Source organism: Protopterus annectens, chromosome 17.part0, assembly GCF_019279795.1.
Source record: "Protopterus annectens isolate FY-2018-M chromosome 17.part0, PAN1.0, whole genome shotgun sequence".
NCBI lineage: Eukaryota > Metazoa > Chordata > Ceratodontiformes > Protopteridae > Protopterus > Protopterus annectens.
Window position 1 is genome coordinate 111028628 of NC_056751.1, and position 72089 is coordinate 111100716.

Below are 72089 nucleotides of genomic sequence, written 5' to 3' on the forward strand. Positions count from 1 at the left end.
GCTGTGCTAGGTGGGTAGGTGGACACAGGAGTTAGCTGTTAGAAATCTACCCTTTTGCTGCTGTGTTATGGTTATTGCTGCTTAACAGCACTGCTGGATGTGCTAGGTGGGTAGGTGTACACAGGTGTTAACTGTTAGAAATCTGCCCATTTGTTGATGTGTTGCAGTTACTGCTGCTTAACAGCATGGCTGGATGTGTTAGGTGGGTAGGTGTACACAGGAGATAGCTGTTAGAAATCTAAAATTTTGTTGATGTGTTATGGTTACTGCTGCTTAACACCACTGCTGGCTGTGTGAGGTGGGTAGGTGTACACAGGAATTAGTTGTTAGAAATCTACCCTTTTGTTGCTTTGTTATCGGTACTGCTGTTTAACAGCCCTTCTGGCTGTGCTAGGTGGGTAGGTGTAAACAGGAGTTACCTGTTTGAAGTCTACCCTTTTGTTGTTGAGTTATGGTTACTGCTGCTTAACAGCACTGCTGGCTGTGCTAGGTGGGTAGGTGTACACAGGAGTTAGTTGTTAGAAATCTACCCTTTTGTTGATGTGTTATGGTTACTGCTGCTTAACAGCACTGCTGGCTGTGCTAGGTGGGTAGGTGTACACAGGAGTTAGTTGTTAGAAATCTACCATTTTGTTGATGTGTGATGGTTGTTGTTGCTTAACAGCACTGCTGGCTGTACTAGGTGGGTAGGTGTACACAGGAGTTAGTTGTTAGAAATCTACACTTTTGTTGTTTTGTTATGGTTACCTCTGCTTAGCAGCACTGCTGGTTGAACTAGGTGGGTAGGTGTGCACAGGAGTTAGGTATTAGAAATCTACCCTTTTGTTGTTGTGTTATGGTTAATGCTGCTTATGAGCACTGCTGGCTGTGCTAAGGATAGAGTTGTACACAGGAGTTAGCTGTTAGAAATCTACCCTTTTGTTGTTGTGTTATGGTTACTGCTTCTTAACAGTACTGCAGACTGTGCTAGGTGGGTAGATGTACACAGGAGTTAGCTGTTCGAAATCTATCCTTTTGTTCATGTGTTATGGTTACTGCTGCTTAACAGCACTACTGAATGTGCTAGGTGGGAAGATGTACACAGGAATTAGCTGCTTGAAATCGACCCTTTAGTTGTTGTGTTATGCTTACTGCTGCTTAACAACACTGCTGGCTCTGCTAGGAGGGTAGGTGTACACAGGAGTTAGCTGTTAGAAATCTACCCTTTTCTTGCTGTGTTATGGTTACTGCTACTTAACAACACGGATGGCTGTGCAATGTGGGTAGGTTTTCACATGAGTTAGCTTTAGTAATCTACCCTTTTGTTGCTGTGTTATGGTTACTGCTGCTTAACAGCAGTGCTGGATGTCCTAGCTTGGTAGGTGTACACAAGAGTTAGCTGTTAGAAATCTACCCTTTTGTTGTTATGTTATGGTTACTGCTGCTTAGCAGTACTGCAGACTGTGCTAGGTGGGTAGGTGTACACAGGAGTTAGCTGTTTGAAATCTATCATTTTATTGCTGTTTTATCGTTACTGCTGCTTAACACCACTGCTGGCTCTGCTAGGTGGATAGGTGTACACAGGAGTTAGCTGTTAAAAATCTACCCTTTTGTTGTGTTATGGTTACTGTTGCTTAACAGCACTGCTGGATGTGGTAGGTGTACACAGGAGTTAGCTGTTAATAAGCTACCCCTTTGTTGTTGTCTTATAGTTACTGCTGCTTAACAGCACTGCTGAATGTGCTAGGTGGGTAGGTGCACACAGGACTTAGCTGTTCAAAATCTACCCTTTTGTTGATGTGTTATGGTTACTGCTGCTTAACAGCACTGCTGGCTGTGCTAGGTGGGTAGGTGTACACAGGAGTTAGCTGTTAGAAATCTACCCTTTTGTTGCTGTGTTATGGTTACTGCTGCTTAACAGCACTGCTGGCTCTGCTAGGTGGATAGGTGTACACAGGCGTTAGCTGTTAGAAATCTACCCTTTTGTTGTTGTGTTATGGTTACTGCTGCTTAACAGCACTGCTGGGAGTGCTAGGTGGGTAGGTGTACACAGTAGTTAGCTGTTAGAAATCTACCCTTTTGTTGCTGTGTTATGGTTACTGCTGCTTAACAGCACTGCTGGCTGTGCTAGGTGGGTAGGTGTACACAGGAGTTAGCTGTTAGAAATCTACCCTTTTGTTGATGTGTTATGGTTACTGCTGCTTAACAGCACTACTGAATGTGCTAGGTGGGTAGATGTGCACAGGAGTTAGCTGTTCAAAATCGACCCTTTTGCTGATGTGTTATGGTTACTGCTGCTTAACAGCACTGCTGGCTGTGCTAGGTGGGTAGGTGTACACAGGAGTTAGCTGTTAGAAATCTACCCTTTTGTTGTTGTGTTATGGTTACTGCTGCTTAACAGCACTGCTGGCTGTGCTAGGTGGGTAGGTGTACACAGGAGTTAGCTGTTAGAAATCTACCCTTTTGTTGCTGTGTTATGGTTACTGCTGCTTAACAGCACTGCTGGATGTGCTAGGTGGGTAGGTGTACACAGGAGTTAGCTGTTAGAAATCTACCCTTTTGTTGCTGTGTTATGGTTACTGCTGCTTAACAGCACTGCTGGCTGTGCTAGGTGGGTAGGTGTACACAGGAGTTAGCTGTTTGAAATCTACCCTTTTTTCGTGTGTTATAGTTACTGCTGCTTAACACCACTGTTGGCTGTGCTAGGTGGGTAAGTTTACACAGGAGTTAGCTGTTAGAAATCTACACTTTTGTTGCTGTGTTATGGTTACTGCTGCTTAACAGCACTGCTGGATGTGCTAGGTGGGTAGGTGTACACAGGAGTTAGCTGTTAGAAATCTACCCTTTTGTTGATGTGTTATGGTTACTGCTGCTTAACAGCACTGCTGGATGTGCTAGGTGGGTAGGTGTACACAGGAGTTAGCTGTTAGAAATCTACCCTTTTGTTGATGTGTTATGGTTACTGCTGCTTAACAGCACTGCTGGCTGTGCTAGGTGGGTAGGTGTACACAGGAGTTAGCTGTTAGAAATCTACCCTTTTGTTGCTGTGTTATGGTTACTGCTGCTTAACAGCACTGCTGGCTGTGCTAGGTGGGTAGGTGTACACAGGAGTTAGCTGTTAGAAATCTACCCTTTTGTTGTTGTGTTATGGTTACTGCTGCTTAACAGCACTGCTGGCTGTGCTAGGTGGGTAGGTGTACACAGGAGTTAGCTGTTAGAAATCTACCCTTTTGTTGTTGTGTTATGGTTACTGCTGCTTAACAGCACTGCTGGCTGTGCTAGGTGGGTAGGTGTACACAGGAGTTAGCTGTTAGAAATCTACCCTTTTTTGCTGTGTTATGGTTACTGCTGCTTAACAGCACTGCTGGCTCTGCTAGGTGGATAGGTGTACACAGGAGTTAGCTGTTAGAAATCTACCCTTTTGTTGTTGTGTTATGGTTACTGCTGCTTAACAGCACTGCTGGGTGTGCTAGGTGGGTAAGTGTACACAGGAGTTAGCAGTTAGAAATCTACCCTTTTGTTGCTGTGTTATGGTTACTGCTGCTTAACAGCACTGCTGGATGTGCTAGGTGGGTAGGTGTACACAGGAGTTAGCTGTTAGAAATCTACCCTTTTGTTGATGTGTTATGGTTACTGCTGCGTAACATCACTGCTGGCTGTGCTAGGTGGGTAGATGTGCACAGGAGTTATTTGTTAGAAATCTTCCCTTTTGTTGCTGTGTTATTGTTACTGCTGCTTAACAGCACTGCTGGCTGTGCTAGGTGGGTAGGTGTACACAGGAGTTAGCTGTTAGAAATCTACCCTTTTGTTGTTGTGTTATGGTTACTGCTGCTTAACAGCACTGCTGGCTGTGCGATGTGGGTAGGTTTTTACATGAGTTAGCTGTTAGAAATCTACCCTTTTGTTGCTGTGTTATGGTTACTGCTGCTTAACAGCACTGCTGGATGTGCTAGGTGGGAAGGTGTACACTGTAGTTAGCTGTAAGAAATCTACCGTTTTGTTGCTGTGTTATGGTTACTGCTGCTTAACAGCACTGCTGGCTGTGCTAGGTGGGTAGGTGTACACAGGAGTTAGCTGTTAGAAATCTACCCTTTTGTTGATGTGTTATGGTTACTGCTGCTTAACAGCACTGCTGGCTGTGCTAGGTGGGTATGTGTACGCAGGAGATAGCAGTTAGAAATCTACTCTTTTTTGCTGTGCTATGGTTACTGCTGCTTAACAGCACTGCTGGATGCCTTAGTTGGGTAGGTGTACACAGGTGTTAGCTGTTAGAAATCCACCCTTTTTTGATGTGTTATGGTTACTGCTGCTTAACAGCATGGCTGGATGTGTTAGGTGGGTAGGTGTACACAGGAGTTAGCTGTTAGAAATCTACCCTTTTGTTGATGTGTTATGGTTACTGCTGCTTAACAGCACTGCTGGCTGTGCTAGGTGGGTAGGTGTACACAGGAGTTAGTTGTTAGAAATCTACCCTTTTGTTGCTGTGTTATGGTTACTGCTGTTTAACAGCACTGCTGGCTGTGCTAGGTGGGTAGGTGTACACAGGAGTTAGCTGTTAGAAATCTACCATTTTGTTGCTGTGTTATGGTTACTGCTGCTTAACAGCACTGCTGGCTGTGCTAGGTGGGTAGGTATACACAGGAGTTAGCTGTTAGAAATCTACCCTTTTGCTGTTGTGTTATGGTTACTGCTGCTTAACACCACTGCTGGCTGTGCTAGGTGGGTAGGTGTACACAGGAGTTAGTTGTTAGAAATCTACCCTTTTGTTGATGTGTTATGGTTACTGCTGCTTAACAGCACTGCTGGCTGTGCTAGGTGGGTAGGTGTACACAGGAGTTAGCTGTTAGAAATCTACTCTTTTTTGTTGTGTTATGGTTACTGCTGCTTAACAGCACTGCAGACTGTGCTAGGTGGGTAGGTGTACACAGGAGTTAGTTGTTAGAAATCTACCTTTTTGTTGTTGTGTTATGGTTACTGCTGCTTAACAGCACTGCTGGCTGTGCTAGGTGGGTAGGTGTACACAGGAGTTAGCTGTTAGAAATCTACCCTTTTGTTGTTGTGTTATGGTTACTGCTGCTTAACAGCACTGCTGGCTGTGCTAGGGAAATAGTTGTACACAGGAGTTAGCTGTTAGAAATCTACCATTTTGTTGTTGTGTTATGGTTACTGCTGCATAACAGCACTGCTGGATGTGCTAGGTGGGTAGGTGTACACAGGAGTTTGTTGTTAGAAATCTACACTTTTGTTGGTGTGTTATGATTACTGCTGCTTAACAGCACTGCTGGATGTGCTAGATGGGAAGGTGTACACTGGAGTTAGCTGTTAGAAATCTACCCTTTTTTGCTGTGTTATGGTTACTGCTGCTTAACAGCACTGCTGGCTGTGCTAGGTGGGTAGGTGTACACAGGAGTTAGCTGTTAGAAATCTACCCTTTTGTTGATGTGTTATGGTTACTGCTGCTTAACAGCACTGCTGGATGTGCTAGGTGGGTAGGTGTACACAGGAGTTAGCTGTTAGAAATCTACCATTTTGTTGTTGTGTTATGGTTACTGCTGCTTAACAGCACTGCTGGGTGTGCTAGGTGGGTAGGTGTACACAGGAGTTAGCTGTTAGAAATCTACCCTTTTGTTGTTGTGTTATGGTTACTGCTGCTTAACAGCACTGCAGACTGTGCTAGGTGGGTAGGTGTACACAGGAGTTAGCTGTTAGAAATCTATCCTTTTGTTGCTGTGTTATGGTTACTGCTGCTTTACACCTCTGCTGGATATGCTAGGCGGGTAGGTGTACACAGGAGTTAGTTATTAGAAAGCTACTCTTTTTTTGTGTTATGGTTACTGCTGCTTAGTAGCACTGCTGGCTGTGCTAGGTGGGTAGGTGTACACAGGAGTTAGCTGTTAGAAATCTACCCTTTTGTTGCTGTGTTATGGTTACTGCTGCTTAACAGCACTGCTGGCTGTGCTAGGTGGGTAGGTGTACACAGGAGTTAGCTGTTAGAAATCTACCCTTTTGTTGCTGTGTTATGGTTACTGCTGCTTAACAGCACTGCTGGATGTGCTAGGTGGGTAGGTGTACACAGGAGTTAGCTGTTAGAAATCTACCCTTTTGTTGTTGTGTTATGGTTACTGCTGCTTAACAGCACTGCTGGCTGTGCTAGGTGGGTAGGTGTACACAGGAGTTAGCTGTTAGAAATCTATCATTTTATTGCTGTTTTATCGTTACTGCTGCTTAACACCACTGCTGGCTCTGCTAGGTGGATAGGTGTACACAGGAGTTAGCTGTTAAAAATCTACCCTTTTGCTGTTGTGTTATGGTTACTGCTGCTTAACAGCACTGCTGGGAGTGCTAAGTGGGTAGGTGTACAGAGTAGATAGGTGTTAGAAATCTACCCTTTTGTGCTGTGTTATGGTTACTGCTGCTTAACAGCACTGCTGAATGTGCTAGGTGGGTAGGTGCACACAGGACTTAGCTGTTCAAAATCTACCCTTTTGTTGATGTGTTATGGTTACTGCTGCTTAACAGCACTACTGAATGTGCTAGGTGGGTAGATGTGCACAGGAGTTAGCTGTTAGAAATCTACCCTTTTGTTGCTGTGTTATGGTTACTGCTGCTTAACAGCACTGCTGGCTCTGCTAGGAGGGTAGGTGTACAGAGGAGTTAGCTGTTAGAAATCTACCCTTTTGTTGCTGTGTTATGGTTACTGCTGCTTAACAGCACTGCTGGCTGTGCTAGGTGGGTAGGTGTATACCGGAGTTAGTTGTTAGAAATCTACCATTTTGTTGCTGTGTTATGGTTACTGATGTTTAACTGCACTGCTGGCTGTGCTAGGTGGGTAGTTGTACGCAGGAGTTAGCTGTTAGAAATCTACCCTTTTGTTGCAGTGTTATGGTTACTGCTGCTTAACAGCACTGCTGGCTGTGCTAGGCTGGTAGGAGGACACAGGAGTTAGCTCTTAGAAATCTACACATTTGCTGCTGTGTTATGGTTACTGCTACTTAACAGCACTGCTGGATGTGCTAGATGGGTAGGTGTGCACAGGAGTTAGCTGTTAGAAATCTACCCTTTTGTTGATGTGTTACGGTTACTGCTGCTTAACAGCACGGCTGGATGTGTTAGGTGGGTAGGTGTACACAGGATTTAGCTGTTAGTAATCTTCCCTTTTGTTGATATATTATGGTTACTGCTGCTTAACACCACTGCTGGCTGTGCTAGGTGGGTATGTTTACACAGGAGTTAGCTGTTAGAAATTACCATTCGGTTGTTGTTATGGTTACTGCTGCTGAACAGCACTGCTGGGAGTGCTAGGTGGGTAGGTGTATACAGTGGTTAGGTGTAAGAAATCTACCCTTTTGTTGCTGTGTTATGGTTACTGCTGCTTAACAGCACTGCCAAATGTGCTAGGTGGTTAGGTGTACACTGGCATTAGCTGTTAGAAGTCTACGGTTTGTTGCTGTGTTATAGTTACTGCTGCTTAACAGCACTGCTGACTGTGAGAGGTGGGTAGGTATACACATGAGTTAGCTGTTAGAAATCTACCCTTTTGCTGCTGTGTTATGGTTACTGCTGCTTAACAGCAGTGCTGGATGTGCTAGGTGGGTAGGTGTACACAGGAGTTAGCTGTTATAAATCTGCACTTTTGTTGATGTGTTACGGTTACTGCTGCTTAACAGCACGGCTGGATGTGTTGGTGGGTAGGTGTACACAGGAGTTAGCTGTTAGAAATCTATCCTTTTGATGATGTGTTATAATTACTGCTGCTTAACACCACTGCTGGCTGTGGTAGGTGGGTAAGTTTACACAGGAGTTAGCTGTTAGAAATCTACCCTTTTGTTGTTGTTATGGTTACTGCTGCTTAACAGCACTGCTGGATGCGCTAGGTAGGTAGGTGTACACAGGATTAGCTGTTAGAAATCTACCCTTTTGTTGCTGTATTATGGTTACTCCTGCTAAACAGCACTACTGGCTATGCTAGGTGGGTAGGTGTACACAGGAGTTTGTTGTTAGAAATCTACACTTTTGTTGGTGTGTTATGATTACTGCTGCTTAACAGCATGGCTGGATGTGTTAGGTGGGTAGGTGTACACAGGAGTTAGCTGTTAGAAATCTACCCTTTTGTTGCTGTGTTATGGTTACTGCTGCTTAACAGCACTGCTGGCTCTGCTAGATGGGTAGGTGGACACAGGAGTTAGCTGTTAAAAATCTACCCTTTTGTTGTTGTGTAATGGTTACTGCTGCTTAACAGCTCTGCTGGGAGTGCTAGTTGGGTAGGTGTACACAGTAGTTAGGTTTTAGAAATCTACCCTTTTGTTGTTATGTTATGGTTACTGCTGCTTAACAGTACTGCAGACTGTGCTAGGTGGGTAGATGTACACAGGAGTGAGCTGTTCGAAATCTATCCTTTTGTTGCTGTATTATGGTTACTGCTGCTTAACACCACTGCTGGCTCGGCTAGGTGGATAGGTGTACACAGGAGTTAGCTGTTGGAAATCTTCCCTTTTGTTGTTGTGTTATGGTTACTGCTGCTTAAAAGCACTGCTGGCTGTGCGATGTGGGTAGGTTTTTACATGAGTTAGCTGTTAGAAATCTACCCTTTTGTTGATGTGTTATGGTTACTGCTGCTTAACACCACTACCCTCTGTGCGAGGTGGGTAGGTGTACACAGGAATTAGTTGTTAGAAATCTACTCTTTTGTTGTTGTGTTATAGTTACTGCTGTTTAATGGCACTGCTGGCTCTGCTAGGTGGGTAGGTGTAAACAGGAGTTACCTGTTTGAAGTCTAACCTTTTGTTGTTGAGTTATGGCTACTACTGCTTAACAGCACTGCTGGATATGCTAGGTGGGTTTATGAGCACAGCAGTTATTTAGAAATCTACCCTTTTTGTTGTTTTGTTATGGTTACCTCTGCTTAGCAGCACTGCTGGTTGAACTAGGTGGGTAGGTGTGCACAGGAGTTAGGTGTTAGAAATCTACCCTTTTGTTGTTGTGTTATGGTTAATTCTGCTTATAAGCACTGCTGACTGTGCTAGGTGGAGAGGTATACACAGGAGTTAGATGTTAGAAATCTACCCTTTTGTTGCTGTGTTATGGTTAATGCTGCTTAACAGCACTGCTGGCTTTGCTAGGAGGGTAGGGGTACACAGGCGTTAGCTGTTAGAAATCTGCCATTTGTTGCTGTGTTATAGTTACTGCTGCTTAACAGCACTGCTGACTGTGAGAGGTGGGTAGGTATACACATGAGTTAGCTGTTAGAAATCTACCCTTTTGCTGCTGTGTTATGGTTACTGCTGCTTAGCAGTGCTGGATGTGCTAGGTGGATAGGTGTACACAGGAGTTAGCTGTTATAAATCTGCACATTTGTTGATGTGTTACGGTTACTGCTTCTCAAAAGCAAGGCTGGATGTGTTGGTGGGTAGGTGTACACAGGAGTTAGCTGTTAGAAATCTACCGTTCGGTTGTTGTTATGGTTACTGCTGCTTAACAGCACTGCTGGATGTGCTAGGTGGGTAGGTGTTCACAGGATTAGCTGTTAGAAATCTACCGTTTTGTTGCTGTGTTATGGCTACTCCTGTTTAACAGCATTGCTGGCTATGCTAGGTGGGTAGGTGTACACAGGAGTTTGTTGTTAGAAATCTACACTTTTGTTGGTGTGTTATGATTACTGCTGCTTAACAGCACTGCTGGCTGTGCTAGGAGGGTAGGTGTACACAGGCGATTGCTTTTAGAAATCTACCCTTTTGTTGCTGTGTTATGGTTACTGCTGCTTAACAGCACTGCTGGCTCTGCTAGATGGGTAGGTGTACACAGGAGTTAGCTGTTAGAAATCTACCCTTTTGTTGTTGTGTAATGGTTACTGCTGCTTAACTGCACTGCTGGGAGTGCTAGTTGGGTAGGTGTACACAGTAGTTAGGTTTTTGAAATCTGCCCTTTTGTTGCTGTGTTATGTTAAGCACTGTTCATAGGTTCATAGGTTGGTACTAGGGTATCAGCCCTAGGGCCTATACAAGCCTAGCCATGACAATTCCCTGGCTATTTCTTCCCACATTATTTACTTTCTTGGACCCCTGTTTAGCAGGTCGACTGATGTGATCCCTGGGGTGAATTTCCTTTCTCCCATCCAATCGTCAAGGTTCCTCTTGAAGAGGTCCAAAGAGGCACTCTGCTTGACATGTATGGGCAATCTATTCCAGAGTCTGGGGAGTCTCTGGGTCAGGAACCTATCCCTCCAGCATGTTTTGTTTATTGTGATGACAAGGTTTAGATCCCTGGAGCGTGTAGCTCTGAGGGATTGGGATTTCTTTAAGTGTAGCATGTCCAACAGCTCTGGGTTTGACATGGCATTGTATGTTAAGCAGGGATCGCCTCTGAGTAGATGATATGCGACAGAGTATAGCTGGAGTTTTTTAAGGCGGTCAGCGTAGGGCATCTGCTTTAGGCCTGTGATTCTTTTAGTGAGGTATTTCTGAGGCCTTTCCAGTTGTTGCAGATGTCTTGAGAGGTACATACCAAATGGGGCGTTGTATTCTATAATGGGTCTAATGAGGGATGAGTACAGTGGGACAATGACCTCCTTTTTTCTGGATGAAAAGCCCTTCGTGATGAGGTGTGCCACATAGAAGGATTTCCTGACTGTTGTGGCGATGTGGTTATCGAAGGTGAGACCACTGTCCACCTGTGTCCCTAAGTCTCTTATCACACTTTCTGTGTTTAGTGTACTTCCACCTATATGGTAATTCATGGATACATGTTTTTTTCCCAAAGGGGATAACAATACATTTCTTGGCATTGAGCTTGAGCCCATGGCTCTGGCACCAAGCATCTGTTTCTGTAAGGCCCTTTTGTAGAGTATCCACATCATTTGGGGATTCAATAATGGCTCCCAGTTTGCAGTCATCTGCAAACTTTGTTAGCCAGAGTCCCTTAGTGTTGACCTGTACTTCAGAGAAGTAGATGCCAAACAAGAGCGGCCCCAGGACTGAACCCTGAGGTACTCCACTTGTCACTTGTCTGGAGCTGGATTTGGAGTTGGCTACTTTTACAGTGTGGGTTCTATCAGTAAGCCATTTAGCAATCCATTGGGTGACGTAGGGATTAATGCCCAACTTAGTAAGTTTATCTATGATTCCAGAGTGGGGGATGGTGTCAAAGGCCTTAGCAAGGTCTAGATAGGCTGTGTGGACCACCTTACCCTTGTCCATGGCTCTAGAGACTGATTCAAAGAAGTCAATCAGGTTCAGGAGACAAGATCGACCCTTCACAAACCCAAACTGGGTGGGGTCCAGTGTTTGAAGGTTGCCAATGTCTTGGCTGTGCTAGAAAGGTAGATGTACACAGGAGTTAGTTGTTAGAAATCTACCCTTTTGGTGATGTCTTATGGTTGCTGCTGCTTTACAGCAATGCTTGCTGTGCTAGGTGGGTAGGTGTACACAGGAGTTAGTTGGTAGAAATCTTCCTTTTTGTTGCTGTGTTATGGTTATTGCTGTTTAACAGCACTGCTAGCTGTACTACATGGGTAGGTGTACAAAGGAGTTAGCTTTTAGAAATCTACCCTTTTGTTGCTGTGTTATGGTTACTGCTGCTTAACAGCACTGATGGATACGCCAGGTGGGAAGGTGTACACAGGAAATACCTGTTAGAAATCTATCCTTTTGCTGTTGTGTTATGGTTACTGCTGCTTAACACCACTGCTTGATGTGCTAGGTGGGTAGGTGTACACACGAGTTAGCTGTTAGAAATCTACCCTTTTGTTGTTGTGTAATGGTTACTGCTGCTTAACAGCACTGCTGGGAGTGCTAAGTGGGTAGGTGTGCAAAGTTATTAGGTGTTAGAAATCTACCCTTTTGTACTGTGTTATGGTTACTGCTGCTTAACAGCACTGCTGAATGTGCTAGGTGGGTAGGTGCACACAGGACTTAGCTGTTTGAAATCGACCCTTTTGTTGATGTGTTATGTTTGCTGCTGCTTAACAGCACTACTGAATGTGCTAGGTGGGTAGATGTGCACAGGAGTTAGCTGTTCGAAATCGACCCTTTTGCTGATGTGTTATGGTTACTGCTGCTTAACAGGACTGCTGGCTCTGCTAGGAGGGTAGGTGTACACAGGAGTTAGCTGTTAGAAATCTACCCTTTTGTTGCTGTGTTATGGTTACTGCTGCTTAACAGCACTGCTGGATGTGCTAGATGGGAAGGTGTACACTGGAGTTAGCTGTAAGAAATCTACCATTTTGTTGCTGTGATATAGTTACTGCTGCTTAATACCACTGCTGGCTGTGCTCGGTGGGTAGGTGTACACAGGTGTTAGCTGTTAGAAATCTACCCTTTTGTTGATGTGTTTTGGTTACTGCTGCTTAACAGCACTGCTGGCTGTGCTAGGTGGGTAGGTGGACACAAGAGTTAGCTGTTAGAAATCTACCCTTTTGCTGCTGTGTTATGGTTATTGCTGCTTAACAGCACTGCTGGATGTGCTAGGTGGGTAGGTGTACACAGGAGTTAGATGTTAGAAATCTGCCCATTTATTGATGTGTTATGGTTACTGCTGCTTAACAGCATGACTGGATGTGTTAGGTGGTAGGTGTACACAGGAGTTAGCTGTTAGAAATCTACCCTTTTGTTGATGTGTTATGGTTACTGCTGCTTAACACCACTGCTGGCTGTGCGAGGTGGGTAGGTGTACACAGGAATTAGTTGTTAGAAATCTACACTTTTGTTACTTTGTTATCGGTACTGCTGTTTAACAGCATTTCTGGCTCTGCTAGGTGGGTAGGTGTAAGCAGGAGTTACCTGTTTGAAGTCTAACCTTTTGTTGTTGAGTTATGGCTGCCACTGCTTAACAGCACTGCTGGATATGCTAGGTGGGTTTATGAGCGCAGCAGTTTTTTAGAAATCTACCCTTTTTGTTGTTGTTATGGTTACTGCTGCTTAGCAGCACTGCTGGCTGAGCTAGATGGGTAGGTGTGCACAGGAGTTAGGTTTTAGAAATCTACCCTTTTGTTGTTGTGTTATGGTTAATTCTGCTTATAAGCACTGCTGACTGTGCTAGGTGGAGAGGTATACACAGGAGTTAGATGTTAGAAATCTACGATTTTGTTGTTGTGTTATGGTTACTGCTGCATAACAGCACTGCTGGATGTGCTAGGTGGGTTGGTGTACACATGAGTTAGCTGTTAGCAATCTACCCTTTTGTTGCTGTGTTATGGTTACTGCTTCTTAGCAGCACTGCTGGCTCTGCTAGGTGGGTAGGTGTACACAGAAGTTAGCTGTTATAAATCTATCCTTTTGTTGTGTTATGGGTACTGCTGCTGAACAGCACTGCTGGGAGTGCTAGGTGGGTAGGTGTATACAGTGGTTAGGTGTAAGAAATCTACCCTTTTGTTGCTGTGTTATGGTTACTGCTGGTTAACAGCACTGCCAAATGTGCTAGGTGGTTAGGTGTACACAGGAGTTAGCTGTTAGAAATCTACCCTTTTGTTGCTGTGTTATGGTTAATGCTGCTTAACAGCACTGCTGGCTTTGCTAGGAGGGTAGGGGTACACAGGCGTTAGCTGTTAGAAATCTACCGTTTGTTGCTGTGTTATAGTTACTGCTGCTTAACAGCACTGCTGACTGTGAGAGGTGGGTAGGTATACACATGAGTTAGCTGTTAGAAATCTACCCTTTTGCTGCTGTGTTATGGTTACTGCTGCTTAACAGCAGTGCTGGATGTGCTAGGTGGGTAGGTGTACACAGGAGTTAGCTGTTATAAATCTGCACTTTTGTTGATGTGTTACGGTTACTGCTTCTTAAAAGCAAGGCTGGATGTGTTGGTGGGTAGGTGTACACAGGAGTTAGCTGTTAGAAATCAACCCTTTTGTTGATGCGTTTTGTTTACTGCTGCTTAACACCACTGCTAGCTGTGCTAGGTGGGTAAGTTTACACAGGAGTTAGCTGTTAGAAATCTATCGTTCGGTTGTTGTTATGGTTACTGCTGCTTAACAGCACTGCTGGATGTGCTAGGTGGGTAGGTGTTCACAGGATTAGCTGTTAGAAATCTACCGTTTTGTTGCTGTGTTATGGCTACTCCTGTTTAACAGCATTGCTGGCTATGCTAGATGGGTAGGTGTACACAGGAGTTTGTTGTTAGAAATCTACACTTTTGTTGGTGTGTTATGATTACTGCTGCTTAACAGCACTGCTGGCTGTGCTAGGAGGGTAGGTGTACACAGACAATTGCTTTTAGAAATCTACCCTTTTGTTGCTGTGTTATGGTTACTGCTGCTTAACAGCACTGTTGGCTCTGCTAGATGGGTAGGTGTACACAGGAGTTAGCTGTTAAAAATCTACCCTTTTGTTGTTGTGTAATGGTTACTGCTGCTTAACAGCACTGCTGGGAGTGCTAGTTGGGTAGGTGTACACAGTAGTTAGGTTTTTGAAATCTGCCTTTTTGTTGCTGTGTTATGGTTACTGCAGCTTAACAGCACTGCTGGCTGTGCTAGAAGGGTAGGTGTACACAGGAGTTAGTTGTTAGAAATCTACCCTTTTGGTGATGTGTTATGGTTGCTGCTGCTTTACAGCAATGTTGGCTGTGCTAGGTGGGAAGGTGTACACAGGAGTTAGTTGGTAGAAATCTTCCTTTTTGTTGCTGTGTTATGGTTATTGCTGTTTAACACCACTGCTGGCTGTGCTACGTGGGTAGGTGTACAAAGGAGTTAGCTTTTAGAAATCTACCCTTTTGTTGCTGTGTTATGGTTACTGCTGCTTAACAGCACTGCTGGATACGCTAGGTGGGAAGGTGTACACAGGAAATACCTGTTAGAAATCTATCGTTTTGCTGTTGTGTTATGGTTACCGCTGCTTAACACCACTGCTGGATGTGTTAGGTGGGTAGGTGTACACAGGAGTTAGCTTTTAGAAATCTACCCTTTTGTTGTTGTGTTATGGTTACTGCTGCTAAACACCACTGCTGGCTGTGCTAGGTGGGTAGGTGTACTCAGGAGTTAGCTTTTAGAAATCTACCCTTTTGTCGTTGTGTTATGGTTACTGCTGCTTAGCAGCACTGCTGGCTCTGCTAAGTGGGTATGTGTACACGGTAGTTTGCTGTTAGAAATCTAACCTTTTGTTGTTGTGTTATAGTTATTTCTGCTTAATAGCACTGCTGGGATTGCTAGTTGGACAGGTGTACACAGTAGTTGGGTGTTAGAAATATACAATTTTGTTGCTGTGTTATGGTTACTCCTGCTTAAACGTGCTGCTGGCTGTGCTAGGTGGGTTGGTGTACTCAGGAGTTAGTTGTTAGAAATCTACCCTTTTGTTGCTCTGTTATGGTTACTGCTGCTTAACAGCACTGCTGGATGTGCTAGATGGGTAAGTGTACACAGGAGTCAGCTATTAGAAATCTACCCTTTGTTTGCAGTGTTATGGTTACTGCTGCTTAACAGCTCTGCTGGCTGTGCTAGGTGGGTAGGTATACATAGAAGTTAGCTGTTAGAACTCTACCCTTTTGTTGCTGTGTTATGCTTACTGCTGCTTAACAGCACAGCTGACTGTGCTAGGTGGGTAGTTGTACACAGGAGTTTGTTGTTAGAACTCCACCCTTTTTTTGATGTGTTATGGTTACTGCTGCTTAACAGCACTGCTGGGCTGTGCTAGGTGGGTAGGTGTACACAGTAGTTAGGAGTTAGAAATCAACCCTTTTGTTGCTGTGTTATGGTTACTGCTGCTTAACAGCACTGCTGGCTGTGCTAGGTGGGTAAGTGTACACATGAGTTAGTTGTTAGAAATCTACCCTTTTTGTTGTGTTCGGGTTACTGCTGCTTAGCAGTACTGCTGACTGTGCTAGGTGAGTAGGTGTGCACAGGAATTAGCTGTTAGAAATCTTCCCTTTTGTTGTTGTGTTATGGTTACTCCTGCTTAACAGCACTGCCGCTGTGATAGGTGGGTAGTTGTTCACAGGAGTTAGCTGTTAGAAATCTACCCTTTTGTTGTTGTGTTATGGTTACTACTGTCTATCACCTCTGCTGGATGTGCTAGGTGGTAAAGTGTACACAGGAGTTAGGTTTTAGAAATCTACCATTTTTGTTGTTGTGTTATGGTTACTGCTGTTTAACAGCACTGCTGGCCATGCTTGGTGGGTAGGTGTACACAGGAATTAGCTGTTAGAAATCGACCCTTTTGTTGTTGCGTTATGGTTACTGCTGCTTAGCAGCACCGCTGGCTGTGCTAGGTGGGTAGGTGTACACAGGAATTAGCTGTTTGAAATCTACCCTTTTGTTGTTGTGTTATGGTTACTGCTGCTTAACAGCACAGCTGGGTGTGATATGTGCATAGGTGTACACAGGTTTAAGTGTTAGAAATCTACCCTTTGTTTGCTTTGTTATGCTTACTCCTTCTTAACAGCACTGCTGACTGTGCTAGGTGGGTAGGTGTACACAGGACTTAGCTATTAGAAATCTACTATTTTGTTGCTTTGTTATGGTTACTGCTGCTTAACAGCACTGCTTGCTGTGCTAGGTGGGTAGCTGAACAGAGGAGTTGGCTGTTTTAAATCTACCCTTTTTTTGATGTGTTATGGTTACTGCTGCTTAACAGCACTGCTGGATGTGCTAGGGGGGTAGGTGTAAACAGGAGTTAGCTGTTAGAAATCTATCCTTTTGTTGCTGTGTTATGTTTACTGCTGCTTAACACCACTGCTGGCTGTGCTAGGTGGGTAGGTGTACACAGGATGTAGCTGTTCGAAATCTACCCTTTTGCTGCTGTGTTATGGTTACTGCAGCTTAACAGCTTTCCTGGCTGTAGTAGGTGGGTAGGTGTACACAGGAGTTAGCTGTTAGAAATACATCCTTTTGTTGGTTTGTTATGGTTACTGCTGCTTAACACCACTGCTGGCTGTGCTAGGGGGTTAGTTGTACACAGGAGTTAGCTGTTAGAAATCTACCCTTTTGTTGCTGTGTTATGGTTACTGTTGCTTAGCAGCACTGCTGGCTGTGCTAGGTGGTAGGTGTATACAGGAGTTAGCTGTTAGAAATCTACCCTTTTGCTGCTGTGTTATAGTTACTGCTGCTTAACACCACTGCTGGCTGTGCTAGGTGGGTAGGTGTACACAGGAGTTAGTTGTAAGAAATCTACCCGTTTGTTGATGTGTTATAGTTAGTGCTGCTTAACAGCACTGCTGGATGTGCTAGGTGGGTAGGTGTACACAGGAGTTAGCTGTTAGAAATCTACCCTTTTGTTGCTGTGTTACGGTTACTGCTGCTTAACCGCACTGCTGGCTGTGCTAGGTGGGTAGGTGTGCATAGGAGTTAGCTATTAGAAATCTACCATTTTGTTGTTGTGTTATGGTTACTGCTTTTTAACAGCACTGCCGGCTGTGCTAGGTGGGTAGGTGTACAAAGGAGTTAGCTGTTAGAAATGCACCCTTTTGTTGCTGTGTCTTGGTTACTACTGCTTATCACCTCTGCTGGATGTGCTAGGTGGTTAAGTGTACACAGGAGTTAGGTTTTAGAAATCTACCCTTTTGTTGCTGTGTTATGGTTACTGCTGCTTAACAGCACTACTGGCTGTGCTAGGTGGGTAGGTGTACACAGGAGTTAGCCATTAGAAATCTACCCTTTTGTTGTTCTGTCATGGTTACTGCTGCTTAACAGCACTGCTGGGTGTTCTAGGTGGGTAGGTGTACACATGAGTTAGTTGTTAGCAATCTACCCTTTTGCTGCTTTGTTATGGTTACTCCTGCTTAACAGCTCTGCTGCATGTGCTAGGTTGGTAGGTGTACACAGGAGTTAGCTGTTTGAAATCTACCCTTTTCTTGATGTGTTATGGTTACTTCTGCTTAACACCCCTGCTGGCTGTGCTAGGTTGGTAGGTGTACACAGGAGTTAGCTGTTAGAAATCTACCCTTTTGTTGCTGTTTTATGGCTATCGTTGCTTAGCAGCACTTCTGGTTTGCTAGGTGGGTAGGTGTACGCAGGAGTTAGCTTGTTAGAAATCTACCCTTTTGTTGATGTGTTATGGTTACTGTATCTTAACAGCACTGTTGGGTGTGCTAGGTGGGTAGGTTTACACAGGAGTTAGCTGTTAGAAATCTTCACTTTTTTTGCTGTGTTATGGTTACTGCAGTTTAACAGTACTGCTGGCTGTGCTTGGGGGGGTAGGTGTACACAGGTGTTAGCTGTTAGAAATCTTCCCTTTTGATGCTGTGTTATGGTTACTGCTGCTTAACAGCACTACTGGGTGTGCTAGGTGGGTAGGTGTACACAGGAGTTAGTTATTAGAATTCTACCCTCTTGTTGATGTGTTATGGTTACTGTTGCTTAACAGCACTGCTGGGTGTGCTAGGTGGGTAGGTGTACACAGGAGTTAGTTGTTAGAAATCTACCCTTTTGCTGCTTTGTCATAGTTACTCCTGCTTAACAGCACTGCTGCATGTGCTAGGTTGGTAGGTGTCCACAGGAGTTAGCTGTTTGAAATCTACCCTTTTCTTGATGTGTTATGGTTACTTCTGCTTAACACCCCTGCTGTCTGTGCTAGGTTGGTAGGTGTACACAGGAGTTAGCTGTTAGAAATCTACCCTTTTGTTGCTGTGTTATGGTTATTGTTGCTTAACAGCACTGCTGGGTTTGCTAGGTGGGTAGGTGTACACAGGAGTTACCTTGTTAGAAATCTACCCTTTTGTTGATTTGTTATGGTTACTGTTGCTTAACAGCACTGCTGGGTGTGCTAGGTGGGTAGGTTTACACAGGAGTTAGCTGCTAGAAATCTTCACTTTTGTTGCTGTGTTATGGTTACTGCAGTTTAACAGTACTGTTGGCTGTGCTTGGTGGGTAGGTGTACACAGGTGTTAGCTGTTAGAAAGCTACCCTTTTGTTGCTGTGTTGTGGCTACTGCTGCTTAACAGCACTTCTAGCTGTGCTAGGTTGGTAGGTGTACACAGGAGTTAGCTATTAGAAATCTACCCTTTTGTTGCTGTGTTGTGGCTACTGCTGCTTAACAGCACTGCTGGGTGTGCTAGGTGGGTAGGTGCACACAGGAGTTAGTTATTAGAATTCTACCCTTTTGTTGATGTGTTATGGTTAGTGCTGCTGAACAGCACTGCTGGATGTGCTTGGTGCGTAGGTGTAGACAGGAGTTAGCTGTTAGAAATCTACCCTTTTGTTGCTGTGTTATGGTTACTGCTGCTTAGCAGCAATGCTGGGTGTGCTAGGTGGGAGGTGTACACAGGAGGTAGTTTGAAATCTACCCTTTTGTTGCTTTGTTATGGTCACTGCTGCTTAACAGCACTGCTTGATGTGCTAGGTGGGTTGGTGTACACAGGAGTTAGCTGTTAAAAATCTACCATTTTGTTGTTGTTATGGTTACTGCTGCTTAACAGCACTGCTGGCTGTGCTTGCTGAGTAGGTGTTCACAGGAGTTAGTTGTTAGAGATCTACCCTTTTGTTGATGTGTCATGGTTACTCCTGCTTAACAGCACTGCTTGGTTTGGTAGTTGGGTAGGTGTATACAGGAGTTAGCTGACATGGACCCCTTGGTGTGTGATTGCAACTGCACATAAATAAGACCTACTGGTATGATAGATATCTTGTCCAGTGCATCCTTCCCCAATGTAGTAAACTTTCATATGGAGTAAATGTCCTCTTAGCATCAATACAACACCTTAGCCACCTTTATCGCTAGTCTTCACAGCTAGATGGATAATCACAAATTTATCCCTGGCTGTGTGCATTGTGGTCCTCATTGAGTAGGGCAACTAATATATTGACCATTTTACTAGGTGGATAATATACTTACATGCCTTTTGGGATGCTTTTGCTACACCACTTAAAGCTGGTTGGGAGAATGGCTGGGATGGGTTGGGCCGCTTTATGTAAGGACCAGCAAATACATTTAATTCTCTAAGAAGTTTAACAAATGCAGTCATTTTCTTGTGTTCTGCAAGAATAGGGAGCAGGGGAGGTACCGATGCCTGTGTCCTGTGATCCAGATTTGTAAAGTGAAGAAAACATGCTTACAGTTGTGCAAAGATGACTATATATATATGTGTGTGTGTGTGTGTGTGTGTGTGTGTGTGTGTGTGTGTGTGTGTGTGTGTGTGTGTGTGTATGTGTATATATGATATATATGTGTATATATGATATATATATATATATATATATATATATAGTGTGTGTGTGTGTGTGTGTGTCTGTATATATATATATATATATATATATATATATATATATATATATATATATATATATATATATACATATATATATGTATATATATAGGTCTACTTCAGATGATCGAAGTTTCAAAACTTCGAACATCATATGGCCAAAGACCACATGACTGAAGTTTTGAAACTTCAAACAAATTAAAGAAAATAAAAACAATAAAGGTCTTCTTTTATGTTTTTGCAGGGGACAAGCCCCCCTGCACCCCACACACCCCCTTCTACTTAAATGTACAAACTCTGAGATTGCACTACAGCGAGGAAAAACAGTAAATTTCCCATTCTGTGCTGAATGGCAATCTCCATTCAGAACATTCAAAGTTTTAAAACTTTGATCATCTGGTCTTCAGCCATATGATGTTTGAAGTTCTGAAACTTCGATCATCCGAACACACGTGTATATAATTCTGTACATGAGGCTGTTTGTACAGGGTTCTAGTTGTGTGACAGTGACTGTGTAATTCGTGTTGCTGAGCTTGTGGGACATTTCACAGACTGTCTATCGGGAACTACCTCGGCTCATTGTTGACATTAGTTATTCTTCTGGACAGGAGACTTAAAAGTGGCTGCCTCTGAAATCTATGTTGGAGAAGTTAATTTTATTTCCCTTTTGAACCAGCAGGCACAGTAGGTTTTAATATATCTGTAATGGAATAACTTGTCCTTGTCTCTGTTACCTTAACAGAAGTATTCTGGAATTACAAGCTGTTGCATGTAAACCACCTTACCTGATATTCCACAATGAAGGAGCATCTTTAAATAAATCCATCTGTGGTACTAAATGTTCATTCATCTGACAGTCTTTTACCTAAACTATCAGGATATTAGAAAATACCATACACATTTGCTAGATTATAGTGATAACTCAAATATTACACTAGGTTGACAAATTGATTTATAAAAATATTTCAGTTTTTGTGTTTTTCAAGGAAGGGAAAGAATCAAAATGGTTGGACAACTGTATTGTCTTTTACTAAAACAAGTATTATAAATGTATGCAAGGCACTATAATAGTGTACTCAACTTCATCAGCTGCTATATATGTAGCATTGTTTCGGAATTGTTTATTTTAAAGCTATTTTAGAAACTGCCATGTGATCAAACCTACACAAACCTACACAAAACAGTGGAAGGTGGAAGCACAATCTATAAGACAAGGCTTTTGGCTTGGATGCACCACAGGGGAACTTGTAATTGTCGACCAATCATTGAAGGTACCCTCTCCCCATTCTCTAGAATAGTGTATATAGCTTTATTGTAAATGTTTTATAAGGTATTATCACATCATTTTATTATAATAATGTTTTTGTTATACTAAGGACAATGGATTACTACAATTTAAAATTCATATTAGGGTCAAAAGGGGCCTGAAGAATGTTCCTAGGAATGTTGAATATATACAATAGCCCTGCATGGACCACTAATGTCCGCAGAATGGTGGTATGAGACCAGTACTGATGTTTATAGGGACATAGGCACCACAAATGAAAACTGTGGCTGTGAAACAAATGCGCACAAAGTGGGTAAATCCAAATGTTGTTTTACTGATACAGTAAATTCCCTTTGTTCATGTTAATTACTTTAGATACAACTGCACTTTAAAGGCTTGTTGATGCATTTGAATTTGAAGCCAGTTGATTTTTTGTGTGTGCCACAAATACATTCTGTAAAGATGAAAACACAAATTGTACACCTAAATTACTATTAGATGTGGTGTTACAAGTCAACATAGTGAGCTAAGCAAACTACCCATGTTTTAGGATTTGGGATAACTGTGTATAGAGCATGGGGCATTGTAACTCTAACAAGGTATCAAGTAGCTTGCAGTTTGCACAACAGAGATATTACAGCGTGGCTGGAGTGGTTGCAGGAAAGTTTATGGCTCTACGTACGTCTTTTGTATGTTTTTGGAGTAACTTAATTTTTTTACCTTTACCCCATTTCCTCTTTCACTGAAGAGGTTTTGGCCCCTCTGGTAGTTGCTGTGTCAGGGGAAATTGTATTACAGAACATACAAATTCCGAAGCCTTCAGCAGTCATTAACCCTTAATGTGCAACTGCATTTCACATGTAATATTTCTGAAAGAACTGTACTACCACTGCCTTTTGTAACAATGCTAATGTTAACATAACACAATGACTGTCAAATAGATGTTGACAATAATTACCACAGAGTTCTTCTAAAGCAAAACAGAGAGCGCTGGGCAATTCTTAAAGCACAGAAATGCACATACAAAGAGGTGGAAGGACTTTCAGTACTTCTGATAGGTCATTTCACTACATGCACCAGAATGAGGAAGAAGAGATGACCAGCTGGGAGACCCACTGACTGAATAAAAGGTATAGCAGCATTGCAAAACCAGTCCCCAGTAACATGAAAACCAGGTAATGACATTTAAAGATGCAAAAATTAAAGGAGAGATGTTTACTCAACTGACATCTCAGAACAGTGTTTCATGGCAACAGTAGTAATCTCTAAAAATGTATTCTAAATTGATGTTATTACTTAATTTACAGCATACATCTGGACTATTTTTGGGTCCCTAGTGTACATCAGCACGGCCATCACTTGCATCTTTCTCTCTCTCTCTTTCTCTGTCCAATAGCTCCAATCCTCTCGCTAGCACCCACCTGATGGAAGGGACTACACAATCTTTGTTTTTATTGGTACTGCTGTTCCATAGCTGAAGCTGTCATTAGTGTTTCAATAAGGTGGCACCAGCAGAGTTAGTGCCAGCAGTGTCACATACACTGACCAGTACTGTAGGACTTTTTCTTAGGCATTATCTCTCAGCAAGCTCAGGATACTACATCTTAGGATGGATGGGTAATGAGGCATGGCCCAGGAGGACATGCCTGCCTCAGACTCTACAGTACTCACACGCACTTGCCATCTTGCATGCCTAGCCAGGCAATTTCCCCAAGCCTTGGGTCAATGATGGATCATCCCACCCAGCACTCCCTCCTAGGATGAGCATGCCCACCCTCCCTGCCATCTCCTTCATATGTCCAAGTTAATGCTAATCAATCCCAGGTCACCTGGGATGTAATCAGGACTTTCTCCATCTATACTATCAGGCTGGTTGAATTAGGTAAAACAAATTTAACCTTGTCTTTAAGTAGATTTGAGTACAGAGGCAATGGGCAGGACTTTATCAAGTAAATATCAATAAATCTGTGAGGCATCTGTCCAGTAATAAGTCTCCCTACAGTCAAAATAACCAGCACTTTTAAAATTTTACTTCAGAATAAATACATAACATAAAATGCTAAGTTATCATTTGAAACCACAAAGTAATGCTCATTTAACTCAGTCTACCGTATTTCCCATTCAACATGCATAACATATTACTTTACAAACACCCATCCGCAAGAAAACTGAATGAAGTTATTCCTTACCCAGCAAGAAGACTCCTCTCATAGATCAGCTGATACAGAAGTAATACATCTGTTATATCCAGCATCAAGGATCCTCTTTGATACATCACTATTTGGAATGAATCACAATCAGCAACTTCTAGGATGGAAAGAGAGAGGACTACACATACACAAAGAGACCAGAATCTAACTGGAGCCTGCCTGTTTTCCCTGTTGAAGCCCAACTCCCATGGTCAAGACAGAGACAACAATTGTTGGTGAAGTTAAACACCAAGGACCAAATGACTGTACTACAGATGGCTACAGTTCAGACCTTCTTAAAGTAAGCGATGGATGCAGGCACTCTCCTAGATGAGTTAGCTTTGACTACAGGTTAGTTGCCCAATGCTAAAGATTATGCAGCTAGCAATTAGCTTGGAAAATAATTGCTTGACAGATGTGAGCCCCTCTCTCTGGTGCAAAGAAAATGAACAAGATGTCCATAGTTCTAAAATGTTGTACCCATATTTGGTAACACTTGCACTAATGGTACACATCCAGGGTGTGAAAAGCCCTTACTACCCTGGTTACTGTCTTTTTGAGGATAGCTGGAAGATGGATAGTCTGGTTCAGTTGCAATTCTGAAATCCTCTTCAAAAGGAGTCATTTGTTCATCCTGTGGGATTCCCTGTCCCTGTTGGGAAACCAAACACAGTGATATACCCATATGGGCCTAAGGCCTTGAGATCATACATGCAGAGATGATGGCCAGCACAAAAAAATCTGTTTTTTTAAGTAATGTATGTGAGCATTATTTTGTAGCAGGCTTAAGCAGCAATGAAACCCAAAATCCATGGGCAGGATGGTATCTTCAATCATCAGAGGTGCAGTACTCCCTTAAGGAACTACTTGATCTGCCAGTATTGGGTTACAATCAGACAATCATGACACATATAAGGTCATAATGCCCAGAGATGGCTAACACATGCACCTTGACCATGGAATAAATAAGGCTTAAGTCAAACATCTATCCAAGTCAAGGTTTGATAAAAGCAGAGTGATTCTGCCAGTACAGTAACTTACCACTGCACTAAGATGAACACTGTTTCCAAATGGATACAGGCATGGTCAGTAGCAGGCTTTTTAACATCCTCAATATCCTCTAAGGTATCAGAAAACATTTGATCCTACTGAATTTGTTGGCTATCAGAAATCAGGTCTTTAAGTAGAACTGGCTGTCACTCTAGCTGTCTAGGACATTCTTGGCTTGGACCAGAAGAGTTTTCTGCATAGGGACTTCAAAGTCTGGCATCATGACCCTGTCATCCACAAGGGGTGAAAAAATGACTTTTAATCTTTATTTTCTGTACTTTGTTGCAACAGAGCATATGTGGAACAGCAGGAATGGTGGGAATGCTATTCAATGACACAGGAAACAGAACCCACCACCTTCCCCTTGCCTTGCCAAACCAAGCAGAAAGGGTGGGGTGGGGGTGGGGGGTAATGTTCTTATGAGTGATGAACAGGACACTCTCTGGAATGCCTTACTTCCAAAACATCCTAACAAAGTAAGATGTCTAAAACTACTGCTGAAGGAGAAAAATGGAGGAGCAGTTCAGAGAACTTGCTGTGAATGATGTGTGTTCATAGGTAAGTACTAGACTAGCTGTCCTTGTATGACCTTTGAAGCCTAGCACAGTTCAGTTTTAAAGATGAAAATAATACCCTGTACCTTGTGTTTGTGAGATAAACACCTTACCCAAACAGTGGCTTAACGGGTAAGGCCCTGGCCTCTTAAGCATGGGATTGTTGGTTCGAGTCCCATCTGGGGTGGTATAATCTATAATATCAGGATGGCTGTGCTGCCTGTGGCTCTGTATGTAGGGTACAGTGTAATGTGAGGTATGGGGTTTGAATCCCACATGTAGCAGCAAATTATTTAGGGAAGTTGGAATAATGGTTAAGGTGTTTACCTTACAAACACAAGGTGCAGGGTTTGAGTCTCACATTGGGTAATTGGCTAAGCTTCACATGGCCCACAAGGGCATTTAGCCTAGTACTAATCTATGAAGTATTATAACAATCCCACTATCTGCTATTAGACAAGTGTTACACCCTTGTGTGTACAATCTTATGTCTCTTGCTTGTTTAGGCAGTACAACTACAAAATGGCTGAACGGATGAAGAGACGTCATATAGTCCTGTAGGCAGCTTTGCCTGTAAGGTCATCAGGGAAGGAGGATTGTTCTTAATTCAAAATGGGTGATATGGACCCTCCCCCTTCAGAGGCTCACATTTTCTGCCCCATGTACATAGGTGTGTACTAGGCTAATGGCCCTGGAGCCTTTACAAGCCTAGCCCATAGGATTACCCTGGCATCGGGCATGTGGGAACCTTTGTGAGCACCCCAGCTCACAAAGTGTTAATTGTCAGAATCTGTGAGAGGTTTGAATACAGAAAGGGAAGATTCACCCAAAGACAGGTGAGGGCTATTTACCACTCCAGGGTTTGGTGACAAGGATCATACACCAAAAGTAAGTTGTCTGTGGGTGTGTGATGACTAGGACGCCACTGATGCCTCACTGCTCACAGCAATACCCATTTCTTTTCTTTTTTTGCAATACCCACATCTTGAGTAATACAAATGGCACCATGAATACTGTGGGAGCCATTAAGCCCAGGAAGAGCAGTTGAGTCCAAGCCTGGACAGTAAACTGCGTCACCACCATTTAACCAAGGCCATGACCTTCTAGGTCCTCTGCAAGAGCAATGACAAGAATGATTGATATTAGAATGTGTTAATGTCTGCACCAATGCAGCAGTCTTCTCAGCAGGGGAGATAGAGAGAGGACTTCCTTCAGAATTTTGTGATTGATAGGAGTGAAACTAAGGGAATGCTCACAACAAGGATGTTTCCAGGAAGTCCCTAGATGTGGGTACCAGAAGCTAGTTATTCATGTTAGGGAACAGACACAGACCTTCATCTTGCAAGGCTTCATCCACAATTTTATTTTGCCAACACTTTAGGAAAGTCTCTGGTCACTGAAGACAGTGGTAGCATTTTGAACAGAGGGGATTTCCAACCAGAGGAATCTGCTGTGTGGAACCCAAACTCTAATGTGTTAATATGTATTCTTTTCATCATATCCAGCAACACTGTTCATGTACTCTGCAGGAGCAAAGACATTAGCTTTTGGTGGGTGACCATCTGAAAATGCATGTAATGGATGTTGGTTGATGTTACTGAGGTCAAGAATGGGATGGAACTTGTCCATCTCCTTCAGGACAATAAACAGGTGATGGTAAAATATTTTGTTTATTTATTTTATTTTGTTTTCTGAGCTTCCTAGAATTAACAGTGTATGTCCCACCTGCTGAGCCACTGGTATAGTAAAGTAAACATGCATATGAATAAAAGACAGAACTCATCCTACAATGAAGGATATGCTAGATGTCCCCATGACATAATTCGTATAGGTTTGATTTCCTGGATCTGTATAGCTCATGTCATAGCAATCAACACAACTCCTTACCATCTGATGATAGACTGACATCTAAACACTTCTAAATATATGTAAAAATGGTAAGAGATGTATTTACTGAAGCAACATGTAGGGTTAAGCACATACATAAAGAATAAGAGGGGAACAAGTAAGGCAGAAAAGAACTAATTAAGTAAGGGTCTCTTACAGCAAGGAAGAATAGTTGTGTAAAATCTTATCATAACGATAGATGTCCTTCTCTTCTCTGTTTCAGTATGCATAACATGTGGGAGTTCCCTGCCATAGGTGACCCAATGTCAGCCAGTTTACAAAAGACTTTACTACTGCAGAGTGCGCAGAATATTGCACATAGGCTGCAATAAGACGTCGGCCATAAAAGTGACGTGTGCGCACACCATCCTCAGAACTGACTGCCCCAGGAGGAATGTCAGCTTTAGGAAGAAGGGTAAGAATCATCCAAGAAGCAAGGGCATGGGGAAGGAGCGAGGGATGGGAATACTGCAACAGAGAAGAGAAGGACATCTATTGTTATGGTAAGATTTTACACAAGTATTCTATGTCCTTCTATTCATCCATTGCAGTATTCATAACATGAGGAACCCAAAGCTCATGAAGTAAGGGAGGGAGGAAGGAGTAGCTGAGGAACCTTCTGGGAAGCCGTGCAGTATGGCTCTGGCAAACCCTGCTCTAGGTTTAGAAATTACATCTAATTTATAGTGTTTGGTGAAGGTATGGACTGAGGTCCATATAGTTGCTTCAAGAATTGAGTTAGTGTCCAATCCCTTAAAAGAAGGCCCCAGATGAGGCAACAGCCATGGTGGAATGAGCCCCAACAGGGGAATGGAGAGTCTTACCATGGTGAGTATAGCAGGAGGAAATAGTCTGCTTGGACACAGCCCACCCCAGTGCCCTGGCGTGGTAAGAAACAAAAAGCTGATCAGACTTTCTAACAGCTTTGGTCTTATCTAAGTAAAATTTAAGTCGTCTGTGGACATCTAAAGTATGGAGGACCCTCTCATTAAGATTCTGTGGGGAAGGAAAAAAGGTAGGTAAGTGTACAGACTGATTTTGAGATAGATCATTGACTACTTTAGGCATAAATGAGGGAGTTGTGTGCAGGGGAGATCCTGTCTTTGTAGAAGACCAGAAAGGGTGGGGATACCATAAGGGCCTGTAGCTTAGACACTTGTCTGGCTGAAATCATGGCTAGGAGTAACAGTTTTTCAGGAGCAGTACTGAAGAGAGGCTGAAGAAGCTGGCTGAAAGAGTGGGAGTCAGCTTTTCCAAACAAAGTTAAGGTCCCAGCGAGGCAGAACAGGTTTCCTGTGAAGTTTAATGTGTAGGACACATTTAAGAAACTGTTTTGCCTCAGATCTGCTCGCTAAGGGGGAAGATAGAGGGAGACATGCAGATATGGCTGACATATGAGCTTTTATTGAAGATTAAGCAAAAACCAGCATTGAGCAATTTACACAAATAAGTTAAAACCAGGGGAACTGTCACTGTAAAGGGGTCCTGACTTTGTTTCAGACAGCAGATTGAAAATCTCTTCCATTTTGCTAAATAGGATTTTCTGGTATTTGGTTTCCTAGCCTTCTGCAGGACTGCAAGCCCATCCTCAGAGAACAGCTGTCTGAAAGTGGTTAGTACCCTATCACCCACAGGGTCAAATGAAGAGTCAACAAGTGGGGATGGATGAGGGTCTCTTTGTCTTGTGTGAGGAGTTCCACTCTGTCAGGTAACTTGTGGTAATTCCCCTTGGCTAAATGCAGGAGGAGAGAGAACAAGTGCTGGCTTGGCCAGAAGGTAGTCACCAGCAAGATTTTTGGTTTGTTCTGCTGAATTTTGGACAGGACTTTTGGGATGAATGGAAGGGGAGAGATGCACACAGAAACATCCCCTTCCAACAGAAAGAAAGGGGGTCGACTTTCAGACTAGAGGATGAGGCTCTCTGGCACAAAATTGTGGAAGTTGTCTGTTCATGAGGGAGGCAAAAGGTTTGTTAGAGGACTACCCCACTGGTGGACAATGTCTAGAAACACATCCCTTTGAAGCATCCATTCATGGGATGGTGTTTGGGACCTGCTCAGGTAATCTGCCATACAATTTTGTGAAAATGGGATGTACACCATGTTAAGGGTTACCTGGATTTTATTGCCAGCTTCCCTTACCTGAACAACCAGCCTGCATAATAGATAAGATTTTGCCCCCTTCCCCATTTGTTCACATGCCAGAGGACTGTCATATAGTCTGTGAACAGCTTTAAAGGTCCTGGTTAGAATAAGGGGTGGAAGGCTTGCATGGCCATCAGCAACACCCTCATCTCCCCTACATTGATATGTTCCTTCAATTGAGAGGGAGATCAGATCCCTTGTATCTTCAGGTGGCTGAAGGTTGCTCCCCAACCTATGTCTGAGCTGTCTGTGCAGATCTCTTGACGAGGAGCAGGAGGGTGTAAGGGTAGTCCTGGGTTGAGAGATATTTGATGTATTGGCCACTGAAGTTCCATCTTCAGTCAGGTGATGAGGGGAATGGAGAATTCTAAGGGGTACTGGTGTTGCATCCAAACTGATTTTAGATACCACTGACATTTTCTCATGTGGAGTTTGGCTATGGGGACCATGGGAATGGTGGATGCCATGAGGCCCAAGACCCTGAGGAACTCTCTGGCTGTAATGTAATGAACCAGTAGAAGGTTTTGGAAGTATGAGATGAGGCTCTGTACCTTTTGTGGGGGTGGAGAGACCTTCATAAGATCTGATTTTATCCTGCACCCCAGGAAAATATGATCCCGTGAAGGGGTGAAAATTGATTTCTTTAAGTTTATGGTGATCCCCATATTTTGTAGAAGATTGATGGTAAAGGCAATATTTTGTTCCAACTCCTCTGTGGAGGGGGCTAGGAGGAGGAGGTTATCCAGATAGGGGAAGATGTGTATTCTCTGGAGTCTGCAGTGGGCAATCACTGGAGCAAGGCATGTGGTGAAGACTCCTGGTGCAATAGAAAGCCCAAAGGGCAAGGCACAGAACTAAAAATGCCATGCTGATACAGAGAAGTGTAAAAACTTTCTGTGGTTGGGATGGATGGGAATGTGCAGATATGCATCTTTGATATCCAGGGTAATCATGAAGGCTTGAGGCAGAATCAGTGGGAACAGTCTGGAGGGTCAGCAAGCAGAAAGTGGGTACACTTAGAAAGATATTGAGATGGGACAGGTTGAGGATGGGTCTCCAGGGACCTTTCTTCCTGGACACCAGGAACAACCTGGAAAAAAATCCTTTGCCTGTTTGGTTTTTGGGGACACTCTGGACGGTCCCTTGGTTCAGTAATTCTAAAAGAACCTCTGGGAAAAATTCAAGTTGCTCCCTGGGAGGTTGAGGGATGCCCCTGAAGGAGGGTAGTTGATCCCACACCATGAAGTATCCTTTTTTGAACAACTGAGAGGACCAAGGCATCTTGGGTTATGCTTTTCCAGGCTGGTAAGGATAGGAGAAGGTGCTGGGAAAGTGGAATGTGGGTGAGACGGGGAAAGCAGTCAAAGAGAGGATGGCTTATCTGGAACGGGACACTTAGGTGGCAGAGTTGCCAGTGGGGCCCTAGGCTGTTGTGGTCTCCTGTCATCCTTTTTTCATCTGGACTGTGTGTGATGTAAATGTCTACGCACAAATACAGGCTTTGCAGGGTAATTTCTTTGGAACTTGACAAAAAAGAAGATTTTTCCCTTCTGCTGTGGTGAACTGTCTAATAAAAATAACTTCAAAACAATGACAGCTAGTTCACCAAGGCTAGCGTTATTCTTTCAATTCCAGTAGTTCTCCAAATGAATCCAAGAACAAAAAACTTGGTTAAAAATTGATTTAATGTAACAAAAATAATAAAATACAAGTATGAAGTCCCTTTGTCACACGATAAGCGCTTTCGAATTAATCTTCCTCAGATTGTAGTAAGATGTGGGACAATCATTCACTTATATAAAAAGAAACTTTAATTGCTCATCCAATAGAATTGGAATCAGTATATTGTCAACCAATGGTTTCTGAAGTTTATCCATCACTTCTACTTCAATCGTACCAATAACAGCCGTTTCCTATTGACACACCTCCTTCCATACATACGAGAACAAAGTTTATTATGTATGCAAATTAGCTGATGAATATAGCCAATGGCAGCTATCAAAAAGCAGCAATGGCCAAGTCAGAACCTTCCACTCTTGTATTCTCTGTATTTTGTTTAACTTTCACATGAATACGATCACATTGGCAATAAACAAGCCATAGTAGTTATTCTTCTTCATAATAGCTTAAAAGAGACAATCATAAACAATAAATATAGAATTAATATAATACGGAGCTGCTACTTCCTAAGTTTCTCCTTTCATTCAGCTCTGCTTGAGCCAATGACAAGCCTTTCTTATTGACACACCTCCCTCCATTACTACGGAGTCAGCGTTATTGTATATGCAAATTGGCTGATGGAGATAGCCAATAACAGCTATTAGAAAAACGGCAATTGCCAACTCAGATCCTTCCGTTTACATATTCACGCTACCTTGTCTGTCAAATATCCATCTGAGTGTGTCAGCATCTACAGAAGCCATAACAAGGTGTCATTCGCTGTCATTTCATCTATAAGGAGAGATAATATAAACAATATTAGCAGACCGCTTCTCGTGAACTGCGGAATACCAGTCACCTGAGACTTATTATTTCTGCCTAAACGGCATTTGAAGATGTCTTTTAAACAAAATAGTATTGTAACTTAATTCATTTAACTCAGATGTTAACCTTTTTCTTTTTTAATTTTTTTAAAACGGTGTTTTCAAATTTCTTCTAGATTGACTAATGGATGGCCAATCCACACTCTCAGAAAACAACAATGACCAATCGTAACGAGTTCAGCTATAGATATGCATTACTTCTATAACATTATAGGGGTGTGATTAGATGAACTTTCTTATTGACACACCTCCCTCCATTACTACAGAGTCAACGTCTTATTGTATATGCAAATTGGCTGATGGAGATAGCCAATAACAGCTATTAAAAAACGGCAATTGCCAACTCAGATCATTCTGTTTACATATTCACGCTACCTTGTCTGTCAAAAAGCCATCTGAGTGTGTCAGCATCTACAGAAGCCATAACAAAGTAACATTCGCCGTCATTTCTTTTTTCTTTTTAATTTTTTTTAAAATGGTGTTTTCAATTTTCTACTGCGATCTGAGGAAGATTAATTCGAAAGCGCTTATCGTGTGACAAAGGGACTTCATACTTGTATTTTATTATTTTTGTTACATTAAATCAATTTTTAACCAAGTTTTTTGTTCTTGGTTTCATTTGGAGAACTACTGGAATTGAAAGAATAACGCTAGCCTTGGTGAACTAGCTGTCGTTTCTTTGGAACTTGGGTACTGGGGAAACAAAAATATGTTTCACTTCCTACAGTTCCTTACCCTTTTCCTGCAATGATTTGAACAGGTTAGCAGGTGCAAGTCCAGACAAGGCAGAATTGTCCAAAGGAGCATCCTTAAGTTTGGCTTTTATGTCCTCGGATAAGGGCTGAAGTCTTAGCCAAGAAAATCTTATCACTGATGTAGAGGCAGCTGCTCTGGCAAGGACCTCTGTAGCATCATAGCTGCATTTATTGAGTGACGTGCTACTTCAGAAGATGCACCAAGGAAAGAAGTACCCAAGATTTTATTTTCTGAGTCAGATAAACCTGCAGTTACCTGTGAGAGTTGCGACATAAGCTCTAAAGTGAGTTTGGTCATATGTGTTTGGTAACTTATGGCCCTAAATGCTAGAGTAGCAGATTTGTATATATTTTTGCCTAGTCTATCCAGAATCCGGCTATCCTTATCAGATGGTAAGAGGGTAGTGGAGGGCAGCAATTGTGATGGTTTGTCAGAAGCCACAGAAATTACAGAAGGGTCTGCCAAAGGACATCTGAAGAGAAACTTGCATTCCTCTGGGAGCTTGATGAAGCATCTGACTTTTTGGGGCAGGTGGCTGGGAATCTGGTGCCTATGAAGCTCAGGCAAAAGCATCAAGAAAGGCAGGCAAGACAGGAGGAATAGCAGATGGGCTAAGTGATTCCACCTGTAGTAGCTCATAGTATCTTTTTTGTACTTCATATACTTGGGTGCTATCCCATTTAAAGTGGTCTCTCATCTTAGGGTATCTCCAAAGGACATGTCTTCCATATTTGAATCTGTTCCATTGGGTTCCTCTTCTGGGGATGCATAATCCAGGGGGGAAGGGATCTGAGAAGAGTATGCCAGTGATTCTTTCCCTGAAGAAGCCTCTTCCTCTGATGTATCCTCTTCCCTAGTTTACAAAATGTTCTTTGTAAATAAGTGTTCACTTTTTTCAGAGATTCTGAAGGAGTTAGTGAAGAGATTCTGGTCTATTATTACCAATGATGGGAATCTCAAAAAACTTTTTCCGGAGAAGGTTACTTTATCCTATAGCAGATTTATGAATCTTAACGAATTGTTAGCCGCAAGTAAATTGGAAAGAGAACATGGAAGAAAGGGTAGCTTTCCTTGTGGAAAATGTAGAGTGTGTAACAAGATTAAGAATATAGATGGGGTTAACATCAATGGTAAGGTGTATAAGGCAAGGGATCAGTATAATTGTGAATCGTGGGGGGTGATTTACATTATTGGGTGTGGATGTCTTCCAGTACAATTGTATATAGGGCAGACCAAACGGATAGTGAAAAAAAGGGATTATGGAACACTTAGGGGACATCAGAAGAGATAGATTGGAAAGCCCTGTAGCAGAACATTTTGTTTGGCATCATGGTGGTTTAGATTTCACCTTTTTTTACAGTATGTTAGCCAAGCCCAAGTTTTGTCAAGAGGATGAATTTGTAAGGGGACTGATACGGTTAGAAACCAAATGCATTATTAACTTTGGCACTTTACATCGGGGGGGGGGGTAAATCTTGACATAAATTTAAATGTTAATTAGATGTTAGTCAAAGGTGGTTTAAATACATGCTATTCTCCTGTTTTGTTATTTATGTTATTCATGCTATTATAATATCGTTTCCATTGATGCACACAAAATAATTTTAAAACATTTGTTGTTGTGTCTTTTGGCTTTTCCTGGTTAGGGGTCGCCACAGCGGAACTCCGATCCGCTAATGATTGGCAGTTGATTTTTACATGTCGAGTTGCCAGCCCTGACACACAATCTTCAACGAAGGTATGCCCATTCACGCATGTCTCCACGCAGAAGACGCTCTAGCTGAGAATCGAACCAGACAGTGTCTTACTGTGAGGTGACAACACTACCACAGCACCACGTTTAGCTAATGCATCAACATCACACAATCTTTCCATATATTTAGAAGGATCACATGTAATTTAAATAAACTATTTTTATAAACAGCATTGAAGGTGAATATTGGCACTTTAATATGGGTATAATGAGGTTTTGGTTGCTGGTATATAAAATAAGAATGGGGATAGGTAATTTATATTTGATTCAATCATATTTAATTAATTGCATTATTGTTTAATTATTCAATTAAAGATGTATAAAAAATATGTGCTGCTTGGTGTATTGAATATTCCTTGAAGGTGTACGCAGAGGTACCATCCCCACCAGTAAAGTTCTTATTTCAGCTTTCTTATTGTGTGGTTTGTGTTTTTGGAATCTACCTCTTCCCTAACAAGGATATGAGGAATCCCCTTAGGGCCTTCCATAATCACGAGCTGTGGTTCCCCTTGGACATCCAAAATGGATGCCTGCCTGGTCTCTGCAGACATGCTTATACTAGATCCGAGCTGTGAACTGGGCATGTCTCTGGGCTGTTCCCCACCTCAAGAGAGATGTTGATATTCAGAGGTGCAGCAGCAGGTTCAGGCCTTTGCTTTTTGGCCTTCCTCTCCAAAATCAACTTGGCTACAGGCCCTGAGGATCCCTCCATAGCAGTTTTTGCTTGCAGCTTTAAGTGCTGATTCTGAAGGTAGATAGCTAAAGAGGATAATCTACTCCTTAAGGCCTTTGGGACAAACATCTGACAAATGGAGCAGTTTTTGTGGTCATGGTTTGGGACTAGGCAGAACAGGCACTGAAGGTGGCTACTCTTGTGTGAAATTTGTCATCCACATTGGCACTTACCCCTCTTAGATGACATGAACTCTAACCAAAGACAGTAGCAAAAGTCAAAAAGTTCCACAACAGGGCATTTATCTGAAATCTGAAGAATCACAAACGACACAGAGTCAGACTGTATATTGGAATCTGGTGTTTGGATCTGGCAGCAGAGAAGTCCTGAGGATGATGCCCTCGTATGTCACTTTTATGGCCGACATTCGAGCACAGCCTACGTGCAACGTACTGCGTACCCTACAATAGTAAAGTCTTTTGTATATTGGCCAACATCAGGTTGCCTACTGCAGGGAACTCCCGCATATTATGAATACTGCAACAGATGAATAGAAGGACATCATTTCTCAGAGCACTAAGCTTCATGTCCTTCTCAGTTCTGATGGTACCCGCTGCAAGGATTCACATGAAGAAAATCTTTAAGATGATGGAACTCATACCATGGAATATATTGTTTCTCCAACTCCTGCCTTGATCAATGAGTTTTTTGATGGCAGCTTTGGGAAAAAGTAAAGGAGAAAAGAGTTAACGAAGTAAGGGTCTGTTATGGCAAGAACATTTCTCAGAGCACTAATATTCATGTCCTTCTCAGTTCTGATGGTTCACAGTGCAAGGATTCACAAAATGTTTGAGATGTTGAAACTCAAACTCTGGAACATATTCTAGCTCTGATTCCTGCATTGATCAAAGAGTTTTGTCATGGCAGCCTCAGAATTCAAAGAATGAGGACCTATCGCGTGTTCTAACTGTCAGATAACAGACACTTTAAGACTTTTATGGAGAGGTTACTTCCAGCACCTTGTGATCCAGGTCTCTGATCTCCACTTGGGAGACAGCAGCACTTGAATTACAATGCAGTTATGTCAATCTGTCTAGCAATGCCTGATTTTCAAACAATGCTGAAACCAGATGCTATCCAAATAATGACAGCCAATACTGTAGTGATGTGACACATCAGCAAAAGGCAAGACCCATTCTTATCCACTGTGTTGATTACAAATGACAATATAGGAATGAGAACAAGTGTTTATATGACTTACAGGTTTACAGATAAGTAACGGACTAGCCGTTCTTGTGGTGATTTTAAGCCTACCCAATTTCACTTAAAGATGAGAACCAAACCCAGTACCCAGTACAGGCATCATTTTCAAATCTAGGTGCTTAGGAGTTCCCTCTCTCTTCCCCCCTTGGCTGATCTGGTGTGACTTACTTTGAACTCTACATTTACTTGCAAAACGGAGTCTACAGGACTGCAATTGGTCATCATATCAAAATCAGTTTCTCTCAGCATTTAAGCAGATTGAACTCTACATTTACCTACAAAATGGAGTCTACAGGACTGCAATTGGTCACCATAACAAAATCAGTTTCTCTCAGCATTTAAGCAGATTGAACTCTACATTTACCTAAAAAATGGAGTCTACAGGACTGCAATTGGTCACCATAACAAAATCAGTTTCTCTCAGCATTTAAGCAGATTGAACTCCATTTACCTACAAAACGGAGTCTACAGGACTGCAATTGGTCACCATAACAAAATCAGTTTCTCTCAGCATTTAAGCAGATTGAACTCTACATTTAACTACAAAACAGAGTCTACAGGACTGCAATTGGTCACCATAACAAAATCAGTTTCTCTTAGCATTTAAGCAGAGTAGGTTGCAGACAAAAAGCATTTGTTCAGCTTTCACTTACAGTGCTGTGTAATTAAGCAGGTCACCATTTTGGTCAGCCATAGGGCTCTTTTTTCTACTTGAGTGTTTGCGTCCTTCCCCTGTAACTTAAGTAAACTGACTCTTACATTAAGAGCTATAATACTTACCTTATAGCTTTAGGACACCTTAGGAAACCTTGTAAACTGCAATAGCCCTGCTACACTCGGGCTCTCTTCGCTCCCCTCCCTGCCTCCAATTCCCTCCTGCCCCCAGTACCTCTAAATTTAAAGTACTATAGCCACTCCCCCACTTTCTAGATCCTATCTGCTTTCATCTGGGATAATTCCTCCCACCCCCATTCTTCTACCTACATTTTAATAGCACCTATTAGCTTTCATCTGGCATTCTCCCATCCCCCTTCCAGTACCTTTACCTCACCACTCTATCTTCTGGTGTTGCATCACCAGATAAAACAGTTCCTTAACTCACTAGCTGAATCATAAATAATGATATACTCCTCTTAACTACCCCTCTTGTTCACACCATACCTCCTTACCTTGTATGAAAACCAGTTTCTCATGGGATTTCAGGTCCCGAAAGGCCATACTATCACCCCAGCTGTAAATCCTCCCACCTTCAACCATACTTACAGTACCAGGTCCTATCCAACATCTTGTTCAGTCTATCAACATCTCAACTCCAGGCACATTAGCTCTAGATCCAAACACTACCACAAACTAATAAACAAATTCCTGAAGTTCATCACCAAGTATAGACTTAACCTAATACTTGATGGTGATATTCACCCCAACCCTGGCCCACCCACTTCAGATACACATACCCCCTCTACTTGCAATCTAAGCTACAAACCTACAATTAATAGGCCAACTAACTCTCTCCTAGACTATCATCTCAATATTAGAAGCATTAATAACAAGGTACATGAATTGCATGCACTTCTGGATGTCCACTCCCCTGAGATTCTCTGTTTATCTGAAACCTGGTTAAAACCTAACACTACAGACAATGAAGTGTTACCACCTGGGTACAACATACACAGGCTGGATCGTGCTTCCAGGAAGGGGGTAGCTGTACTCTATAAATCTGAGTTGAATGTCACCATAGATGTAATACAACCACCTCAGATTAATAACTCAGAGATTCTTGCCACCAAATTGCAACTTAATAAAAATAAATGCATTAATATCATCTGTATGTACATTCCCCCAGGTAACAATATATCTACACTTGAAGATATCCTGCACTGGCTATCATGTCACTACCCCAAGAAACCCTACTACTTGGAGACTTTAACATAGACTGGGGCACCTGTTCCTCAGAATCCCCAACCACCCATATTAACCTTCATGCATTTACACAAATCATATCCACCCCTACCAGGATAGGTAAACCCAAGCAAAAAGAAAGCATACTTGACCGGGTACTCATAAATAGTCACCCCCAACTGTACACCTCTGGTACCCTCCCTGATGGCCTAAGTGATCACCTTCTCACATATGTAATTAAGCACAAAGCCATTAATTCCCAACAACCCTTACTCAGAAAGGTTAGAAACAATAAAAACTCTGACTCTGCCAAATTCCAACAAGAACTAAACTCATATAATTGGTCTATTCTAAAACACCTCCCCTTAGAGGAAGTAGTAGCATACTTTAACAACAAATTTCTTGAGATCCTTGATTTGCATGCACCTGTTCATTCAAAGAGAACAAAGGCAAAAACTGTGCCATGGCCTTCTAAAGAGTCTAAACTCAAAATTACCCTTAGAAGCAAAGCATGGGCTTAATGGCGTTCTTCTAAAGACCCCCCCAAGATCGCATTAAATACAGACAATCCAGGAACGAAACTAAACAATCCATTTTACAAGACAAAAAAACAATACTACTGTAATTTACAGACAGTAAATCAAAATAACCCACAGAAGTTTTGGGCAGGTTTAAATAATCTACTACATCCTGGAAAACTTCAACCCCAATCCCTGCTGCTACTATTGATAAAACCCCTGAAGATGTTTCTGACAGTTTTAACTGATTCTTTACTGAGACAATTCAAGCCCTAGCTAGCCAACTACTTCCTAGCTCCCCTGGTCCTGAAAGTACCACCACTAGAAACCTACTCGTGTTCAGCTTCCAACCAGTCGCCACTTCACTTATCCGTACCTTGATCAAAATATTAAAACCCACTGCACTTTCTGCTAATCAACTCCTTGTCGAGTACCTACAAAAATCATCTGATGCTATTGCGTATCCCATCTCAATACTAATCAATCGAACCATAGTAGAAGCTAAAATTCCCACCATCTGGAAAATATCCTCTGTAATCCCACTTCACAAAGGAGGCAGCTCTACTGAATTCTCCAATTATAGGCCAATAGCTATACTCTCTCCTCTTGCAAAGATTATGGAAAAATGTATTCATAGACAACTCATGCACCACCTAATCCAGAATCACCTTATGGCAGACACTCAGCATGGCTTCCATCCTCATCACAGCAGTACGTCAGCCCTCCTAGCCTTTACAAACACCATAAACCATAATCGCAACAATAATTATATATCCTCAGCCCTCTTCTTGGATCTTTCCAAGGCATTTGATATGGTTGATCACCAACTTTTAATCCACACCCTGCAAACATTCTGTCTAGATACTAGAGCCCTTCAATGGTTTCAATCCTACCTGAATGGTCAATAGCAGGCTGTCCTCTGGCAGAACAAACTCTCTAATCTTCTACCTAACACTCCTGGAGTACCACAAGGCTCTGTACTAGGGCCCTTTCTGTTCCCCATCTTCATTAACGACCTTTATACTGTCATCCCAAAAGTCAGCTGTATCCAATATGCTGATGACTCTACTCTGATTTGCTCGGCCACATCTCCAATAAAGTTATGGTCAGCTACCCAGACCTCCTTTAATACAACAGAAAACTGGCTTTCTGAACGTCGTCTGATCCTAAATCCCCAAAAAACTAAAATGCTGTTATTTTCACCAACACGTAGGTTTACCGCTTTCACCTTTACCATAAATTCAAATGATGGCACAATAATCTCCCCTGACCCCTCTACAAAACTATTAGGTGTCATCATAGATAATAATCTAAAATTCGACCTACGTGTTAACCAAACTATCAAAACCATCAATAAAAACTAGAGTCACTTTACAGAATAAAAGCCTTCCTAACCCCTCCAGCTAAAATTGCCATAGCTCGCTCTCACCTTCTTACAACCCTTCTGTATGCATCCCCTCTACTCTCGAATTTAACCAAGACTGTCCTTAACAAACTCTCAATTTGCTACAACCACATTGCCAGGTTTGCCACTGGGCTGCCTTTTAGGACACATCATTGCATCAATCTAAATCAGCTTGGGTGTCTTGAACTACCCAGCCTAATCCAGTATAACCAACTGATTATGGCCTATAAAATCCTCTATAACCCGGACAATACTCCTGCATTTAAAAATATTATCACCCCCTAATAACAATCCTAGACTGCTTCGATCCTCTAACAAACTACTAATTCAGACTAGCAAAATTAATAACACAGCCGGTGACTCTCTCTTTGCAAACTCTGTAAGTAGACCCTGGAACTCTCTTCCAGCTGATATTACCTTACTTTCTACATTAGGTCAATTTAAAACTAGACTCAAACAACATTTGGCACTTAACTGGCTATTTCAATGTGTCAAGCCTGGCTAACTGTCTCTAGAATGTGTAAAAACCTGTTAACCAGCTTACTGTGTAATTTAATTTAATCCTGATTTACGCTCAGGATTAACTCTAACCTATGGAACTTGTTTAACTTGCTTACTTATGTAATCACTGTAAACAGTCTGTTTGTAATATGTAATGCTGTATCTGCTTACCCTTGGAGCTTTTCTCCCCGGGCCTCCGCTGAAAATGGACATGCATCCAGTCGGACTATCCCGGTCAACAAATGTAAAATAAAATAAAATAAATTATTGTCTGTGAGGTAAACACCTTAATCACTATGCCAGCCCCCAGCCTCCAAAATCTTAGTCTATGTAACAAAATTGTTACCTTTTCTCTACTCTTTTCCTAGGTAATTACTAGACTAATGACCCTAAGGGCTTTTTTAAGCCTAGCCTAGACATGCTTTCCAATTCCAAAAGTGAGAATCAAATATGGTACTTTGTGAGTGCTAGATAAATGCCTTAACCATTATACCAACCCTTGCTGACACTTGTCTCTTCAAGCCATTTACATTTCAATTTAAGAAAAGTACAGATATTTGAGGTTACTTACTGTAATAGAAGATAACTTTCTTCTTTCAAGTCTCTTTTCATTGCCCATTATACATGTCATCATGTCAACTCCAACTTGGAAGAATTTCCCTACCTGTGTATACCCGTTATATGAGGAACTATACCAAACATGGCCACCAGATGGCACTAGTCCATAGGCAAGAAAACCCCAAACTTTGGAGGCAGACTCTGCAAATCAAAATAGTGCCGTGCATGCATTCATTCATTCATTCATTCATTCTAATATACCAGTTACCCACTTCAGAGTCAGAGAGGAGCTGAAGTCTATTTTAGTAAACACCCAAGCAGTAAAATGCAGATTTGATACCTCTGTGGTAAAAGAGCACTGAACAACCCAGGCTGTCACTGATCAAGAAGTGTGACATAAGCAACTATTTGAACCTTAACAAGGTAGTGGCTGTAGAAAGAAATATTGTATTCCAGTTGAACGATACTCTTTATCTCTCTGTCATTTTATTGAAACTGTATGCCAAAATTAGATTTCGGTTGGGATAAAAGGCTCAGATGTTCCTGTCTGTAACCTACATCATGTAAAGGCAGCCATTATACTGGCTTGTGGGATGTAGTCTCCAAAAGGAGAAAAAATGTTTTAACACAATATGTATTTATTTAAACATTTGAAATAGTCAATTTTTCTATTTCTGGGCCTGAAACTGTGTGAGTTCTGATATCTGTTAAAAAAATAAAACAAATAAAAAGTGATTATACCTTTCTACACATCCTCTTGCCATTTTGGTGGGAATGAAATGGCACTTCATTGTGGGGCTGGTAGAGCTGCTATATGAAATAGTGAACAGCCATTTCCCATTGGCTCAGGCTACTTCAGGTGATTGGTGTCTGAGGCAGGTGGAGTGAAAATAAAAAAAAGGAGGGCTGCAGATGAACTCAGAGAGGTACAAGTATGAGAAAAAAAATCACTGTTTTATTATATATTTTTTGTATTAAATAGTATGCCTGCTCTGCTGCATGATCTGTTTTGCTCAGCATCACCACTGATGTGTAGCCTCCAGGATCATTTGCATTTCTGTTCTCTTACACTTTTATTTTTTTTAGGAGGGGGCCCAGTGGATTGTACTGTATGTGTCTGACAGCAATGGGCTGCAATACATTATTGTGGGCAATACATATTTCTTCATTCTTTTAAGTTCCTCTGTAAGATACTAGGGAATGCCTTCAGACCATTAACAGTCTAGCAAGAGCACCCAACATCAGCAGGTGCCTCATGCCTCCAGGAGGGTTACACACGATAGAGCCAGAAAGAATTTGTGAGTGCCCAGTCTTGAATGTAGCTAAGGTACTACTTTGCTTAATATGCAGGGGTAGCTTATTACTCAGGTGGGGAATATGCCATGATAGAACATATTGTGCTACTATGTACTATTAATTTGCTGACAGAGACTGCGGTCCTTTTTATGTGCATGTTTGAGGAGCCATTAGTTCTATGAAGACTTAGTAGATCTAGGAGAGTAGAATCTTTCATGGCCCAGAAAGCCAAACATAAATCACAACAGAGTCTACAGGAAAAAGAATGCAGCAAGGTGACTGCCAATAAGTTTGGATAACTAAGGAATTTGAGGCCTTTCACTTTTTTTGGTTAGGAATCACTGAGGTCTCCACTGTTGAGTAATAGGTTTTGAAAAGTGCATATCATAGGGGAAGTGGCATTATATTCAATAATGGGATGGTTAAGAGATTAGTACAGTGGTAGTAGGACTGCTTTGGCAAAGAATGGAACACCCATGGTTATTGCTTGGGCTAGATATAAGGATTTTCTTATTACAGTGGAGGCATGATGATCAAAAGTTGAGAGAGTCCTCTACAAGTATGGCTAGGTCTCTAATGACATTGAAATTTTTAAGGGGTGTGTCACCTATGCAATGTGGTAAGGAATTGTTTATTTTATCAGAGTAGAAACATGGACTATAATACATGTTTTGGCATTTAGTTTCAGAGCATTGCTCTCACCCTAGTTGTTTGCACAGTGCAGTCTATCCTGGAGTACCTTCAATGGTGGACATTGTAATAATAACCCCTAGTTTATAGTCATCAGTAAATTTTGTTGACCTGAGATAATGGCTTATGGATCAGAGTAATAAATGTTAAATAGAGGAGGACCCTGCACCAAGTCCTGAGAACCCCATCTGTGACATTTTTTCTTATAGAAGTGGCACCTGGAACTCTGACAACAGGTGCTCTGTTCAACAGCCTATTCACTATCCTCTGTACTACATACAGATTAATGTTTAAGTTCACTATTTTGTCAGTGATGGCTGCATAAAGCATTTAATGCCATGATTAGATCCACGTATGTGCTGTGTACAACATCACCACTTTCAGCTGCCTGGGTTACTCTTTCAAAAATGTTTACTAGCTTAAGAAGGCATGATTTACCTTTAACAAAGCTAAACTTGATGTAGATTCAAAAATAAGAGATTAACAATGAAGATTTATGAGGTCAGAAAGTACAGTTGTGTAACTTGAACTTACCATAACAGTAATTTTTCTAATGATCATTGCTGCAGTAGCCTTAGCTGTATGGGTTATACCCTGCCAAGGATATAACTGCCAGTCAGCTTCCAAAGTTTCAGGGCACCTTCCACTCACCCAAACTATCAAGCAGCTTGAGCTTAGCTGACTAAAAGACAAGTTTGGGAGCAAAGCCCTTCAGAGCTTTCCTGCCAGCAGGGAGTGGGCATCTGAGTCCTGAAAGGATAATGCTAGAAATAACAAAAACAAATGTCCACACCCTGGCATAAAAACATGCCAAAAAAAAACAAGGGGGTACAGGGCGGGAGCAGCTACTGCAGCTGTGATCATTCGGATATCTACTGTTATGGTAGTTCAGCTTACACAACTGTACTATATTCTTCATACTGATCATGGCTACAGCAACATTAGCTATATGGGTAGATTACCATAGCTAGCTATATTTGGGAGGTGGAAGGAGAAGGGTCGAGGAGACCCTGGAGAATGGTCCTAGCAAAGCTCAATCTAGAGCTAGAGAAGGAATCAAGCTTATACTGCTTTGTAAAAGTATGTACAATAAAGCTTATACTGCTTTGTAAAAGTATTTACAGAGGACCACAAAGTAGCTTATAGTATACTTCTAGAATCCAACCCTTTCCAAAAAGCCATAGATAAAGCCAAGGCCCTGGTAGAGTGGGCCTTGACCCTGCCTGGAATAGATTGGTCATGGTGATTAAATTTTTGATCCAAAAACACAAAGCCAACAGCAAGTAGCAAATAGCAAAGCAAAAACCAAAGCGTCAGTGAAAAAAACCACTTTAATAACGAGCAAAGCTTTCGGAAATAATCCTTTGTCAATACTAAAATGCATGAGTACATTCTCCATATATGTAGGTCCCAGGATAGTCATATGACTGACAGCCAAAGTCATATGACATATATTAAAAACATGATAAACAAAGATATAACAAAGCATGGTTTATATAGCTTGATATTTTTCACATGTACTGTTTTTAGCTGTCTTGTTCACATACTGAATTTGTATTTTAAAATTTATATATGTTTTTATTATGCTATAAGGAATGAGGAAGAAAGAGAGAGAGAGACAAGGGGGCTGGAGGGTGGGAAACCAGGACTGCAACAGTGAATACACTCGAACATCTACATTTATGGTAAATGTACACAACGGTAATATGTTCTTTGTGTTTCACTGTTGCAGTCATCACACTTGGGTTGATTCCCAAAGCTGAAGAATGGGTAGAGGCAGTCAAAAAGAGTTGTGGGCTGGCTAGTATGCCCTGCAGGACTGCGGTTGCAAATCCCGCCCTGGATTTGGAAAAGATAGGCAGGTGGTAATGCTTGGTGAAGGTATGAACAGAACTCCAAGTTGCAGCTTCCAGACTGTCCCTGTTAGGGACTCCCCTGGGAAAGGCTGTAGAGGTTGAAGTTGCCCTAGTGAAATGTGTTCTGACTTCCTGAGGGGGTGGTTTCCCATGGTGTTTGTAACAGAAATGGATACAGTGTGCTATCAATTTGGAGATGATCTGTTTTGATATGGCCTTGCCCTCTGCCCCTGGTGCAAAGCTGACTAGTAACCGGTCAGATGTCCTAAAGGGTTTAGTCCTATCAAGACAGAATCTGAGCTGTCTGTGCACATCTAAAGAGTGCATGATCTTTTCCCCCTTATTTTGAGGATTAGGGAAAAAAGGTGGGCAAATGGATAGATTGGTTGAGAGCCACACTGGACACCACTTTAGGCATGAAAGTTGGGTTAGTCCTGAGGGAGACCCTGTCAGCATGAAAAATGATGAAGGGTTCCACAGCCATAAGTGCCTGTAGCTCAGACACTCTTCTAGCTGAAGTGATGGCCAGAAGCATGGCTGTTTTTCAAGAGAGGAATTTTAACTCTGCTGATGCTGCTGGCTCAAAGGGGGGTAGCATGAGCTTTTCCAACACAAAATTAAGGTCCCAAGCTGTTGTAGGGGCTCTTCTTGGTAGCCTTAAGTTGTTAGCTTCTCTCAGGAACTGCTTGATGAGAGGGTGTGAGAAAAGAGGTGGCTCAGTGCTGTAATGAGCAGAGATGGCGGAGGCATGGATTTTAATGGAGGAGAAGGACAGGCCCCTGTGGAGTAGGTCTGCTAGGTAGTCCAGGATGAGATGCAAGGAGGGCTGTGCTGGAAGCGCGCCTTTAGTCTGGATCCAGGAACAATACATTTTCCACTTGTCAGCATAGGATTTTCTAGTACTAGGTCATCTGGCTTCACGTATGACATGAAGTACCTGCTTGCTTAGGCTGGCCACTGGAGGATAAGTCAAGGAATAAGCCAGGCTGCAAGGTTCAGGGTCTGCAATTGTGGATGTAAGAACTGTCCCTCCTGCTGAGTCAGGAGAGTTGGGATCTGGGGGAGGTGCCATGGAGGCAACTGTGACAGACTGCTCAGTAGTGGGTACCAGTGTTGGCATGGCCAGTGTGGGGCAATCAGGATTGCCCTTGGTCTTTCCTCCCTTATCTTCAGTAATACTCTTGTAAGAGGTAGAGGAGGAAATGCATAGATTGAGAGGTTTGCCCACTGGAAGGATAGGGCATGCACTTTCCAGGCCTTGCTGTGAGGTTCTCTGGTGCAGAATTTGCTGACCCGGTGGTTGTAGGGGGAGGCAAATAGGTCCACCTTCGGGGTACCCCATTTTTGGGTCACAAGGCTGAAGGCGTTGTGGTTTAATTGCCACTCGTGTGGGTCTAGGAGATTTCTGCTTAAGTTGTCTGCCAGAGAGTTTTGGTTGCCTGGCAGGAATTGAGCTTGCAGGTGAATATGCATGGCTGAGCCCGTGTTCCAAAGGGTCATGGCTAGCCAGCAGAGTGGGTAAGAGTGGGTTCCCCCCACTTGTTGATGTACCACATCACTGTGGTGTTGTTGATTTTGATTAGTAGAGGCCCCGGAGAGAGTAGGGATCTGAAGGCTGTCAGACCATGCTGAACAGCTAGCATCTCTTTTGGCTGATGTGCAGATGAATTTGATTTGGGCTCCAGTGACCCTGAATGCACCTGCCATCCAGATGTGCACCCCAGGCATAGTCTGACATGTCTGTGGTTAGGGTCTGGGTGGCGTGGGTTGTGTAAAGGGAAGCACCTTGTTGTGGTTGCGTGCTGCTGCCCACCAAAGGAACTCTTTCCTTAGACAAGGTATCATATGTATGATAGTTTCCATGTCCTGAGAATGTTGGCACCAAAGACTTTTTAAGTACCACTGAAGTTTCCTCATATGCAGTCTGGCATATGGAATTAGTACAATGCAGGAGGCCATGAACCCTAGAGCATGCAGGATTTTCCTTGCGGATAACTAGGTTCTTGTGACCAATTGACAGAAGTAAAATCCAAAAAAATATAAAAGGTGCCACTGTGGATTAACTTCACCTACACAACAAAATATAACAGTCCAAATATTAAAATGTGGTGAAGAAACAAGGCAGAAGTTGAGAGAAATAGCCTGTCAGATAGGCTTGTTTTTCTGGAGTAAGGAATGCTTTGGGATGCTGTGTCCAAGCTTGCTCCCAGGAATACATTTTTTGACTGGGGACAAGTTTGGATTTCTTTTCATTGATAGTGTACCCCAGGCAGGTTAGAAGGTCCTTTACAAATGTCAAGTGCTGCAACAACTTTTTCTGACTGTCTGCCTGAATCAGGAAGTTGTCCAAGTAGGGGTAAATTTGAATATTTCTCTGTCTGCAGTAGGCAATGGCTGGGGCCAGGCATTTTGTGAAAACTGTGGGAGCAGTGGGTAAGCCAAAGGGAAGTGCAGAGAATTGATAATGCATAGATCCTGCCCTGAAACGTAGATATTTCCTGCAGGAGTCCCTGACTGGGATGTGCAGTTAGGCCTCCTTTAGGTCTAGGGTGGCTAACCTGGCATCTTTGGACAGCATAGGGAGAAGCTGCTGTAGCGTAAGCATTTTGAATTTTGGTACCACCAGTAAGGTGTTTAGAATGGATAGATCTAAGATTGGGTGCCAGGTGCCCTCTTTTCTGGGTACCAGGAAAAGTCTGGAATAAAAACCTTGGCCTACTGTTCTGCAGGAACAGGCTGAATTACCCTTATGGAGAGCAGGGACTGAACTTGGTTGTGTGCCTCTGCCCACTGGTTTGGAGGAAGGTATGGGAACCCTTTTGGGGTTGGCAGCGTGTGGAAATAAAATTTGTACTCCTGGAATATTATGTTGAGGACCCATCGATCGTTGGTGATGGAGGTCCAGTTTTTTGCATGGTGGGCAAGTTTTCCTCCTAGTGGCATGAACAATTGGGCAGAGGTGAGGGGAGGAGTTGAGAAGTCATTGTGAATTCTTTCCATAATGGGGTGGCTTAGAACTCCCTGTTTTAGAAGTGGAGATACTCCATTGCTTAGATCTCTGCATACCCTGAGACTGTAATCTGGGGGATCTGTTTCCCCTAGGTCTAGTTTGAGGTGGCCTTGAGGAGGTTGGAAAGGACCAATGTTTTGAGGGGCAATGCCTACTGAATCTTGGAGGTTGCACTTGCAAAAAATCTTTGACTGTCTGCATAGACTTAGCTTTTTCTTCCATCTTTTTTAAAACCTCTTCTGCTTTGCTGCCAAACAGATTGTCCTTGTTCAGAGGTGCATCCAATAATTTTGACTTGACATGGTCTGGCAAGGTCTGATCCTTAAGCCAGGCATGCCTTCTAAGTACAGAACCTGTGACTGCTGTCCTGCAAGATGCTTCTAGAGCATCAAACCCACATTGCAGGGTATGCTTGCTGACTTGGCTTGCAGAATACATAAGCTCCTGTAATTCTTTATTTTCTGCACAGTCAGGGAAGGTAGATAATTTTTGCTTAATAAGTTCCATAGTATGTTGCTGGTATTTCAGCATGTGAAACTGACAATTTAATGCTCTGATGGCAAAAGTTGCTGAGGTGTATAGTTTTTTACCCGATCTGTCTAAAGCTCGGGAATCCCTGTCCGAAGGGGTGGGATTCTTAGGTGTAGTTGCTTTTATTCCTTTAAGTTCTTGGGAGATGACCTCTGGGTCAGCAGTAGGATTTCTGAAAATAAATTTGTGAGTTAGGGATTCTGTAGTACATGTCATGTTTCCTGGGAGCAGGGGGTAAAATATCAGGAGTTAGACTAGATTCCATAAATACATCATCCAAAACATCCAGAACAGGAGGGATAGCTAAGGGTCTGTGCTGTGGTAAATCTAAAAATTCCCTGAGTCTCTTTTTGGACTGAGGATAATCTTGGCATTCCCAATGGAAATGCTCTCTCAAAGTATGTAGGGTTTCACCAAAAGAAAAATCCTCTGGAGGGGAGGCAGAAGGAATGGATTCCTCTGCATCTGAATCCTCATAAGCAGATAAGGGCACGTCTTCATAATCAGAAACCTCAGAGTCGTCGGACTGTTGGGAAGATAATGCTGCTGGGGAAAAGTCTCTTTTTCTTTTAGCAGGGGAAGGCTGACTTCCCCTAATCAGCATGATAAGGCCTTCTGCCATTTTAAGCATCTATGTTTGTGGCAAGGAAGCAGGGGCTTGAGTTAGGTTCATCGTTTTTTTAGGCGTAGCTCGTACTCTTGACCTTAGAAACTCGGTAGTTTTAGAAAGAACTGAAGAAGCAAAAGAAGTCATTGGTTTGTGTCGAATATCGGTAGTGCAAAGAACTTCCTCAGAAGCCGGTGCCTGCACAGTGGCTCTGGACCCATCCAAGGTAGAGACATCCACAGATTCCGTAGTCAAAAAAAAAAAAGAGTCTTGCGGCATACCGGACTCCAATCGGGTCTCGGTAGCGGCCTGCAAATCCACTGAAGTGGGCATCAGGGGTTGCGAAATTGCCTCACTGAGTACCGACGAACTGATGGCTAGCTTAACGGAAGCATTGTCGGCAGTTTTGGACCTGTGCGGTCTGTCTCTGTCTTTATCCTTACTTTTTTTTTTTGGAAGATCGGTAGTCGGATGGCTTACCGAAGCCATTTCAGAATACAGAGATCGAGAATGAAAGAATTTAACTCCAATCAGGGCCCAACGACGAATAGTTAGAGTGTTGAACAAAGCACAAAACCAGCAGCGAGGTACATCGTGGTCTGGCCCCAAACAGGTGACGCAGTAAGAATGGAAATCTCAGTGTGGTACTTGCTTTCCACAGGCGAGGCAATTCTTAAATTTTTCTGTCATCGGTCAGAGCAAGAAAAAAGTATCCCCAATGGGGTACTTAGCTTGAGAAGACTTCAACTTCAGTTTTGAAAAGGAAAACTCAGGTAGCGGCCGACAGGCACTCATGCGAACTGCCTCTGCTTCGGGCTCTTTGGCAAGAAAGACTGATGCAATGGCATCGGCTGCCTGTTTTTATACCACGGATGACCTGACGTCAGTCCTGAAGTGACAGCAACCGATGCAGAAATACTAAGCCTCTGGTATTCGGGCCGACTGAGGGCTACCCCTGGCAGGATAACTCAAGTGTGATGACTGCAACAGTGAAACACGAAGAACATCCATGGCCTTAAACTAATCGAGAAGAAACGTATTATCATACCCTTTGAGAAAACAAATACTCCTGCTAACTACAGCATTAACAACACACCCCTAAGAGTAGACTCAGAAGTAAGGGATCTAGGTACCCAGGTAGGTAATAGCCTGAACTTCAACCATCATGTATCCACAGTGGTAAATAAGTCATTCTATGTGGCACAAGTTACAAGTAAAGGTATGGCATCCAGATCCAGGGAGATTATAGTCCGACTGTACACATCCCTCATTATAACAATAATTGAGTTCAATGCGCTATTTGGGATGTGCTTGACCAGACACCTTCATCAGCTACAGTAACCTCAAAGGTTCCTCAAAAAGAAAATACATGGTGTAAATGACATGTTCTATGCAGAGACTGAAAGCCCTTCCCCTTTACTCTGTCTCCCATCGAATACTAAGGGATGACATATGTATGACTTACAAGGTGCTCACAAATCCAGCCCTGATGGAGCTGCTGCATATCCGCAAGACAAACAGCATAAGGGTCACACATTTCAGAGATCTGAACTTAGTGTGTCAAGTAGAACATGCTGTAGAGACAGATGTGTCCCAGAGATGGTCACTACTTTGGAATAGGCTTCCTATTTAAGTAAAGCAGAGTTCTTCCCTAGCCCTCTTCAAGGCCAGTCTGGATCTATGGATGGAAACCATAAATTCACACCAGGGGTGGTGCCTATGTCCCTTACGGATGGGGGGGGGGGGTCTATAAAAATACCCAAGGCATAGGCACAAATCCATGTCTCCTCCTGCCCTAGGGGACATATACCAGGTAAATCGGGTTACATTGACTAGGTTTGTAAAAGATGTTGAGCCATTATCCTAGTAATCTCGTATGAACCTATAATTGTGATCATGGGGGATATTGAGTGTGTTAAATAGCTTGCTATGAGGTGGTAGTTAATTTTGTTTACAGTGATTTAGATTTCAAAAATTTCAAAATTAGGCTTACAAGGAATCTGCCTTGATGTGAGGGGAAGATGACTAAGACTAACCACTCCTCCTCAACTACCCATAGGTCTGAATATATAGCAGGCACTAAATCCAAGAACAGAGATCGTACTTTCATTGCATTAAATTGAGTTTCTATTACTACACAAAGATATGTATATATTCACTGTAACCCTGACTATTCTACTATATATATATATATATATATATATATATATATATATATATATATATATGTATATATATATATAAACGAGTTATGAGTGGGGGTGCTCAAGTTCAGGCAACTTTTTGTTAAGACCTCTGACACAGAGTAGAACTACCCTAATGTGTTTTTAGTTGGAATTTGTTAGATAAGAATGCTGTGTTGGCACACACTGCCTAAAAAGACACTATGAGGGCAGTAAATGCTTTAGTCAGAATGTAAAAGTGTAGGTAAGAGTTGCAGACCATACTTTCCAAAGCAGGATGTCTATCAGATGTCTCATCCATCACAGACATATGCTGATCCCCTTAGAATGCCACCAGTAGTTAATCCAATTATTGAAGTCTATTATCTTGTTACTGAATGTTCAAATTATTCTATGTAATAGGAAGTTAACACTCAAAACCCGTATCTTTCCTGCCTCTGTCACATACAAGGTAAGACATACCCTTTTGCAATTCTCCTTGGGTGGAGCATCCACAGTCATTCACCTCTCCTTGTGGGCCACCATCAGTTCACGGCTGTATTTGATAGAAGGATCTAAGAGCCCTTTCAGTTCTATGGATCAATGGATCCTGGCTTCAGAAAGATAACTGTCATCTTGTTCTTGTCCAGGCCTGTTGTGCATCACAACAGGGTCACTAGTTAGCAAAATGTTTGCAAGAATGGATGCATCAATTGTAGGCCTTAGCAGCTTGTGTCATTCACCTTGTGACTTACTGAAGTATATATAATGGCCGATGAACATTTGACAATGTAGATGTGTTGCCTGGTAGATTACATTTTTTAGTTCTAATTCTATAAGACTTGGGGAGTGACTTCTTAACCACCTTGGCATAAGTGTAGTGGTGGTGCTTTCTGATGTGATAATGTGCTTGTGCAGCTTACAGAGTGCATTATGCTGTGAGAACGTGGTCTCCATATTCACTAAATATGTACACCACTATCAAATTGAATCATGCTGTGGGAGTAATAATGTACTTGCCTCAAAACATGAACTGCTATCAGACTGGCAACAGAAAAGGTAAGCACAGACTGCAATTCCACATTAATCAAAACATGAGTATGCTTAATGAATTATGAATAATACAGTTTAAATCAGTTGGAATGAACAGGAATTATGTCACCTAGCAGTAGTAATCTTTGTCTCTGAGCTGCACAGCAGCACTCAGTAAAGCCAAAATTTGCACTAAGTTATGTAACAGAGCTTATTAATAAGCAATGAAGCTAAACCAGTTTAGTAGCAGTAGTCAAACTAGCTAGAGCGTGGCTCAGCAAGAACATCTAGAATAATTAGTGCAGCATGATATATACAGTAAATAATGTAAATAGTAAAGTACTAGAAATCAAGACATCTGAGATGTATGCATTCAATAAAGTGGCTAAAGAGCAATCTGTATGTGTGCCTGAAGGGCTTGAAGTTGAACTATACTTTTCAGACAGCTGAAATGCATTACCATGGCTAATTCATTTAATCATTCAATTATTCGTGCATTTTATCAGTCAGACATTTGAGGTATACAGAGGCAATAAAATGACTGCAATTAGGGGCACATCTGTGGGAGACTGCAATGGGTCGCAATGTAAGCAACTAGCAACAGTGAGCTGAAATACATTACAGTGGCCATTATTTGCTTATTTATTTGATCACAGTCAGACATCTGAGGTATACAGAGTCAATAAAATGGCTGCAACTGGAAGATACACCATGTGTGTGTACATAAGGGGGTTACAATTAGATGCACTGTATGGATCTAACAGCAAAGATACAAAATGCTTTACTGTGGACATCTTTTATGTATGTCCTTATTTATTAATTCATTCATTTGATCATGATCAGATATCTGAGATGTACAGAGTAAATAAAGTGTCTATAATTGGACAGCACAATCAGACAACTGAAGGTATACATCACTATAGTAGATGCAATTGGTGGACAAAGAGTCAGTTTGTGAATGAAACTGACAGACCTTGCTGTCATTTGATCACAGTTAAACAGGCATTGATCTGGCCTGGCAGGGCCAGTGTGTGTTTGAGTACAAGTTGAAAAACATGATTGTAACTGTTATTATTATTATTAGATGGGTAATAAGACAGTCTGTGAATGAAAATAACTGACACTAGCTGTTGTCTGATAATAGCTAAATATTTTTTGGCTTGCCATAGTAAGCTCTACCCATTCAGTTTCTTCTTGCAGACCAACCCTTACTTTGAGGTCAAAAGCCACCACTCTGTACATAACTTTCTATTTTACTTATTATGCTACTATAAATATAATAGGCACCAACCTTGTTTTCTTTGCAAAGCAGTGTCATGCATTCAGGTCAAATGGAAGCTGTGGCATTTACAAATTTGTCAAGGACCACGTCACCTCTAGACAGATTCCCAAAAATGGAACTCAGTGGCTTCCAACATACACTGCACAAGACACACTATAAACTTGTAACCTGCTATGGGGCTCCCCATGTCTCCTGATGATCATGTATGATTCTAAGTGTACCTGAAGAACTACCTGTTACCAATAATGTCTTTATAATGGGAGATTTCAACTAACAATAAACTGAAGCACATATACTTCCAAAGTTGCCTATGTCCAGAGATTCTTAGACTTAATATCCTTTGGAAAAGTGAGTTAACAAACTAGAGGACATATTTTTGATCCAAGACCTAATTAATATAGCCACTACATGCACCACCCCTCTAGTTTCTCCATACCTGGTTAAGTCTGACCACAAACTGAAGCTCATGCAGTCATTAATTCTGAACTCAGGGATTTCAAATGGATGAATCTCCTCAACCTCTATTATAAGCTATCAGGTTTCACTTGTAACATCACCAGACCTGACAGAGACTCAACTTTGTTTACACAATGGGGATCGATTTCTACATAAGTAAGTATCTTGACCTGGACATCCCTACTAGATGCAAACACAATGGGAAGTTTAAGAACAAATTACCTGGGTGGTCCACCAGCTTAAATAAATTCTATAGCAAGAGAAATAAAAACTTCCTAAATTATACAACAAACCTAAAATCCCTCATATTAAAGTTTGCATCAAAATATCAGTAAAGAAATAAAAATTACTATCAGGGTTACTAAGGCAAATCATAAACTTGAATTAATATCTGAGGCCAAAGATAATTATAAATTCTTTCTTAATTACATTAGGAAACTAGGAAATAACACCCAGCAATGTTCTAAAATGATCCAAAATGGACCATACACTTAGACCTGTAGATACAGCAATTATATTGCAAGACAAATTTAGTGTAAACTTTACCTCTAAAACAACTATCTTAATACCATAAATTCCCAAATCCCTTACATCTCCTAATACCACAAAACAACATGCATTGAAGGTGATATATAAACAAACAAAAATTCTACTTTAATGGGACCTGATATTTTACCTGGAAGCTGTATAAATAGTACCAAACATGCCTTTATGAAGCTTTTCCTTAAACTGTTTAACCTGAGCTTATCTACAGGATTTGTCTCCAAAGTATGGCAAACAGCAGTGGTGTGGCCCTACCACTGATCCAGAAAACTACAGACCAATTAGTCTGATTTGCAAACCCATAGAACATTTCATGTGTGACCTCATAAGCTATGATATCAAACACTATCAGGTTAGACCCACATTCGTTTTGCTTTATCAACGGGAGATCCTGCCTACTAAATTTAGTTAACTTCTTCAAGACAGTCATACAGTCTCATGACAGCGGTCATTCAATTCACACAGCATATCTGGATATGGCCAAAGCATTTGACACTATACCCCATGCTGGCATCCTAAATGAGCTAAATGCGTAAAAAGTAGATCCATGCATGTTGAAATGGATAGAGAATTGGCTGAAAGAACCCACCCAGTTAAGAGGACTGACACCACTTCAGAAAGTATGAAGCAAGTCAGTGGTGTGCTCAAAGGCTCTATTCTGGGACCCTACCTTTCATCATTACTTCTCTGATCTCCAAACCAGGAGTCAGGATCTCTAATTAACAAAGTCTGCAGATGACTGCAAACTGGACATTATTGTCTAATCTCCCTATGATACCAATTCATTACAGCAGGGACTAACACTTATAAACAGGGGCTCTGACAGCTGGCTTAGAGAATTAAGGCGCTGTTAACAAACTGTTTCTTGTGGCCCAGTTGCACAAGGTTTGATTCGTTCAGCTTCCACTGTAATACTGAGCAAGTCACTTAACCAGACATCACTCCTGGGCCGTTTGAAAAAGGTTCGTGGGGGATCAGTGCTCTACTCCAAAAAAACAATTGCAAATAAAATAAATAAAGTGAAGCATGAAAAAATGGCTTAAATTAAATGTGAAAAAGTACATTTGGTAAGTAAACTACTCCCTCAATGTACAATATAGCCAATACCCCACCCAAAAAATAATAATTTACTTTGGGATTTTGGAACCTGGGTTAATAATTCTATCTCTCCTTCGACAACCATCTAAGGGAAAATCACTCAGGTCAAAGAAACTACTATCCTTGTTTATGTAGCCCTAATCAGACCAGTTATTGAATACAATCACCCCTTCATGAAAAACATTTCTACATGTATTAAGCAAATGGAAAGGCCCCAGAAGTTCCTAACCAAGAAGATTGTTGGCTTAAAGTCCCTGTAATACAGGGAAGGCTTGAAGTGCTATCCCTTTACTCAGTTTAAACTTATCCAGTACTGTTATAGTCCTTTTAATTTATGAAGTCTTCATGTTTGTTTATTGACCCTGATGGGGTGTAGTGACATTTTATACACTTGAAATCAGCATAATTGACTGCAATGATTCTACACAGTAGTTCAGCACATAGATTGTCTTATACTCCTAGCCACTCTTCTCTACCAGAGTATCATCATTTCTTATTTGGAGGTGCTAATTTTCATCTCAGCTGCAGCAGGCTCAGCTGTGAACTACTCAAGTGGATGCTACAGATGAAGGTTACTTTTAGGCCAAGAGGATCATATGAGCCAGCAAACAAGAAAAGTGCAATGCTCTTGTCTTCAAACTGAAAACTATAAAAAAATCTCTGGGCTGTCCCTTAATGCTCTGTTCATGACAAATTTGAATGAGAAGACAGACAAGACACACCACTAGTGGAATTCCACTCCCTCAGTGAACATATCTGCTTAACTGTCAGTAATATGGATACAAGTCTAAATCTTCAAATACTAGGACCAATGAAGACACAGTTGCTGCCTGGACCCTACACAGCAGTAGCACCTCCAGCAAGGCATTCTAGGTACAAAAACAAATGCCTTCTCCTTCCCCTGCCAGAATAGAATCTGCACTGCTCTTCCTGAATAACAGGTTTGATGATCAGATAAAATCGTTCTTCTGACATAGTGGTGCACACTTTCCATGTGAGGCTGAGGCTCATGACTCCTCTATAACTATGACATAGCCTTCTGTACCAAGTTCTAAACATCATGACTACCACAGACTTCTAATCCATAAATACTTCTCTGTATTCCACACAACATTAAAATGGCATGTCACAACAAAACCCAGGACCTTCAACATTTCCAGATGGATCACATCCTTTCTTGTGGAACTGACAGAGTAAAAGTGTTTATTACTATAATGATCTCATCTACAGAGATGGACCAAACTCTACCAAATACTTCTGACAATGCCTTCTCAAAAGAGGGGATATCCACTGAGTTCAGGAGTTCAATTCGTCACCACTGCTGTAAACAGTCTAGGCAATGTCTTGCTCTTCTCTTCTGTGTCACTAGATAGTTTGTCTGAATCTCTCAGAGGCTACCTGAAAGTCATTTTCCATGGCTTTCTCCTCTAAAATATGGTCCTTCACTTAGCTATTGCAGCTGCTGCCTTCCTGGCTTGTCAGAACCAGACAGCTCACTAGACTCCCTCCCAAACAACACTTTATTTAGAGCTTCTTTCATTAACTTGTAAGATTTCCTCACCACTGCTGTTCACCGGTGGGTCTTTGGTTCATCACCACTGCTGCCATGTAGCTAAGAAATCTTCTTTTTAGAGGTTAGTGCCACTAAGAACAGTATATTTCAGAAGATAAACCTAAGACCGCATACCTAGCATGTTAGGGCATGAGAACATCGTGTTTTCTGTCATATAGTTAAAATACCAGACACTGGGTAAAGGCATGATGAAACAGGTTCAAATGTAGGACTCTCCTCAAGAAGGCTTAAACTTTAGGATTTGTGAATATTTCAGGGACAAAGGGAATACAGTCAGATACTGCATAGGTATATTACATAAAAAATCAACAGCACAGTACAAGCAACAGAAATAAAATTATAAGAAAAGTTTTGAGAGTATGACACTCTACTTCAGTGGAAGGTAGCACACATTGTTAAAAGAAATATACTGTATGCAAATAAAAATACACATGAACCAAGCACTGTGATCAGTTACTGATGCAACCAAATTAAATGGCTGCCTAAATATCAGATATGGCAACTGATTAAGGTGAGTATTTTATTTATTTCCAGTTTTGAAGGATCACCTGACATCTGCATTCTATTTTCTGCAGCTTATCAAAGTTCCAGCTATCTAAAATTTCATTAATACACACAATGCATAAATACTGAAACACTGTGTGTTGTCAGCAGTCAATATATGTGTAGCAACTGCATTTTAACATCAAGTATGGATAGCCTATGTACATTATGCCATTATTCTGCATTTTATGTTCTAGACTGGACTTGATCACATAAAATCATTTATACACAAGTGAGTGTCATCATATAAATCTCATCCCTAAAAATGAATGCATAAAAAAATCAGCTTTAATATAAAATCAGTGCTTGCAGTGCATACATGCCCTTGAAGCTTTTTAATTACATTTTGCCTCAGAGGTTTGTGAAGAACATTTGTTAGTCACAGTAATAGCTTTTGAGAAAACACTTTCACATGCTGTGTCCACAAACGGGGCGATATTCCTATTTTTCCATAGCTGCTCTTATTTCTTTTGCAGAAACTACAGCTTTACTCCATCGCATATCGCCTACTCAGGGGCGATCTCTGCCTAACATACAAAGCTATGTCAAACCCAGAGCTGTTGGACATGCTCCACTTAAAGAAATCCCAATCCCTCCAAGCTACACGCTCTAGGGACCTAAACCTTGTCACCACAACATGCTGGAGGGATAGATTCATGTCCCAGAGACTTCCCATACTCTGAAACAGACTACCTATCTATGTTAAACAGAGCTCCTCATTAGCACTCTTCAAGAAAAATCTTGATGATTGGATGGGAAATTCACCCCAGGGATCACTTCTGTGGCTCTGCTCGACAGGGGCACAGGAAAATAATTTTCTTGGGTGGCGAAAGCCAAGGTACATTTTTTTGGCTAGGCTTGTATAGGTCCTAGGGCCAATAGCCTAGTACCTACCTATGAATCTATCAGTAGAATTATGGTTATAAGTGTGAGATGCATATGCCTCCAGCTGTTCTACCTCTTTGCTAGTATCTAGCTAGTGGGATTTGGCTTTACTGGCCTGAATTTGTCCATTAACAGACTTAAAAAGTCACTGGCATTCAGAATTACCATATAGCAGAAATGCCTGATGTCCTTAAGGGTTCATTTGCATATATCCCATTATCCTGTTTTACAAGAGGTTTTAAGGAATCACACAGTTAATTCTCTAGCTCGGTTAGGATTTTCTTGTAGTTTTTTACTAATTAGTTTGGCTGTGTGTCCTGTTTACTCTTTTATTTAGATGTTAGATGGGATATTTTGCAGACACCTTAATGGCCATGGACATATGATGGGTACAACAACCCTATGTTTGTAATGTTTACCAAAACAACGTATGCTATGCTGATGAGGTCAGGGTTGGCTGCATGTCCTGTTTATTATTTTCTTTGCTAGTATCTGTTAAATAGCAATATACTTCCTGAAAATATGGCCTGTAACAGATAATAATGCAGAACACTAGGCAATTGAGATTATTGCTTTATAGCACATTTTAATTACCATTTTATACATTTTCTTGCAACTTCTGTTATGAAGCATGTGTGTAAGTACTACTATATTATAAACAAGTTTAAGGGAGACATTTTGTGGTGCTGCATTGTTACTGTGGCTTGAAATAGCAAGGAGTGGGAAGTGAGGAGATGGATAAAGATTGACAGACTAGGGTTTGAAGGAGTGAGGTCTCTACAAAATGCAACTACCCTTGGTGTGTTGAGGAGTTTGTAGGGTGGAAATGAGATATAAGGTAAATTTCCTGTTTGGAAGTAAATAGTCAAGTGGAGAAAGACTTAGATGCAGAGCTGAAGTGTAGGATAGTTTTTATGGGATCGTATTGAAGAAAACTTATGAAAACTGTGGTCAGGTGTGAGAGTCAATATGGAAAGTGGTATGGTGAGTACAACTACACTACTGGTAAGAAGTGACAGCAGCAAGGTACTGGCAAAGGAGGTACCTTGAAGTTAAACCCATAAAAAACAGTCAAGTGGGACGGTTTTCCACTAAGGTCCAAGTTAAGATGGAAAACTTACTTATAGAATCTGCAGGTAAACATTGTTACAATAAGACTAGAATCTAGTAGGAGATAAGGCTTGAAGGATCACGACTGTACTCCTGATGACAGGAAGTAACAGTAGTCAAGAACTCTCTACAGAAGATAACACAACACAGAGCAGCACACAGTAATCATAGATGTAAAATTACTCAGTCAGCAATTTATGGATGCATAATGTCCCACTCATTTATGAAAGACAATTTGATGAAAGTTGTTTTGGACAGAATATAATCATAACACCATTTAGTGAATTCTAAAAATAGACTATTTTAATGGTACAAAGCTCCCACATGATTCTTTCTCCCACACTGCTAATATAATCCACTTTGGCCTTGCTGCACCTTGGGGCAAAGAGTCACCTGCTCTAATGACCCCCTTTTAACAAACATTTTCAGAGTTGTTTAAAAACCACAAGTTCTAGGTTTCAGCTTCATAAAATTTAACATCTTCCACCTAAATACCAAGTACACAATAAATGAATCCAAAATATTCTGTGACGTGGCAAATCGTACAGCAAATATGAAGAGGCAAATATGGTTTAACCATTTATCTGGTTTAATGAAGCTGATTTGGCAAACTGTGATGGCAGTGAAAACAGCATAAACAGAACATAGGAAGTTACTACGCTATTGGCCCTGAGGCCCTTATAAGCCTAGCCAAGAGTTTTGTCCATGTTTAGACAAGTCAGCACCCAAAGCCCCTATTCAACAGGGGCATAAGTGGAATCCCAGTGGTGTACTTTGTTTTTCATCCATTTATCCAGTTTGTGCTTACAAAGGAATAATGAGGTACTCTGCTTGACATGGGGATGGAGTCTATTTCACAGTGGGGGAGTCTCTGGGACACAAATCTGTCCTGCCAACAAGTCCTATTGATGTCACAGACCAGGTTGAGGTTGCATGTGCGGGTTACTCGAATGGAGACTGACTTGCAGATATGCAGCAGTCCCATCAAGGTGGGGTCTGAGATTGCTTTGTATGCCAGGCAGAGGTGACTTCTGAGGAGTCTGTATGAACCTGAGTAGAGGGACAGGGCTTTTAGCCTATCTGTGTAGGGCAGATGTAGGAGGCCCTGGCTTCTCCTGGTGAGGAACCTCTGTGGTCGCTCCAGCTGCTGTATGTGGTTTGCAAGGTACATGCCAAAGGGAGAGTTGTACTTAATAATTGGCTTTATAAGGGAAGAATACAGGGATGTTATGACCTCCTTGTCCCTGGATGAGATACCCTTACTTATGAGGTGGGCCATGTAGAAACCTTTCTGTACAACAGATGTAACATGGTGGTCAAAAGTCAGGTTGCTATCAACCTGGGTGCCCAAATCCATCATGACTGATTGCATGCTTAGGATGTTATTAATGTGATAATGTGTGTGGACGTCACCCTCCCCAAAGGGGATGATTATGCATTTTTTGGCTTTCAGCTTGAGGCCATGTTTCTGGCACCAGTCATTTGTTTGGGTGACACCCTCTTGGAGGATGTTCACATCACTTGGGGAATTGATGACTGTGCCCAGTTGCAGTCATCTGCACACCTAGTCAGCCATAGCCCACTTGTTTTGGCCTGCAACTCAGACAAGTATATCCCAAATAACAGAGGCCCCAAGACTGATCCCTGGGGTATGCTGCTCATTACGGGTCTACTGCTTGAGGTGGCTTCCCCTATTCTGATTAGGTGGGTTCTATCAGGGAGCCAGTTTGCTACCCATCTGGTAACATATGGATTGATGCCTAGTTGAGAGAGTTTATCTACTATGCCTGAGTGGGGAATAGTGCCAAAGGCTTTGGCCAGGTCAAGGTAGGTGGTGTGTATAGTCTTCCCCTCATCCATGGCATTGGTGACCGTCTCAAAGAAGTCAACCAGATTTAACAGATATGACCTCCCTTTGACAAAACCAAACTGTGTGGGGTCAAGTGTTTGCAGGTTGCCAATGTCCCTGTTAAAGAGGTCCATGACAATCCATTCCATGGCCTTGCAGATCAGGCTAGTTAGGCTGATGGGGCTATAATTTCCTGGATCGGTGGATGCTCCACCTTTGTGTAAAGGTATGAAAGTGATTGTCCTCCACTGGGCTGGGACAAAGCTGGTACTCAGGCTTTGGTTGAATAGGGTGCCTAATGGTGCTACAAGTTCATGTAGGATGCAGCCTGGGATGTTATCAGGTCCCATGGAGGCTGTACTTTTTGCCTTTGAAAGGGCAGTGATGACCTGTTCCCTAGAGATAAGGGGAGAGGGCAGGTACTGGAGATGTCCTGATTTACTTATGGGGGGACAGAGGGGTGAAGTTTTTGCTGAATCTGTCAGCCAGTAGGTTGGCTATATCTACAGTATTTGTGTATGTAGTGTCCTTGACAATCAGTTCTGAACAGATCTGGATGCTTCCTTTGAGATTGCGGACATATGTGAGGAAGGCCTTATGATTGTCTCTAGTAGATGTGGCCAATGTGGACTCAAAGTTGGCTTTAGAGGATTTTGCTAGTGCTCTTATTTGCTTGTCCAGGCTAAGGATAGATTGCTTACAATTGGACACCTGCTCCTTCTTGATCCTGGACAGCAATGTTTTCCTTTTGTTATATAGTTTATTTATTGCAGATGTCCACCAGACAGGTTTACACTTCCTTGCTGAGGATGATTTTTGTCCTGTCAGGTATTCCTGATTCCATGCATCTATATAAATGCTTGTATAGTACTTTGATGCAGATTCAGACATTGGTGCCAGTTCCTACAAAGGGGGGAGAGATCTGTGAAGTTGTTTATACCATCTCTAAGGAGGCTGTAATCAGCTTTGGAGAAGTTTGCTTGACCCTAGCTAGAGGGGGGAGGGGGGTCAGGGGCGATGGTGACTTCAAAAGTGACTGCTTTATGGTTGGATCTTACCATGGAGGATGATAATGTAGGGGTGCTGCAGTGGTTACTAATGCTGGTTAATAGCAAGTCCATCACCTCTTGTGGGGGTATCTACTTGCTGCTCCAAGGCATTTGTATTGATAAAAATAAGGAATCTCTGGGCATTTGTGTTCTGGCATGAAGTTTTTCCAATCTACTGTATGCTTGGGTAGTTAAAGTCACCCAGGATCAGGGTAAAGGGTTGAATCTTGATGGATTCGAAGATGTCCAGATTGGTGGATTGGGCATCTTGAGTCACATTTGGGGGCTTGTAGCTAGATATGATTTGACTAGGGGGTCTTGTCAACATTAACTGCACATGGAGTGTCTCCTGTGTGTCATACTGTTTTACCAGCCTAGAGGTGTGTGTGGCTAATATATAATGAAACTTCGCCTCCTTTGCTGCCCACAGTTTGTGGTCTTAATGTATGATAGGATGAGAAACCAGGTAAGGCTGGGATGCTCTCCGCAGCTTTGAACCAGGTTTCTGTGACTGCACAAATGTCAGCATCTTCCAGGGTTATGAATGCTTGCAATGAGTGCAGTTTCAGGTTTAGACTCCTAGCATTTAGCAGCATGACCTTTAATTTGTGTTCTGTTGAAATTGTTAAGTTGGTAGTATTGACCTCATGAATTTTCCTAAAAAAGGCACTATGGGGGAGGCAAGGACCTTTGCCAGAAGCCTGAAGCCCAAGTGAGACAGATGCAGGCCATCTCTAGCAAAGCATCATGGTCTGTCAATCATATCCTCCCAGGCTGTCAGGTACTGGATCCCATTGGAATGACACCAGAAACTACAAAAATTGTTTAGTCAATTATTTTCTGTTTGCATTGAGGCATCATTCTGGGTGATGGTAGAATGCTGCTTAAGGCTAGGGACATACCTGCCTGGGACAACTATTCAGCAAGCTCAATCATGTCTCTCTTCATATAGTCTGAGGAAGTAAATCTCAAGTTGTTCCCACCTACATGGCCTATGACAGAGTCATAATAGTACCTGCTGTTGAGAGACTTGAGTGCGTGTGTGATATGGCAGATTCTGGCACCTGACAAACAACTGTGACTTTCTCCTTATCCAGCCTGGTGAGAAGCACATCTGTGTGTCTCACAATGGAGACTACTATGACCAATATGTTAGTTTTATGACTAGGCTTTAGTGGTTGCGAGACACAGGTGTGTGAACTATGCCTGGTATGTGGTGTGGAGGGCTGTGGAGTTCGCAAGTGTTTTTGCCTCCGAGGTCTCCTTTGTTTGGGTTTGTTTTTGTTGAGAATCTCTTCATATGTCGGTGTGTGTTGTGTAGTTGTGGATGGTGTTTTGAAGTGTAGTGATTGTACTGACAACCTTCTCAGTGATAGATATACTAGCTTGTGAGGGAGACAGCATAGACTCTAGGTTATTAATGTAATTGCATTTCTCACAAATTATGTCCCTAGGTGGTAATAGTATGATGGTTGTCCGGGTACATTAGGCAGTTGCCACACGGTCTCAGGATGCCCATATCAACCAGGCTGGCAGGAGAAACCATAGGAAATTGTCCATCCATATTTGTCAGAATCAGAGGGAGAGATGCCAGGGAGAGCTAAGGGGTAGACCTAAAGCCCAAGTGCTTAAACCAAAAATAAGAGGCTTAGAATAACACAATTTAAGCAGGCTAAAAACAAGTAGTAATAAATGCAGCAGAAAAGATGCAACTGAACACTTTAAAGAACATGTAGCAGAAAATCAAGATGAACTAACAGAGCAGGAGGAGGAAACACAAATACTGTAAAAGCAGCTGAATAAAGAGTTTTTTTTTTTGGAGGAACAGAAGATAATTCAAGGTTAGGAAACTAAGGGGGTTGGCCTTCCCAAATGTTCTGTCTGTATTAGGTAGAAAGAGCTAATGACACTGGACTGGGAGGAGTGTACCAGCTCAAATTTAGAGTTGGGGCAGGCAACTGCAAAACCACCAAGTTTAAGAAGAAGACAATAGGAAGGGTGAGAATCTATGCTACAGCTACTAACTACATTATTTTAGCCAGGAAAAACTACAGAAGTCTTTATCACAGCAGAAGAACAGCAGTGAGACACTTAATGAAAGTTTTAATCAGAAAAAGGAGCAAGGAGACTAGAGAATGCTTTTAACTGCAAACAAATCTGTTACATGATACTAATACACTCCTTGAAAGGAAAATTAGAGCAACAAACAGATGCTTAACAAATGGAGAAAATTTCCAGTTAATACCTTTCACACAGTGAAACTTAGCTAAAAAAGCTTTACAAACAGTGAGAGTAACAAAAGTGTTTTAACAGGCCCAGTAAGGCAGACAATTGCAGTACAACAGTGCAGATTATTTAATAGCAATAAATACAGTAAAAAGTAGGCAGCAGACAATAAAAAGTGCAATAAATGGTAAGAATAAACAATAGCTAGTAAAAATAAGCAAGAAAACAGGATACTTATTGTTATACATCACAGATCAGACTTGTGATCAGTGCCCCTCCTCTGTTCAGCTCAAGTGTGAATAAGCAGAAACCCTCTGAAAGGTATGGCTTAAGTACTAGAAAGTTCAAACCTGAAACAACTTTAAAAAAAGCTCAAAAGAACCAATGAGGTGCATACTCCAAGCCCTAGATCAGCCAGCCTTTACCAGCCAGTGGCCAATCAACATGATATTCTCACTAAAGTGAAGAATGGCTTCAGCTAATCCAAGATGGCCTGGAAAATGGGCTCAAAACAAACAGCCACTGCAAACAAACAACCAGGCCAAAAACAGCAAATTTGAAACTGGACTATACTACAGCTACTAGCTACACTATTTTAGGCACATAAACAGTCAACATGTTAAACAAATAAGAAACAGATTCAATGTCAATACAAGTAAGGGGTGTAGCCAGAAATGTACATTTTGCACTTAAACCTAATGTTGCTGCCATCAACCACCTATTATTTTAAAAATATATTCAACTCTTAAAATGTTACCTCCAGATATATAGGAAGGGGGGGGGGCACATTATTTTCAACTGTTACCATTCATACCCATACAAATATATATATATTAGGGGTGTATTCCTTTCACACAAGCATGTTTTGGATACCTCTGCATGTTCATTTACAAAGTTCTAAACATCCTGTGCTTTTTGAGGGTTGAGGTTTCAAAGAGATGCTCAGAAAAAAATTGTACCCACTTCAGTATACTGAGTATGCTTAGCTGCACCCTTAAGTACTTACACAAGAACAACCTTGATGCAAAAAAGGCTGTCTGTAAGGATATAGGATACAACAGAAGAATGATTAGTAACCGGAAATAACAATGATCCAGCACTGTGAAGAAATCTGAAAACATACAGGTTAAAATGTAAAACTTTAGAGATTTTTGCCATTTAAATGCCACCCTCATAAAGAAGGTAATGGAAAACAGCACCTAACACACTTCTCTCAGGGATGGTGTGAGCAATAAGAGAAGTACAGGCTCAGCTTGGAGTGTGCCTATTTAAGGAACAAAAGGACCATATAGTCTGATGAACAGATGAAGTAAATGCCACAGCTGCAGCACAAGTTTATGTGTATCAGAGTATAAACCGTAGCTGTGTTTGAGAGTAAAGTTCCTGCCATTCTGTGTCAAGATGGGTCAGTCAGCTAGCTTTTAAAGACTATTACATGGTGAAGGTGAGAAATCAATTGGCAGAATGGTTAAGGTTTTCACCTCCTACGCAGAATGTACAAGGTACCTGTGTGGAATTTGCATGTTCTATCTGTGGGGTTCAATGTTTTCATCTCAAAGTCAACCAATAATGAAGTTGTGGGCAGCAGCACAGAGTGCAGATGGTGCCGTATAGGGAAGAGTTGTATAAACCAACCAGTTTTGGGCATCTATGGCTTATTTGAACTGAGCTGGGTTACCAGCCACAAGTCTAAGCTGAGATACCAGATGACTAGAGGCTTCTGAGCTTCCTATAAACATAAGTTGCCTGTTGTTGCTTGATTACACTATTGAGTGCACTTTCTATTGTGTTCTGCTTATTTAACACTGTATTTTAATACTGTAAACTAAATTGCACTGTTTGCACTGCATTTGTCTGCCTTACCGTGCCTATTAAATTGTATTTTGTTGCTGTTTTCACTGTTTGCAAAGCTTTTTTGCTATTTTCACTGTTTGCAAAGTAATTGTTGCTACCTTTCACTGTTTGCAAAGCATCTGTTCTGTTTATTCTGTTTTCCTGCTAAACAGTGTTTTAAATAACTGATTTGTTTGCTATTTAAAATATTATTTAGTGTTTCCTTGCTGTTTAAAAATTGTTAGCATTTCCTGCCTAAATTATTGTAGCTAGTAGCTGTAGTAGTCAAAATACAGGGTCTGTTTGTAGTGGCTGTTGTATTCTGAGCACATTTTCCAAGTCATCTTTGATTGGAACCTGTGTGGTAAAGGGTGATTGGTCTAAAGCTCAGAGTAAGCACCCTCATTGGTTCTTCTTAGTTTAATTTTTTTTTAAATTCTTAGCCTCTGGTATTTAAGCCCTATATTTCAGTGCGTTTTGGCTTGTTTGCACATCATGCAGCACTGCTCACTGCAGCACAATTGTGTGCCATAAACAGATAAGTTTGACAATTTTCCCCTTAGATACAGCTGCAGTATATTAATATATTCCTTATCTTTAGTACATCTCCGGTCTGAGAAGTATTGCTAGTGAGCTGCGACCTACAAAACCACCAGCCAAAAACCCCGTCAGAAATACCCATCTACTGAGCACCTCCTAGATCAGTCCTGAAAGTACCCCCTTTGTGACAACAGTTCTTCAAACCTACCATTATGGACAGTTGGACTACCCTTGTTTCTCCTGACAGCCTTGTTGATTTGGGACTCCAGAGGCAGTGTTGCAACTGTTTCATGTACACTGACAACCCTCTACTAATAACTCACTCTAGTACAGAGTGTGAGATGGATCTACACGAAGAATCTTGAATTCCTGCTCTCTCACTCAAAATAGTAACACTGAAGAGGTTGTCAACTCACCCACTACAACTCATGCACGTAGTACCACTACTCATACACAAATTATGCATCCAACACATAAATCAACATACAGTGAGGTTCTCTCAAAAAAAATACCAAAACACCAGACACCTCCAAAACAAAAGACAGCTACAACTAACACAGCACCCATTGGAATCTCCATACTGAGACATAACGGATGTCCCACTCACCAGGTTAGATAAGAAGAAAGTCAGGGCCAGCTGCCTGTCCGGTGCCAGGATTTGTTAGATCATGCACGCACTCAGATCTCTCAGCAACAAGTACCATTATAATGCTGTCATAGTTCATGCTGGAGTGAACAACTTGAGATGTACCTCACTGGGCTATATGAAGAGAGACATGACTGAGCTCTCACAGTGCATGTCCCAGGCAGGTATGTGCCTAGCCTTGAGCAACATATTGGTCTCACCTAGAATGATGCCACAGTATAAACAAAAAAATGATCAATTTCAATAATTGGCTTTGTTTTTGGTGTCATTCAAAAGGGATCCAGTCTCTGTCAGCCTGGGATGACATGGTCGACAAATCTTACTGCTTTGCTAGAGACTGTTTGCACCTGGCACCATTAAGATTTCGGCTGTTGGCAAAGGCTTTTGCCTTTCCCATAGTGACTTTTTTAGGCAAGGTCTCAAAAACAAAATTGCCGACATGAAAATAGTCAACCATTACAATGGTTATGCTGCTAAATGCTAGGAGATTAAACCAAAAACTGCGCACCCTGGCATCACTTCTATCACCGGAGGATGCAGATGTCTGTGCAGTCACAGAAACCTGGTTCAAGGCCTCAGAGAACACCTTTCAGAGGGTTTCTGCTTATTCACACTTGAGCTGAAAAGAGGTGGGGCACTTGCAAGGCTACAATGCCTTCCACACCTTCAGACTGCAAAACGAACATGTAAGTACCAAAGGAGGCATTGTTTCTATCAATATTAGAGATAAATTCACCTCCCGATTAGTTAGACTGGACAACTCCATGGAGTTACTCCAAGTTCAGATTACTGTGGGCATGACTCCCATCCAAGTCATAGCTTGTTACAGATCCCCTTCCATGGCTCATGATACACATGAGGATTACTTGACCAAACTGGAGTCAATCTAAACATTACCAAACATTCTGGTCATGGGGGATTTCAATTATCCCACCATCAACTGGAAAACCTACTCTAGCCCTAACTCACTACCGCAACAGTTCCTTGACTTTGTTAACTCAATGCCCTGGAACAAATTGTTCAAACCCCAACAAGAGGAACAAACATACTAGCTCTGGTCCTCCGTAACATGACAAACAGACGCAGAACTGCAACTGTGGGATCCTCATTGGTTAAATCTGACTGTAAATCAGTTGCCTTTGAACTGGCACTGACACCAGAACTCTCAAAGGGTGAACTCAGACTAAAAAACTTCACCAAAGCAAACTATACCCTCCTAGAGGAAGGTATAAATGCATTCCAAGCCCCACCCCAGCTGGAAGTGGTAACTGCACCAAAGCTTACACTAAAGCCTGTAAATCACTTGTAATAAGTGTACAGACTCAGCTGTTCCAGAGAGAATCAAAGCCAGAGCCCCTAGTAAAAAAAAAAAAAGCCACCTTCCTGGTGGACATCAAGCATCAACAGACTTTACAACAAATGCAAAAATTTGTTGTCTAAGAAAGCTAAGGAGAGGTCCCAATAATGGAAAAAACACTCTTCTCAGCATCAACACGCAAATAAGACAACATGTCAAATACTCTAAGGATAACTTTGGGGAAAAACTTAGCAATCACAGCCAGGGAATAACCACAAGGCCTCTTACACTTGTGTACGTAGCCTAAAAGGCAGGACCCAAGCTTGTGCCCCCACCAGTGACTTAACAGTATCACACACACCTGCTAGTGGACAGATTTGGTGAAAATTTCACTCCCTTATCTCCTCCAAACATATCACAAGTCTTGCCCCCATCTCCCCCCAGCCCTACATATCCGAACAGCAGGTCATTAAAGCCCTGTCTAATGCAAAAAACACAGCCTCTATGGGACCAGACAGCAACCCATGCCATCTTCTAAACAAACTAAACATGAACCAGCATCACCAAGAAGTATCCTACTCAATCACAGCCTAACCACAGGCTTTGTTCCTGTGGAATGGAGAACAGCAACAGTTATTCCCCTCCACAAAAGTGGCTTAGCAACAGACCTAGGGAATTATAGACCCATAAGTCTGACCAGCCTCATCTGTAAAGTTGTGGAATGCATCATCATGGATCTCATAAAGACATACGCAATCTGTGAACCCTGGATTTGACCCAATTTGGCTTCGTCAAAGGCAGATCCAGCCTGTTAAACCTGGTAAATTTCTTCAAAAATATGACCAGGGCCATTGACAATAGGAAATCTGTGCACACAGCATACCTCGACTTGGAAAATCCCACACTCCAGCATTACCGATAAACTTAGCAAACTGAATGTAAACCCCTTTGTTTTAAGATGGGTTGCCAACTGGCTCACAAACCAGTCGCACACTATCAAAGTGGGGGACTCCACATCAACCAGCAAACCTGTCACCAGGGGGTGCCACAAGGGTCAGTGTTGGGCCCCTTACTGTTTGGTATATGCTTCTGAAAAGTTCAGTCCAAAACTAGGAGGCTGTGGCTGACTAAGTTTGCGGATGACTGCAAACTGGGTACAACTGTTGAATCCCCAAATGATGTCAGTATGCTTCAGGAGAGTCTTATGCAGACTGACTGCTGTCTTAGTCACGGTCTCAAACTGAATGCAAAGAAATGCATCATCACTCCCTTCGGTTAAAAAAATGTCCTTTCACACTATCAAATTAACATCAATACCCTATGTACCTATAAAGTGGTAAGAAATCTGGGATCACAGGTAGAACTGCGACCTTAACTCTGACCACCATGTGTGTACTGTAGTAAGGAAGGCTTTCTATGTAGCACACTTGATTAGCAAAGGCATCGCTTCTTGAACAAAGGAGGTTATAACCCCTGTATACTCATCACTAATCAGGCCCATAATTGAGTAAAACACCCCTTTCGGCATGTACCGTACAAAGCACCTGCAGCAATTGGAGAGACCTCAGAGGTTTCTAAGAAGATCAAGGGACTCAGCATGTACCTTACACAAACCAACTAAAGTCCCTGTCACTATACTCAGTATAATACAGACTTTTTAGGGGAGACTTATTCCTGGATTACAGAGCAATTTCCGACCCAAACCTAATGAATTTGCTGCATATCTGTAAATCAAATGGGACCAGAGCTACACGTTCCAGGGACCTAAATGCGGCCTGTGACTTGAATAGGACATGCTGGAGGGGCATATTCACCTCCCAGCGACTGACATGTCTTTGGAATAGGCTGCCAATTCATGTGAAGAACACCAGTATGACACTGTTCAAAATGAACCTAGACGAGTGGATGGGGCACCGTAAATTCTTATGGGGGATAGCTCCCACAAGTCTCCTAGACATGGGCTGTCTTATGCAGACTGACTGCTGTCTTAGTCATGGTCTCAAACTGAATGCAAAGAAATGCATCATCATTCCCTTCAGTTAAAAAAATATCCTTTCACACTATCAAATTAACATCAATACCCTATGTACCTACAAAGTGGTAAGAGATCTGGGATCACACGTAGAACTGCAACCTTTACTTTGACCACCATGTGTATACTGTAGTAAGGAAGGCTTTCTATGTAGCACACTTGATTAGCAAAGGCATCGCTTCTTGAACAAAGGCGGTTATAACCCCTGTATACTCGTCACTAATCAGGCCCATAATTGAGTAAAACACCCCTTTCGGCATGTACCGTACAAAGCACCTGCAGCAATTGGAGAGACCTCAGATGTTTCTAAGAGGATCAAGGGACTCAGCATGTACCTTACACAAACCAACTAAAGTCCCTGTCACTATACTCAGTATAATATAGACTTTTTAGGGGAGACTTATTCCTGGCTTACAGAGCAATTTCCGACCCAAACCTAATGAATTTGCTGCATACCCGTAAATCAAATGGGACCAGAGCTACCCGTTCCAGGGACCTAAACACAGCCTGTGACTTGAATAGGACATGCTGGAGGGACAGATTTGTCTCCCAGCGACTGACATGTCTGTGGAATAGGCTTCCAATTCATGTGAAGAAGCACACCTGTATGACACTGTTCAAAAGGAACCTAGATGAGTGGATGGGGCACCGTAAATTCTTACTGGGGATAGCTCCCACAACACTCCTGGACATGGGCTGTCATTACTAAATACAATCCTGGGCACTGACTAGAGTGTGTATGGTATTATGTTGGGATGAAACGGCTAGGCTTGAAATTACCTCCAGGTCGATAGTCTAGTAACTGCCTATGATCCTATGCGTGGAACGCATGCTTCTAATTAGATAGGGATGGGATGAAGGAAGGCATCTTTGGCTTTGATCC